This window comes from Pocillopora damicornis, chromosome 14 (assembly GCF_964200805.1).
Source record: "Pocillopora damicornis chromosome 14, jaPocDami1.2, whole genome shotgun sequence".
In the NCBI taxonomy this organism is placed as follows: domain Eukaryota; kingdom Metazoa; phylum Cnidaria; class Anthozoa; order Scleractinia; family Pocilloporidae; genus Pocillopora; species Pocillopora damicornis.
The window spans coordinates 13288183-13358745 of record NC_142683.1 but is presented as its reverse complement, the minus strand read 5'-3'; the positions used below and the strand labels follow the sequence as shown (position 1 = coordinate 13358745).

Here is a 70563-nt window from a genome sequence, read left to right as displayed (position 1 = left end):
CCTTCATACACTATTTCTTTCATTGGAGGATCATTTTTCACAAATGTGTCAACAAACTACTGTATGCTAATCACTCCCAAATCAAGCATATAAAATTTTAGCCACAGAGGAAAGTCAATTGAAAGGGTTTTGAATAAGCCCAAATAGTTAATGTTGTTGTTTGCAGGTGTATTTCCTTGGGGTAGCTCACTCAATGGTATTTGTATATTGCTTCAGAAATGTTGGATTGTAACCCTACTCTCAGTTTTTCAGTTTTCTGTAATTTGGCATAAAATGAAGCAGCCACCACCAAAGACCAAAATGAAATTTAGATGGATGCAGCAATTAATTATAGATAATTTTATTTATCTGTCAACTTTGAATAAGAGGAATGGCTGTTTGGACAAACAGCTGTCACTTATTTTCAATTATTTGCATGATGATAGACTCTAACAAAAGGATCTAGAACTTTCCTTTCATTATCTTTTAATTCTTGGGGAGTGAATTTTTTTAAGACCAGACATTAATTAAGAAACTAATAGGAAAAGTTGTACTTGTCATCAAACACTAAGATGGTTCACCCTCTTAGCTCTGAGCTACTTAGTACAACCTAGCACAGGGTAATGAACAGTTCCTCATGAAAGTGTTGCTCAGTCACCTTCATTTTAATACCTTAAACTGCTGATTATAATCCTTGCCTCCCTCCCCCTCCCAAGCAATAAGCCCAAGCACCTGTGAGTCCCTGTCTAGCTTTTCTCATTTTGAGAGATAGGTTCTCTGCTGTGAATCAGTTGGAGCTTTTTTAACTGAAGGGAAAAGTCAAAACTTTGTTTTGTTCCATTTTTTTGTTGTTGTTGTTGTTTTTGTGTTAATTTTGATTCTGTTCCAAATGTATTGAAATAAATTCAACTTTTCACAACATTGTGAGGCCTACTATAATTGAAAACCAGTGAATGCAAAACATATTTGATTGGCATCCCTATAGTTCATTTGGAAGCCACTTTACTGTTCTCATGATAACCCCCATTGGATATAGGCCCCTCCATTTATAAGCCCTCCTAAAACCCTTTATGGAGTTCTATAGGCCCTGGTTTTATAAGCAGCAATTTACAATTGTCACAAACCTGAGTTTCACTCACAGACTTAAAACTTTGAACCACCTTTTACAACATAATAAACAGTACCATTATGAACCTTCATTTGGTGCTACATGCATTCATTAAATTGAAACTTTTCAGCTGGAATGAGATTACAGTTATCAATGGTTAGGTTTTCAGAATCAAACCGAAGGGGTGAGAGCTAGCAGTTAGTGAGAGAACAGGGATTTTCAGTGTCATTAGAGGAGATCTGTGTTAGTGGAGCATTCTCTAACTTCTACCCTAAATAACTCAGCCAAGTTATTTTTAGTTTTCTTCAGTAACTGAAGATTCTTTTAAGATTACTGTTTTCAAAGCTGGGTTTGTCTATTGGGCAGAGGGTCAAATAATATTATATTTTCATGTTACTTCCTAGTCTTTCAATTTCCTTCTGCCTTTGATAAACAGATCTAACTTTGGTTTTTTCTTTGTGCTCTACAGACACTTAAACACCACAATCTAGTAAACCTGCGGGATGTTTTCAGAAGAAAACACAAGATTCATATGGTGTTTGAATATTGTGATCACACAGTTCTAAATGAGTTAGAAGCTCATCCAAGAGGGTATGGAATTTATTTGTACTAATTGCACCAGCTCAATGTCCATTCATGTATGTTGAAAACAGTGAATACCTAAATGCATGGATGATATTAAAAGTTTCTTGTACATGTCTTTTACACCTTGATGTGTTTTGTTGCAGCAGCAAATGTTTAATTTTAGTTTTCATTGATATTTATGACCCTACAAAAGCCACCAATAGTTATGATATGTTTTTATATTTTTTTTAGTTTCTGAATAGTAGAATTGACGAATGTCTCTAAGAATCAGAAGTTGTGGCCAAGGTTTAACCCTTTAACTCCCAGGATCTAATAATTCATTCTCCCCTCTGGCTGCTTCACATTTCCATGTAAATTTGTGCGAGAATTTGGTTTTAGATCAAGATAACAACTTTTATCTGATAAGTTTGAGTATTCTCATTACTTGTATGCTAGATATTGAGAGGGTATTATAGGAAGAAGTTGCATGTTAATCACTACTTACATGTAGCCATAAACGCAGTTTGATTTTACTCATTTACCCTTTACAGTCGCATTGATGTACTTGGATCTATTGGTGCAAGGGTAAAAGTTACTTTCTATCAAAAATTTTATAATAGCTGCAACAAGTCTGAGTTAAATTGTTTTTAAAGTTGTTTTTCTTTATTTTTTCTTCTCTCTCAGTGTTGATGAAAAGCTTGTCAAAAGGATCACTTATCAGACACTTCAAGCTGTAAGCTTTTGTCATTCACACAATGTAAGTTAATTAATCCTTTAACTCCCAAGATCTGATTGTTAATTCTCCACTCTAGCTGCTACACATTTGCTTGTAAATTATAGTTATGAGAACTTGGTGCTAGATTAAGATAGCAGCTTCTACCTGATAAATTTGAATATTCTTATTACCCGTTTGCTGAATAATGTATAGATATTGCAGGGAGAAGTTTTATTTTGATCACTTCTAGGAGTTAAAGGGTTAACAGTACATGGCAACCAACATCAACCACTTAGTATACAGACAAGAAGAACCAAATCATTATTCTCTTTACATTGTTTTCTTGAAAATGCTGGAAAGGTTTTAACAATAGATTATAATAGAATTATGTTTCTTTGCAGTGTATTCACAGAGATGTTAAACCAGAAAATATTCTCATAACAAAAGATGGGGTTATAAAGCTGTGTGACTTTGGATTTGCCAGAATGTTAAGTAAGTTATGAAAAAGTGTTATGCACTAGCAATATTCAGGTCATAATGACATTATTTTGTTGCCTTGCACATTGCGATGTGCAGTACAATAACTACATGTAGTGCTGTGAGATACATGCATAATTTCAATTCAGTGGTTCAGGATCTTTGCTCGAGACTTCACCCGTCTTATTGATTACCATAACTAGCCGTGCTTTCTTTCTTCTTTTTTGAATAACACTCCTGTTATCTTATGGATTATAAGACTGCCTCTTCCTGCCTTGACCCAAATTCAAGTTATTTAGAGGAATGAAATTTTTTTCCCAATCAGCCTGTATAAGGTCTCTGAAGTGAAAACTTGCCAACTGCTTGAAGTGTGGGAAAACTTGAAAGAACAAGTTGGAATTGGTTTTAATTCTGCATTTGATTGGTTTACAAAGTGTGCAAGATTTTTAGACTTAAAACTAATCTTTTTTGTTTCATTTTTGTTCTTATTTTGTAGCTAAAAATGATGAATATACAGACTATGTTGCTACACGTTGGTACCGTGCTCCAGAGCTTCTGGTTGGTGATGTTTATTACAGCTTTCCAGTGGATGTGTGGGCTATTGGATGTGTGTTTGCAGAGCTCATTACCGGTCAGCCATTATGGCCTGGGAGATCTGATCTAGATCAGTTGTACTTGATCAGAAAGACACTAGGTATGTTTTCTATCAAATAATGTTATTTATTATCAGTTCTTTACCTTTTGTTTGTAAAAATAGACATTCAAAAATTATGCTCTTCTGAATACGTAAGTAACACGAGTGCAAAGTTGTAAAACGAGTACAAATTTCAAATAGCACATGTTGCCAATTTTCATCCGTTGTGACTGTCTGTGATGTGTTGTTGATGAAAATTACTAACAAGTAACAATATGATTTCACATGCAATTTGGTGTGATAAGCAGTTGTAAATTTTTCAAAGACTACAAATAGTTTTAGCCTTGCTTGTGCTTACTTGAGTTTGAAAAATTTACTCATGTTTATTACACCAAATTGCACTTGAACTCATGTTGTTACCTATACAAATAATTCAGTATATTTGGTCTATCAATTTTCCCTTTGGTAGATACTGAAATGTATTATAGGAGGGTACCTTTTTTTTAAATCCCATGTTTCATGTGTATCCCCTTCAGGTGATCTCACCGAGAATCAAAAGAAGATTTTCAAAGCAAATCAGTTTTATCGTGGATTAGCTATTCCAGAACCTCAAGAAACGGTAGGTGGAGTACTCAAACTTGGACGTAGTCACACAAGCCAAGGACTTTACTCTCTCCTTCTACCTCCATGAAAAGAAGAAATGCAGACAATTTTTAGGAAAATTAAGGCTTCTATGTTGTGATCAATTCCTTAATGACTAAGTTTACTGAGATTCAAGGAGGTCAACTCTTCTGTATGTGTTTGAAGAAACTGCTTGCTTCATTTGTTTGCCTTTTTGGAGCTACATGATAATTTAGTTTTACCAACTGAGTTGATAGTGCAAATTGGTCACCGTAAAGAGTTTCTAAACCTGACGTTTCGAGCCGCTGGCAAACACTCGAAACTTCAGCCTTAAGAGATCTTTACTGTGGCCAATTTACATTATCAACTCAGCTGGGAAAACCAAATTATCTAGTTATTTCCCCCTCTTCATCACCAACCGACGCAGCACCACAGTTTCATCAGAAACTTATTCCCTCTTTTTTTCCCAGAGTTATTTTTCGTGTTGTTTTAACTCGTCCCCTTTAGTTTGTTGTTGTCTTTTCCCTCTTCAGGATCCTTTAGAGTCTAAATTCAAACAACCTCAAGCTTTGAGTTTTATGAAGGTAGGGAATGAAAATAATGAAATGTTGTGACTGTGCTCTAGAACGCAATTCTATTGACTCGTCATGCGGCTGCCTTGTACGTGTATTATCAATCAATATCTCTTTTAGTCACAGAAGTCGCATGGAATCGCGTAGCAGTAGTGATCGCAGTACGTCACCCGATCTAACATGGAGGCGCGCACAAAATGCCGATTTTAACACAGCCGATATCTCTGTCGACTTTCTTTTACAATTAAGACTCATTTCTCATTCATTCCAAGATTATATTTTACAATTTAACGACGGTTTGTGTCTATAGTAGAAGTTTTGTACTAGTTTCTTTTTATTGCAGTGTTGTTTTGCAATGGAACCGAGCCTCAGATATTCCTGCGACGGACTCCAGAAGCACGAATATTTCAACGATTACGAACCAATGAAGGCGCCTCCTCCGGTCAAAACGAGAAAAACGCGGGTAAGAAGCAAATCAATGCCTTAAAAAAAAGAGCAAAGCCAAAGTCATCCCAGCGACCAATCAGAACAATGGTTTGCATCATCATTAACCAATGAGAACTCAAAGTAAAAACAAGCAAAATACTTGAAGCGCGGGAAAACGCGAATGACCAAGTCGCGCTTGGTTTTTTTTTCATCTGATTGGTGGATAGGATGACGCGAGTTTAGCTGGACCAGTCACGGAGCAAAGTCGAGTAAAGCCAAACCAACGTCGGATTTCTTTAGACGCTCAGATGAATTTTTTTCAGATGAAAATTGCTCCAAAGCTTGGCGTACTCTGAGAGTAAACGCTAGCAAAGTTCTCCTCCTCATTTGTAGGCGTCAATTTAAGTCTAAGTGGCCATCTTTTGAATGAAGCTCCCTCTTTTAAACAGAAGCTCTCAACTTAAAGTATATCGAATTTGAAATATAGTTGAAATGCTCCGCATCTTGTAACCTCGATTGTGTCTTATTATAGTGCTAGCGTTCACTGGTCACAGGAAGACCAGCTTCAGTTCTAAACAGTTGCAAACTGATTTCGGTATAGCTCATGCGGGTGATACAAATTACTCCAACAGGCATACCACATACACTGTAAGCAATGTTAGTGGGTTTTTTCATGCTCCATACTTAAATCATATTTCAGCCCCGAAATAAACCGCAGCTGGATAATGAGCCGCCATCACATCACTTACCCCAACTCGCTACTGACTCGCCCGCGCCAGACAGAACAGGTGAGTTATCAACATCTTTCTATTTCATACAACACTAATGCTAATGTTGGCGTCCGATGGAACGCTGAGATTGGCCAACCTGTACCAGGTCCCTTAGGGGACAAGCATTTTGCGCGCCTTCGATCTTTGTTGTTGTTGTGAGAGCGAGGTGCAGTGTCACGAAAAAACTTCCAATTTGTTTCTGTAATGATATTTTTGTTTCCTTTCCCGTGAGCAGTTTTGTAAGAACCTGTACCTTAACCAAACCGAACAACCATCCGTCTTGAACAATCTTCGTTACTATTATTTCATCGACTCGTATATTTATACATAAACAATTGAATTACTGTCTATGCGTGATCCTCAAAATGGGCTTAGCCCTCACAAACTTTCACGCAATGGAATTCTCGAACACAATCAAATTCTTAATTAGTTTCCGTAGCACTCCTTTTCCTGCCCTTTTCCTTGACGTGTTTGGCTGTATTGAACCCGACAACTTATTCAAAATTCGGTTTTGCTTCCTCTTTAGACAAAGGCAAAGACAAAACGAAACTGAGCAAGTTGGACCACCTTCCTTCCATCTAGCCATCACATTTTTTAACAGTAATATCAATTATTATTAATGATAATAAATAGTAATGTATTCATAGTGTATGTGTAGCATACAGGGTTTTTCGGGGCGTTTTTTAGCGGGGGAAGAGGGGGAATGTATCGATGCATATGTTCCCCTTTGTTAACAAAATAAAGGGGAGGGGGGAAAATAGGTAATTTACTGTAATAACATAAACTAGGATTTTCTCGTAAACCCTTAAAACGCAATTTCGGTAAAGTTTCCGCCGTTCTTGTTGACGTCACCGAACGCTCTCTAAAGTAGACGCTTCTTTTCAGTGTTGCGCGACATCCTAAGGAACCGCTGTACAGGAGACTAATTGCTTACCTAAAGGCAATTTCTGAACGCAGTATTTGCGCTAATATGTTACATCTAAAATCATCGCTACCTTTACTTGTTTCGCAGATATTAAGCTATGGAAATGACATGCACACTGCAAAATATGTACGCGCGGTCGTTAAGGGCAATTAATAACGAAATATTTGATGCTATCAAGTCTTTTTCTCTGTATTTATAGCTATGTTAAATTATTGGTAAGGGGTCTGTAACTAGGATAATGCCACCAATGTAGTGCAGTTTATCTAAATTTTTGGGTAAGGATCTGTATAATGTAAGGGGTTGAACCTTAGGTCCAATTTTCTGACTATGTATTTTCTTCCGAATTTTTGTGAAAAACAGGCTCAGTTCTGTTTTTTGGTTTTTTTTTTTGGTGGTTTATAGCCTTAATTGAATATTAACTCAATTCTGAATACTTCCTGTTAGCTGAAACATTTCATATGGAGCCGACATGGAGAATTTGTTGATCTGGTTGGCGACCATTTATTTTTAATCTCATGAAATAAATGCTGGATTCAGTAATGATACTGTAAGGAGAAAGTAGACGCCAATCAGTCCTATGGGTTAAAGGTTTTACAAGGATTTTTCAAAGGGGAAGAGGGTCATAGTTATGAATTCTATGAGCTTATCACGTGATGTGACTCATATCGCCACTCAACCTCGTGTATTAACGGGCTCGTATCCACCTAGTCAGAAGGACTGGCCAATAGAATAACTAGCATTAGTATATACCACACAAGTGAAAAGTGCTTTTTGCGCACGCTGATGAGCTAGTTCGGAGGTAAATAGCAAGTAGTATTCTCTTCCGAGCAGCCAATGAGACAAAACCGCGCGTCAAAAGATTAATAAACGACCATTCTACGGGATTTTGGAAGAAATAAACCAATTTATTTTTAATATCTATGTGGTATATATTAAAAACAGTTATCTACCTCTACTTCGGTAAATAAATGTTGACTAAGACACAATTCAACCGTAACGGTTTATCGAATTTGTGCGTTTTTAATGTCAAATTATGAAAGGAACAATGCAACGAGAACGGGGGAGTACGGGGTCAGTCTCGTACTCAGACCGTTCGAGGCCAAACGGTTGTACAATTCAGTTACATTTACACGGTAGGACTGGGTATGAGGTTAGTACCGGAAAAACCCCGGATTGGTAAGCACGGGTGTTACTCAAGAGTTTCAAAAACGTCCTTTATTACACGAGTATTTCTTTATAAATATTCCGAGGGAATAAATATCTAGTTCAACAAAATATTAATTTTGGCATGTTATAACCAGGGCATTCACCATTGTCTGGGATATCACAGTCAGATGGTAAACTCCATTCGAGAATACAGATATCTTTATACTTTTCCAAGGGAAAAAAAAAAGTACTAAACATTTTGTTAATTTGGTCAACATGCAAGTCATAATGAGACATTCCGTAAGCCATTGTGCCCGAAGGAACACGGGCTGCATAACGAATTACATGAGCACCATCATTTTGTCCTCCTCACTGCGCCCCCCACCCCCCACCCTCCCTTCCTCTCTCCCCTCTTTCCCTCCCCTTCCCCACACTTCGTTTCCCACTCCCAACTTTTCTCCTTTCAACTAATTTCATCTGCTACATTGGTGTTCAACATAAAAAAATGAGGATCAGTACCATGTGGTCTCGCCAAAATATGGCGGCAAAATCGCAGGGACTCTACAGTCCGAGAATTGCACCTTGTTCACAGGCCTCTATAAGAGTGCAATTCCGCTGAAAACAGACAGCGACATGTGCAAAAATTGCACAACCTGAAATTTGTATGATAGGTTACAGATTCGGTAAACCAAAACAAGAGATATAAAAATAAGGTTATCCATTAATGGCTCAATATTCAGGCATGCGCCGACTGCAGGACTTTTCACGCCTCTAGCTCGAGGCCTGAGGCGATTCTTCAGCCTGTCCTCTGAAGGGTAGTGTTAGGAGATGATTGGAGTTAGGAGAGGCTTGCTATTTCTTGGACTCTGTCTGTTCTTGTTCTCATCTTCGGTGACGCCAACTGAAGACCGACTTAGTAAGCTCAGATTTGACGGTGAGCGGGCTTCTCCCATTCCCTCTAAAATAGATAAATTTTTAAAAAAATGTGTCAGGTATACGTAAAAAAACAAAACAAAACAAACAAACAACAGCTACCAAAAAAAAAAAAAAAAAGGAAAAACAGTCGGAAACAATAGGCTGCTTAAACACTCGTGCACGCCCTTCTAGCTTACCTCTTGCAGTGGACTGGCACTGTTCCTTCCATCTCCGCCTATTATCAGCAAGAGGTGCCACCCAGGCCCTCTCCTTGCCTCCAAATCCTTCTATGCCAAGATCTGCCGCGGCCTGCGATGTCTTCGTTTCCAATAACAAGTCCAGCATCTCGCTACACACGTCAAATGCTGGCATGACAACAAACTCAATAAAACCTGAAGAAACAGAATGAGGTGGAACTAACTTAATCTTGTTAAGTTTAGAATGCTAAGAGATCTGTCATTTCCAGTTAACCAAGTTTCATCAAGGTCCTTTCTCTAATTTCTAAGGTGTTTTGACTCCTTCGCAACCAAGATCTCATTAGTAGCTCTTCCTACTGTCTGCCATACAATTCTTATGATGCTAGTTCGGAGAATTTGGTATTGGATCAACTAATAAACCCCTAGGTGATATTTTCCTTTATTTCCATCACCTGTGTACTATATATTGTAAGGAGAAATTTGTCTCAATCGCTCATGTGAGTTAGCGGGTTTAGAGCTTCTCGCAAAAGATATATGACCAAATCGTGTTTAACCACAGTCCAAGCCTTACTACTTTTAACACTTATTTTTCGAATCTACTTAAGCTACAGTTTATCTCACAGTGAAGATCAAGTTGTCTCCTCGTGTTTAATGGCAAGGGACAAATGATTGATATTTTGCATGTGTTGCGTACCTAGTTGACTCTCAGGAATACAAGTGACGGAGCGGTCGCACAGAGGAGAAATTGGCAATCCCATCTCAATTTCGCGATCTCCCTATGGTATAGAAAAAGAACCCATTATTAAAAGCGAGAATTACACCGTAGGTGTGCAATGGATGAATAAATGGGAGTTATTCTGCGTGATTTGCTTGAGAAATACAAGCAAAAAATACAACAAGTTAGGATTTATAACAGGTTGGAGTTTAAAAGCATTTCATTCACTTGACAGAAGAATTCTTCCATGATACGAGAAGTCCATTGTCGGTGTAGTTCCCAGTCCTTTGCCGGATTGCTAATGTCAGCCACATGAAGAATAAACTCTAGTGCCTGACTCTTTTCTACTTGACTGGAGAATGAAAAAGGAAATTAAATGTTAAGGTCTAGATTCTGATTTGACACATTTAATGACTCATTTAAGTGGCAAAATATACATTTATGGCAACCATGTTTACGCGTGAAAGTTCCTTGGCGTTTGTTGTATTATTGTGACCCAAATGGGTTGCCACCAGTAAGGAGGGGGGGGGGGTGGGGTGGGAGGAGAGGGGAAGGGGGGCGTTGATAAGGAAATATTGACAATAAATTAGAATCGTTTTCGAAATGTAGTACAGGGTATCATTTTGGTGTGAAAAATGGGCTTACAATTAGCCCTAGTGTACTCTAATTCAATTTTATAATGCTCCTCGTAATCGGAGTCCAATCGTTAAGTCGATGAGAAAGAGACTACAGCCATTTCGAAAAACATTATACAAGAATATACGTTTTGAAGACAAGTTAAATTCCCCGAAAAAGACCCCATTCATAGATGCGGCGCTGATTCGGAAGCGGCGGTGAAGTACAGTTTTCTCCCCATGCAGTGCTTATACGAGGCGTCACTTAGTCGATAACAGAAGGCGTTAGATCAATCCTCACGTGGACCAATTCCTTTCACAGACTGAAGAATTCTAGAATTACCCCCAAAATTTACAAGACGATGAGATGGCTTACCTTCCAAGGACTGTAAGAGTGGCTTTCATGGCTCTGAGTTGTTCGAAATGCGATGACATGTCGGTCGCTAATACCATATCCACGACTAGGGTACGTAAGTCACTGAAAAAGTCATTCATAACGTTAATTTGGAAGTCAGAAGTGGTATTCGTCAAGTTAAGTATGAAGTTTGAGACATATCAACCTTGTATCCTTCCAGCGAAGTATTATCGAGCGCTTTCCGAATGAGTGTCGCAATCAGAAGAAAAGAAAATACAGTCAGCCAATGAGAATCCAAACTAGGAACACGCAAACCACGCAAAGCGCGGGAAAACGAGGCGACCAAGTCGTGATTCCTGTTAGTTTTCCATTTGATTGGTTGAGGGAGTGACACGAGCCGAGTTTCTGCACCAGTCACAGAGCAAAGTAAAGCAAGGTCAATGTAATCCAAAATACTTTCGACACTTCGTAGAAAATTGCTCTAATGTGAGATGGTGGGTTCACGTTTTGGTATTGATTGTGATACCCAAGTGGTTTTGAGCAACGAACAGTTACACTGCGTAATCACCATTGGTCAATAATACAACGGATCGAAAAAGATCAACAAAGCAGTAGTCGAGGTACGAACCTGTACTGTTCTGATGTCAAACCCGCAAGGATGTCTAGTTCTCGCTAAGAAAGGATGAAAACAAACCATTCGTTAACCCTTTCCACCCTAACATCAGTATGTATATTCTCCATACTGTTCTCCATACATTTCTTGAGGTGCTGACAAGGAGAATTTGTTTAACAATCAAGAGCTTCTACAGTTGGTGATCATTTCCTTTATTCTCGTGACCACAGTGTGTGATACAAGGGTAATGTTGTTAGGAGAAATCAGATGCTGGTCAATCTCAGGAGACAAAGGGTTAAACATGTATGCTATGAATAGTTTTTCGTTGAAAGGGTACATCCACAATTGACGAAGGTGTCACTCACCGCGCATTCTTGATGACCGATGCCGTTTGAATACAGGTAAAGCCTAAAGGCAACAATCATTTCTTTTCCTTTTTTTTGAGGGGGGGAGGTTGTTTTTTTGTGTGTGTGTGTGTGTGTGTGTATTTTCAGTCGTATCCAGAAGAGTTGTCGTTCATAGGCACACCGGCCAGAAAAGAGCACGAACAAGACGCAAAAGTAGATAGGCGGCGTATTCAGGGACCGGTCATTATTGTCGACGACGGATTTTTCCCCCGCCACCTCACCCCCTCGTCCCCCCTGAGACACCATGTCCATTGATCATGATAATAAACTCACCGATTTTAAAGATTTCCCACCCCCACCCTCCTCCGGGGCACTAAGCAATGATTGGGTCCTTGATCGAAAGGAATAGAAGTGATTGATAAACTCACCGATTTCAAAAGCGTAAATGCACAGCATAAATGGTGATTTTCCAACACACAGCGATCATTGTACAGCAATGCGAGGTCGGATCTTAAAAGCAATTAAGTGAGGAAGATAAAGATCAGGAAAATCACGTTATTTACCAAATGTAAACCAAAACACAATGGCTTATAGCCTTCAAGCACGTCCCAAATATTAGCGTCGCAAGACTCGCGTTTCTCCACCCGCGGGAAAATTGGACGGAGACGAGTCGGGGAGAGGTATGCTAGGGGTCTAGCACAAAAAATAAGGGCCCGATGAATCCCTTGCAGACCTATCAAACGCGTCCCTCAAGGCCTCGTATTTTCCCGCGGCCAAAGTACTATTAACATCGCCTATTCACAGGCTAAATGCTTAACTGAAAAAGAACCGAGTATGAATGCAATAGCGGATCCACACGAAGATACCTGGCGTTAACGTGAAAGTTGTTCGTAGTTCCGGTATGATCCACGTCGTGTATAATGGCAGAGAGTAATAATCCAAATATTTCTAAGTCACTCATACAGTGCTGCGAAAAATAATCAATGAAATTTTAAAAGTTCTGAATTCCTTTATCAATAAAGTAAGTAAAGTCTGATAAAAGGCCCATCCAGCTAGAGCTTATCCAGATTTCTAACGCATGAAGCGACTAGGAGTATTGCTACTTCCCCCGGATGGGATGCCAGTTTATCACAAGGTTACTCCCCCAACATTTTCTCAGACTTCCCTGACAATTCATCGGTACCAATTTAAACTCCTGGTGGAGAAAGACACTTTGAAAGTAACGTGTTTTGCCCAAAACAACAACAACTTGACCCGCCTAGGTCTAAACCGGGACCGCACTCTCGACCCAGACTGCCAGCGCACCAACCATCAGGCTGCTTCACATCCCACAATTCCTTTATTGGCTCAGTGAAATAAAAGGGAATAAAAGAAAAAGACAGTTCAATCAGCTGCTTTGCACGTCCTTTAACGACGAGGAGCACGGCGTTACTTGACTTATCATCAGTCTATGCGAGACTCGAGATTATTCTTATCGTCTCGGGTCTGAAGCGTGACAAGTAAAGTATACAGAAAGTGTGACGCGACTTACCATGAGTCCAACACGTGACAGGAAATAATGCACCGAATGCGCTACGTCGGCTGCGTGAAACTCGTTGTGATAACGATTCCCAGGTCTCTTATATGCATCTTCAATGGCTACCAGAAAACGATCCAGTGTTGAAGATGTTATCTTTAAGAAAGAAGAGGCTTTGTGAAAAGGGGATAGGTCGAATGCCAGAGGCTGAAAACTGTTTACAATAATCCACTGTTGACTGTTACGAAAGAAATAGCCCGTTACTTCCAAGAACAGCAAGAAGCAGCGAAAAGGGTTGCTACTCCTTCTGAGAGAGATATTGCTTCATCCCAAATAGCTTCCCCCAACCCTTTCCCCACCTGTATTTTGTTAGACGACATCCTTCTGATAAGGATTTCGGTGCGCTAACCAGTAGACAACCGAACTTTCTTCTCTCATAAAAGTAAATTTGTGAACTTTCCTTGAAAATCCTTTACATTTACATCTATTATAGTGATGTTGCAGTACAACAATGTGGGGCTCACTATTCAAAAAAAGCTGGCACCAAACAACTTGCTGGGTTTTTCCGGATACTTAAGTCATTAGTTCGACGTCGCTGTGCATTTTTGCCTATTCAGAACACATAGAAAACTGTAGGATGAGCGGGGTGGGGCTGGGCGGAGTTGCTGCCATTTTGGGAGCTTATTAAGAAAACAAAAAAAAAAAGGCGCGAACAGGGAGATTTTACATTTACATGTATCGGGTCGGTAAAATCGTTAAGATATCACACCAAGTAGAAGAAGAACATGAAAAAGAATAACATGACAGGCTTTAAATTTTAAATTTAAAAAAGTTTACAGGAGAAGTTACCTCACCTTAAATTTTGCTAGGAGATCATAGCGAGTGAATAATTCGTGGCCCAGGTAACGGAGAGGATTTCCAGAGGTAAGGTCGCTAAATGAGAACGGATCAAACGTCCACTTGTCTAAGTTCTGAAAAGGAGAAAGAAAGAGAAAAAATATATAGTGATATAAATGAGAATGGGGCGCGTTTCGATTGAGATATGTGCTAAGTAATCGAACCTTTGATCAGAAAAAAAAGTGATTATGATGAAGGCTTTCAAAAACGTGTAAATCCTGTTTAACTCAGGTCCGCCCGAGAAAAGACCACATCGAAACAGACTGATATCCCACTGAATACTTCTATTACCCTATGGGCCTAACCTGAGGTTGCGAGAAACGGAAGGGGAATAGAAGATGGAAAGGGGAATAGAGTTTATATTGAGGAGAACAACACTAACTTTACATTCGAACCTTAATTTTCATCTTATAATTTTGCATACTAACCTTAAAATATTGTTGAACCTCCTCTGGAACTTGAAATTTCGATTTCACTGCCATATTTTGATAAATTCTACCAGGAATGAGACACGACAAAAGTTTTCCATTAGTTTTAGCCTCAGGTTACCTACTCACTGTGATGTCTCAATTTATCCCGCCAAAAAAAAAAGAAAAAAAAAACTTTGCATTGAATAGAAACGTCGCGGCTGTATTTCGAAACGCTCAGAGAGGTTTAAGAGATTAACTGGAACAGTCACTCAGTTTTCATAAAACTTCGTAGTCAATTTTACCGAGAAAAGAAGAAGAAGAAAAAAACCTTGTGTTTGTATCCTGCGCTCCATATTGTGAATGTGAGGCTTTCTACCAAAAAGATTTCTAGTCAGCTTCTAATTTTTATGGCCAAACCGACTCGTTTCGAGGTAATCTTTGCGAGTGATAGCTCAGTGTTTTCTCGTGATAACTTGATTATCGATGCCATCTTTCATTTTGACAGCAGCGGGAGGTTGAAGAAAGAAGGAAATTTGTAGGGGATGGGCCAACAGAAATTAGTTCCCCTTCCCCCTTCCAGCCACTTTAACACTAGATCAAACATGGCCAGTCAAATAAACGCGCTCATAAGACATCTGCACTGCAAAATAGTTTCGACGCATCAAACCATCAGGCAGTCAGAAGAGTACTGCACACGACTGCAGCAGATCTGTATGATCGTCAAACTGAGAACGAGTCGTACCCGAACAAAAACACGTTTGACCGTCCGCAAAATTTAACTAGTGGCTGTAGAAGCAAAACGTACCTTTTCACGTAAAGACTTGCTTTTACTGCCTGTACTACGCTACGAAACGTATGCCTTCTGGCCAAGCTCTTTCTGCGTAGGCCAGGAGTGCTTCGCGCAAACGTCGTAGCGATCCACTCCCGCACCTCCTCATTGACGTCATCAGAATAGAGGCTACTCTCTAGTTCTTCGTCAAGCTCGCTCAAAGCACTCGTGGACCCCCTGAAAAGTAGTTACACAAGAGTTTATTGAGGAGGAGAGAGCTAAGCGATAGTTCCCCCGTGACTCCGTCATCCCAATAATGATGTGCTTGCCAATGCATAACATTTCTAAACTCTTCTATCGCTCACTCACACCCCTCAGTTCTTAAATAATGGCAATTGACACATATTCTCCATAACAATAGAAAGGACTATTTTTGTGCAAGGTTTTAAGTTGTGTTGTTCAAAACCTACAAAAGCCAGCAAAAACTCCCTTAAGCACAACAAACCCTCTCCCCTCCTGTGCGCTTCTCTTCATCAATTACGTAATGGAGACTGACGATGGTTTCGAAAATACTCCTGGAAGTTTAGGGTCGAGAAGGCGGGAGAGAAAGGCGGCTTATCTCTCTCCTGACCCTCTTAAAAATCTTATTTCGTAAGCAAGCATAAATATTGTCTTGTTCTTGTTGTCACAACGAAGGACAAAACATTTTGATTCATACCTGTAATCTCTTAATGGCGTCGCTGCTACCGATGCTTTGTCCAACATGGCGACAGCGATTCCTAATTCCTGTTTCATATCTGCAGCTGATAAACCCTTTCCGGTATCCAACTGATCCATAATTTCACGCAATCTAAATGATCCACAAAAGAAATAAAGGACATTTTGGTCAGATTTTATACTTTTTTTCTATATCATGACCTGAATTATTCATGTATTTTGATTTGTTCTTTTCTATGAATATCGGAGGACAAACGCACACAATAACATTCTGTTTTTAATCATATAAAACAAATAGATTCCATAGAGAAAGATGTTTTTTCGCCTTGTCGCGAGCGTGGAACAAAAAAAAATTTTGATTCCCCATGAGGAATCGAACTTCAGATCTTCGGGTTCCTCATGGGGACTCAGCATTTTTTCTTTGTCCCAAACTAGTGACAAGACGAAAAAAACATCTTTCTCTATTTCTTTACCGAGCTCAAAACTTACCTCTTACCTCTTATGTCTCTTATTTCTATCTACTAATAGATTCCACGTTGCCGCGACTCTGTTCAGTGATAGATCACAGAGGATGTCAATATGTGACACGAACATCAGAGACACACTTGGCTGTGTCTCGTATGTTTTTCTTTTTTTTTTTTTTTTTTTTTTCCTTACCACATCTTCACTTCGTTTGTGATCTATTACTGAATAGACGCACGACAGAAGCACAAATGTATCTTTTTTTTAACTCAAAGGGCCGGTTATTTAAACAAAGTTTAGCTTTTGTTTACAAAACCGCGTTCTCAGCCATCTTCAATCCAGCCGAACCGATTATCTGAACATTTATTTCTAGGAGCTGTGTCACGGGGGTCGAAGGCTAACAATGCGAAGACATTTATTTAATTAAGTCAACCCTCTTAAAAAGTATCCCTGAGGCCCAATGCATGCGTAAAGTCGCAGTTTGGGCTAGACCTAGTGTAAATAACCGGCCCAGAGTCGTGAAAACCACCATATTTTAGCAAGAAAGGCAGGTGGTTAAGTTGACTATCAACAACGACTCCTCTACAAGTAGTAATAATTTACGGAATAAAAAAAAATTAGTTTCAAAGTTTAAAGCACATACTTAACTGGCCAATGCCATTTTGGATACGTCAAAAGCAAATTCAAGCCTGCAAACTTGGCCCACAGCGAAGAAAGAATATTATGCGCCAAAAAATGTCATTACTTGGTTCAAATGTCATCACACATAAAGAGAAACTAAAGATCTTACGATTCAACTATTTTTAGCAACTTGGGCATTCGACCATTACTCGATCCTCATAGTGATATCGGACACAACGCACATCACTTACACATGAAAATTTACGAAAATTGCTGAAACACAACTATTTTCTGGTCGATAAATCTTGGCTTCTGTTGCTTTGACTTTTTTTTAATCCTCCTTTGAAGGTAAAACTGAGGTTTGCTGTAATTCAGGTTATTTAGTAGTTAAAACGTGTTTGATTGATTGGCTCAATATAAATGTAAATATATTTCAATCAACACAAACTATCTGGTTTGAATATCTATTTTATTTTCATATTCTCGTTTATGTGATTGCGCGTGAAAAATAAACACGTTGCATTCTTCAAATCTATGATGACATGTCGTGGTTAGGAAAAGGCAAATGCGGCGTTTTTGTTATCGAAAAAAACGTTGGGTTTTCTCGAGAAAGTACTGCAGAATTCCGATACATCCTTTTGAAGTTACTTTGACCTAGCTTACTATTAACTGCCTAAAAATGTGACATATCACTGACTAAAGGTGTATTCACTTAATGTAAACGCTTCTTAATAAGAAACAGGACCATAAGGAATTTCGTTAGCGTTTGAAGAGACGAGGTTCTCATGGATTTCAGATGCTACTGCACGAGTCCCGAATCCTGCAAACGAAGCATTTCCAATCTCAACAGAAGAAATTGAGGACTGAACGACATGAAAATGAACGACAGAGAAAACTATACGTGCTAGCAGTTTTTGTGGGTGCCGAACCGTAGGAGCCATTTTTTTTACTCACGATAATTGTTCCCTCGGAATGCAGCAGGTTAAGGATAAGAAAGAACACACACCGTGGATTTTCTTGCGACGGATTTAAATTAGCTCTAAGCTTTTAAGAAATGGATAGTTTTAAGTCATAATATTCATAGCTATTGTTGCCTAGAGGGCCCATTAGAAAGACAGAAGAGGAAATAAGGAATTCAATCTAAAAAGTAGAAATTCCCAGAAGCGCGAATGACATGTATAGAGAGTCACTACTGAGTTTTAACATACACCAGCTTCAAGAAAACAAGATCGAACACCGTGTTCAGCAGAACACGGACAACCTCATTAAATTTCACTTAGCGTATTCGCTTCACAAGATTGAGTATAACACAACCTATGCAGCAAGACAACCACTTACGGAGCACCTTCTTTTGTCAAAACACAACATAAGGGATCTAGTTACAACAATCAGCCTACCAAGGGCCTCTTGAAACAAGTCCGGTACCCCGCTGTCTAACCCCGCTCATAGGACGAGTCTTGTCTTCTGTTCAAAGGATAAATTTCATCTCGCCTCCCCGAGGTATCAGTTAAGCCTGGTTTCTGTACCAGTAAGAAGTGATGCTCGGTTTCCGAGGTAAACAAGCTGTGACCTTTCACGTTTCATCCAATAACAATAGTAAGGTTCTAGCAAGCGAGATTGTCCAGCTTGGTAAACGAAATATCAGTCCCGATAGCAGAACCAACCGAGCGACTCAAATGGACACTTCAAATTTTTTACAAAGGAATGAAAGCGGTTGGCTGCGATCTCGGAAACCTAACCTGTTTAGTTGACAGGCACTTAGAAAAAGACCTGAAAAATTAGCATTCTTAGTCATCCAAATCGACGCGATACTGTCAAGTTTATCTACATTGAACGCTGAAATAAAAGTTACGCTACAAGGCTGACCAAGATGAATTGCCAATTCAAAATATTACCGTACCGAGCTGTAATCGAGACATTGTGTACGACTAGGTCATAAATGATCTTCTGACATTTCATCGTTAAGATTACTGTATATTTCTTTACCTGAAGAGGCTTTTCCTTCGGTTGAAATGTTCGCAATTGAGCGCCTCGAAGACAGTTTCTGAATGTTGTTACGAAGATGTATTTACTTTGAAAGTAAACTTTTTTTCATGACGATTATTCGTTTGACGTAACCTTTGGTGTCTATGTTCATTCTTTCTTTATTTATGCCAGATTGGCTTTCGCTTCTCAAGAAAAGAAGCTGTTGACAAAGGTTTGTTGACACAACAGCGATACATTGAATCAATACGTGACGTGCGTTGTGTGTTTTGGCGCGAAAGAGGGTCTGACCTACGCCACGGTGTAGCTTGCTTTGTTGTGTTCGTTGTTTAAAATCTGTTTCAGTCTTCTCCATCTGTAGCTACCCTTGTTCCCTTTTAGTTTATTATAAGCAGTAATGTGATTTCCTATCTCAAGGAGGCAATATGGTGTGGAGATATTTGAGTTGAAGAGTGGCTCAAATTGCACTCGTCATCTATAGACATCAATTATTTAACAGGTGTAACCTCAACACTATGCGTTTGCCTCCTTAAATATTTTATCGAAAAAAAAAATAGAAAAAAAAAAAGCCAAATCATTTCTGGCCATGTTAAAACTATTATTTTCAACATCTTAAGTGACCATAGCGATAACAATTTCTGAGGACCACACACAAAAAAGTGTTTTAGTATCAATCTATCAAAGATATACAATAGCCATTTTGAGCTACCTTGAATAAAAACAAACACACTTTATCTTCTCTTATACCACTAATGCACGCAGAAAAATACCACTTCTTCAATAAAAAAAATTTTTTTAGCCGTAAAAATGGGAATCCTTAGAGGATTCTACGCTGAATTTGCAAAAATATATATATTAAAACATTTGAGGCAGTTCGTCGCGGCTATTCGAAAATCTAACTTAACAAATATGTTTTTTGTTAAGAGGACAGGGAAAGGCTCATGCTTCCCTAATCAACAGGAAACAAATCAAGTTATCTTTTTAATTTCGTAAAAACCAATACCGAAGAAATACCAAGAGCCAAGCAGCACAACAGTTCATATCGCGAGCAGCCCACGAGAATTTAGAGTAAAAACATCCAACGTCCTTCAAGGCGGGAAAATTTGAACCACCGAGTCACGTCTGATTGGTTGATAGGCCAGTGCGAATTTTTTTAGACCAATCACGGAGTGAGGTGGAGCCAGAGCGGTGCCCTCCCTGATTCTTTTTTTACATTCACGAGATAATTGGCTTGATTGCGAACTTTCCATAAAATATATTTTTTAATATTTTGACCTCGTGTGTTCACACTTTACACTCCAACATCAATAAGCTTATTCTCTATACTATACATTTCCTTAGGTGCTGACGAGGAGAATTTGTTTAACAATCTAGAGCATCTTTAGTTGGTGATCATTTCCTTTATTCTCATGACCTAAATGTGTAATGTATATCGTAAGGAGAAATAAGAAGCTATCTAATTTCAACGAGTTAAACTTTGTGCCTATTACCTTGACACGGCGAGAACTGAAGCTTTTTCTGAAGAATAGCTGGTAGGATCGTGCGTCGAGTAACCATCACAGTTATTACACACTTCGTTGTCATTGCAGTTGGATTCGCATGCGCAGTCCACTGGTACTGACGTCACGTGAATATGCGGCTGTACTGTATCTGCTAAACACGAGAAACCAGGAAAAAAAAAAAAGCTAATCAGTGTTTTAATAAGAAATTAAAACGCACAACGTACTCATAAAACAGAGTAAAAGTGGTCTGCACACCATAAAAAAAATTCAAATGCAATATATTTAAAGCCGAAGAAACAATTATTTACAAAGCATTTCCAGAACCCTCTCAGAATTAGCAGTGGGACTTGATAAGGATTACACGCATCATGTAAAGCTCCGTTTTCTTTTGTGTTATGTTTTATCTTATTTTATCTCATTTTAACTCATTTTTGGCACCCTTTTTTAATGGTCGTAACTTAAAGAGCTCTTAAGATCTGGTTTGCGTATCCTTGGCAAATCTCCATTTTAAGTGCACTTTCCTGGCGCCACAAATTGTAAGCAACATACATTAATGACGAAGAAATACGGGAAACAATCAAGGAAGGTCGCTGAACTTGACCTTAGCTGAAAATATGCGCCTTGGAAAATATATTTCCCATTCTCCTTGAAAGTAGAAACTCCTTAAAATGAGTGGAGTTATAAACTAAGGGATCTAACAGAGAGGAAAAGATGGATACTTAACACACGCACTTTCAAGCGCGCCAGGTTGCCATAGATACATTGAATGCAACTGGCGCTATTGAAGAGCCCTAGCCTGGAGACATATATTTCGCTTGCTTGACCGGTATCTACGCTGTACAAAAAGGCTTCTGCATTAAAATAAGCCTCTAATCGCTTGCAGCCGGTATTTAGTGGTTTGAAACCGGACTACAGGAATTACATAACGCTTCTTTTTTAACACATGTTTGTCATTACAACTTGGTCTGGTCTCGCCTACATTTCCCCACACTAGAGATGCAGAACTCTGTGTTTGATAACGATCAAATGAAGAATATGCATTGAAAAGATAATAGATAAAACCAAACACGTTGAACGTAAATTCTCAAATAGCATGTAGTATATTTCGCAAGAGTGGAAAAAATGGATACGGTATCTCTAAGCTTAGATATTGTTTCATATCGTAAAGATATGTTCTAATATTTTACTTTTCGGCATTTTTTTTTTCTCAACGAGCCAGGTTTCTGTAATTAATAATCATATTCAGATGCAATTAAAAGCTCTTTTGCGAAGACGCCATTTCAGAGTTCTTCATGCATCGAGTGTTGTGATCGATGTTATCTCTCCCCACTAGATCAAAAAGATTTTAACCAGTTATGTGATGAGAATTTGAAGAGCATCAGTCAATCGATGTTTTCTAGTCCCAAACTTATCTATAAAATATATTCCTTCAAAAAGAATTGACCAGTTTAAAATATTCAACTTTAAGACAGATTTTGCGGCTTCACTGGGATGTTGATAATTCTATAAGATTTAAAACGCATTTGTTTGAAATTTCAACGACCGCTAGAAATTTCGTGTACTGGAAAATGAAAAAAACTGTTGTATGAAGTGGATATCAGTCAAGCGAGCCTACAAAAAAAAAAATTTATTAAGTTCACCACATGTTCAGAGTCTAAGATATCATGAGTATAAAGTAATTAAGGCCACTTTATGCAAATTCAGATTAAAACAAATTGACTTATACAGCCGACAAAAAGCAAAACTACTATCGCGTAGTGAAACTTCGATCCGTTATAAAACACGCCTTGAAGATGGAGCGAAGTCTGTGATATCAGATCTTCATGAAATAATGACAACGTGAGGCAAGATTTTCACTTCCATATGATTAAAAAAAAAACCTTTTGAAAGACATTGTTCACCTTGGTTTGAAACGTTTCATATCAAAAAGATGTGGGTTAATTTTAGCCCCTGAGCTGATCAAATGATATCTTAAGGCAGAACCAGGCGGAGTATTGCAATTCGTCAGGAAAGGAATTGTAATATTCCAAAAATGGAAAAAAACGGCTCACGCTTTCTTCATGGTTGCATCGTTCTCTGGTATTTACATTTACCTGCGCAAATACTAAAAGTATATAACGTATGTAACAATTTGCTGAATGCTAATCTAAAAATCCTTATAACACCGAAGAAAGTCGACAATTTCACTACTTTGCTAGGCGGGAGGCCAAAACATTAACTATAAAATCCAAATGAATCTTTGCAAAAACAGAATCGTTTAAAACAACGTCAGTTCGACTTCCCTTTCACCTGTGTGTCATTAAAATCAACAATTTCTATTTAATGTTTTTGGTGAATGTACGTCAGAGAAAATTTTCCAAAATACGAATTATGCGCGGCCTGATTGTAGAAAATTTGTTTCAGGAAATAACAACAAACAGTGGTTAACCGACTCTTCCACTTACTTGCAATATTATTTGTCAGAACTAAACTCGATCTTCTAGCGGGTCATTTATCTGTTTATAAACTTACCGAATTTGACGCGTTTCTTCTGTCCAGCTGGTTTCACCAAGATACGAACTTTGTGGCTTCGAGAAATCGAGGATTTCATTGCGTTTCGACGTACGCCGGATCACTTCTAAACCGTCAAGGTTCAGAAGAAATCCTTGCAACGACAACAAATTGCGCGCGGTGGCCGATTTGTAAAGTCAAAACGCTACATTAATGTGATCGGGATGATTTTCCTAAGATGTGGGTTCAAGATTTTTGGTAATGGCGCCCTTTTGTCTACAAGAGCGCGATTGCGGAACATGCTTGCGGAGAACTTGCCTTCGCGCGTAGCGAATCGCATGCAGCGGCCGAATCGCCGATCACTAAAGTTCTTGTAATTAGCGGATTGTTTGCCCGGCAAAGATCTAATTAGCATGGTCTTCTTTATGCATCAGTTTCCTTCTTCAAAAGATGTAAAATTTGAAAAAGATGTCGCGCACTTTTTTTGTGATAAAAATTCTTAATAAGAAAAAAATGTACAAATGTCCTCACGGAAGCGTAGTTAAGTGGCGAATGCGCGTTTTCTTTTCTTTTTTTCCTAAGCTCTTTCGAAACCTTTTTGTTCAGCGTTTTGTTGGTAGATAATGCAAAAAGCTTAACCGAAGAAATAAGTAGATTGACAAGTGCAGGTGAATAATTGAAGATTGAAGAAATATACATGTGTGTGTCGCCCGTGATCTATGCGTACGGACGCCTCTTATGTTTAAGCTATTTCGATCGCGTCCCGGTTTTGTGAGTGATAAGATGAACATCAAACTTCTTTACCAAGACATGAAAAACACAACACTAATGAATAAAAGAAATTTTCGTTGCATAAAATATTTTGAATGCAAATGTTAAGCGCATCTAAAGAGCGGCTGACTTTTAGGAGCTTGCGACAAATTTCAAATCGCCAGTCCATTGAACGCGAGTTAGAATCGTAAATCTTTTAGTGCTCCTTTCGAGAGAACAACAGCAATCTTTGAAAAAAATAATAACAATAATGATAACCGGGTTTAAAAATTGGGTGGGAAGTTGTAATGCGTGCATTCGTTTGAAAGACAATACATTTTTCATGTATTTATAAATAAACTGGCTTCGGCGCCTGCCAGTGGAGTGACAGCTTTGTAAAATGAACAAGAAATCACATTGAAAACATGGCCTTACCTGAGGAATCATCCGCTCGATTTTGGAGGCTGTACTTGCTGTTTTGGTCAGTTCTCTGAGCTTTGGTACAAGTGGATCCCATTTAGACCAGTGGATCAAAGCTCGGACTTCGTAACCAGCATCATTTTAAATTCACAGTGAGTGCGTGCCAAGATTTCAACTACACCATCTGCCTGCTCTCGCGCGCAGCAAAACACGGGAAAAGATTTGCTCGCTTTTCCCGCTTGCTTAGGGTTCGTGCGGCAATTTTTTTAATTCTAGAGCGATAACCACTTCCAATTAAGGCGTTTTGACGCGCGGTTCTAAGCAACGGTTTACGTTTAAAATAATTATTCGCGTTTTCACTCGCGAGTTGAGTTACCCACATAAGACCTAAACCTCGGCGTGATATTTCAGCTGACCTGGTATGACTCTTCTACAAAAGACCACAATTACGAGATGAATTGTTAATTAAGTTGCTATTACGCCATTTCAAAGAACGATATATTGCACTCCACCACAATAATATTGCAATTTCTTGCACCTCTTCAACTGCGTTTCACATAAAATCCATCGAACTCAGAAGTTGCTTAGAAGTATTACGAAAAAAAGTCAGTTTGCGTTCAGTTGACGAAAATCTGGTCATTCGCTACACCGATGCGATAAAACTCGCAGCTACGCAATTAAATTCGTCAAAATTAACCCACGATGGAACATCGGCAAAACCCGTGGCAAATTGCAAACGCGTTCGTACCAAACAACAAAAAATTTGCAAATTTATGTATACTTTAGGCGGTAGTATGCAAACGGAGACGAAAAAAATCAAAACGAAACGAAAACAAAAAGGGAGTAACCCTTTAAAGCAAATATGTCAGCCGTAAAACCGCATTTGAATTTGAAACTTTATTTGCGGTAACACAACTTACACTTAGTTTAGAAAGCCAGCAAATATATAACATTTTCATTGAATGTAAATGTTAATCACTTCTTAGAAGTTGTTAAATGACAACGTCTGTCATACAATTTTTGTCCATTAGAATGAAATGATTGCGTTAAAGCACTGAAGAAATAACGTTTTGGAGAAAATTAGTCCAGTGGAGCAAATATTCAGCAAACGTAAAATTGGATGAGGAGCATGATTTTATCATGATGACGAATTCCATTTGCGAAAGATTACACTTTTACACTATGATTTAGCCTGGAGATTCTTTTTTAATTTTTCGTTTCATATATAAGCAAATTTGACGAAAGCAAGATTTGCTACAGTCTATTTCTTAAATAATGCAACGGAGTAATTTAAATGATCACCACTTTTGGATTTTTAAAATACAATATGCACTTATCAAGTTTTTCGCAATGCGGTTTTTTTTTATTTCCTACCCTGAATTTTGCTTGTCATCAATATTAATCAGAAAAACCCAAAGCAAATTCATTTTGGAAGCGCGCATAGGAATTTTGAGAAAATACTTGCAGTTAACTCCTCAAAGAATTCTTGGCTGTGCACGTGTTTGCAACGTGCCTTACCAATGTAAAGTTTTCTTCTATTTTTTAATTGAAGAATTATTCCCTCCGGTATCACAAAAGTAATTGCGTACAAATTGTGACGTAAATCCGCCTTTTGTTAAACTGTTTGACACTCGCTATCATTTCAGTAGCCAGTCGTGGGGGTAAAGCCAATCTGCGTGTAACTTACAATCTGACACTAATTCGTGTTTTCACCTAGCGCATCGTTCTGTTGTGAATTTTATTAACATTTCTTTTAACTATCGCCGTTGTTTATGTTTTTTGTATTTTTTGAGTTGAATGTACTCTTTGTTGAGCAGCAAACATACAACTCAAGGCGAATTTCAATATTTCATTAACTGCGTCAAATTCAGCCTTCATTGACAGAAACTACTTAATCTTTTCGATACTTTTTTCCATCATATTACGCAGAGAGACAAACCCACGCTACATGTCGTGCAAAGAAATCTCGTGGCTTTAGTTCTAAAAAATTAAAACGTACAGCTTTTAATCGGGGTGAGCGTAAGCAGTACCTCTTCTTTGTCTGCAATTTCTATGGCTAACCAAAGCAGTTAAACACCGATTAAATCAAGAAGGATTAACGGTACTAATTATCAAAAGAATCCAAAGAGCGAGCCATTTGCAAGGAATTCAAGCCCTGCCGACGGCTCGTCTTTCTTGCATGTATTTAAGTGTGCCTGTTAACCTGAATAAGGCCAAAATGGCCAAAGTGATCTCTGTTAATTGCTCGGTTGATAAAGCATTCGAACACAAAATCGGAAAATTTGAGGTTCGAATTCTCTCGGGAATATCAAAGTTTACAGTGCCCCTTGCTCGTGACAAATGAAAAACAACTTGCTTTCTGTAAATCTGTTATTTGAAATTTTGCGGTAGTTAAAAGGTGATAGTCGACTAGCAAGTCATCGATTTGGCAGATCAATATCATTCTCGGTTTGTAATACTAAGCGTTGATTCCTTCAACAGACAAATGTGTTTCACAACACCTACATTAGTTAAGTATTATTTTGGCTAACAGGTTTACAAACTCAAAAAACAAATTATTCTAACTTTACTAAGCACTTAACATCTACAGCCTTTTTATCGCCTTAATCTGGTATTCTAGCTTTGTATAGGCTAACTTTACCTCAACATCCAGATTTTCCAAATGATATTCCTATAAGAGATAGATGGAAACGCACAGACAGCACTACAGCAGCTTGTTATCACGGTAACAGATAACTACCCAGCTTTCCTTGCGGTTCAATGACTTCGCTGGTAGCTCCCAGATCTACATGATTGTTACAATCCCTGTCAACATTTTGGCGGCTAAATTAGGGAGGGGAGGGTAACTGCTATTCTCTATAAGTGAATAAGGCGCTCCATGTACTTTTACGTCAAAGCTAACCAGGAATCAGTCATTAAAAAATACAATAGTAACGCCAATAAATATAAAAATAATTTTAATAGCAATAATAACAATAATGATAATAATAAGAAGAAAAAGAACAAGAACAAGAACTGATTTGATGACAAAATGACGAACGGACTGACGAGCAGAAGAACAAACGAACTGACGAACCAACCAACAAACTAACTGACAAACCGACGAGCACACGAACTGACGACCCGACGAACGAACTAAATAACCGACAAGTTAACGAACCGTACGAGTTCACGAAGGCACGAATTCACTAAAGAACAGACGGACGGACGCACGCGCGAATACTTTAATATCTCCGAGTTATGTCTATCTAATTAAATTCCAAATACGGCGCCAAATTCGACCCAGTTACTATATGGATAATGATGAATTTATAGAGCGCATTTTTCCACATGAATATGCTCGAATGCGCTTTACAGTAATTTTCGGGGACTTAAGCCACACTGCATTGAGCAGTTAACAACTTTTCGAAAGGGAATTTACAGGTGTCTCCTTACGAAATTTTGGAAACAAAACCAGACAACAACAACGGGAGCTACGTTCCATGCCCTGTGGCAGAAGTGCGTGGGTTCTTTGACGTTCCCTGCTAAGTAGTGGAGAGAAGATGCACGAGATGGGACCTACGGTTTTACGTCCTTATCCGAAAAGACTAAAATATATTACCATTTGCAGATGTCATAGCAAAGGCAACACGTTCTCCTCAGTTATTTTAAAACCTTAAGTGTCGGTCCGCTCTACCTTCCGCGCGGCAGTCCGGCGCTCTACAACACGAGGGACCTTACGATTCGATAACGGCGAAGACAACGGGAGACATTTTTTCTTCCGGTAGTGTATTGCGAATGAGTAGACTTCTGGTCGGTAGTTCGTAGCGACTCTGCCATTACGGGTACTAGATTCTACCGCTTTATCTCAAACGTGTAATTCTTTACATTTTAAAGTGTAATCCTTGTCATTCAAATAAATTATCACGGTTGTACTTTAGTTGCAAGGACTTTATTGGCTCACTTGAATTCCTGACTACGTCCAACATTTTTATATTCACAATTTCTTATAAACAAATTCGAAGGCGCTGACATTCAACAGTTCACTATTTATGATATTTTATGAAATCCAAGATTTATTTTTTGACAATATCGTTGTGAATGTTAAATAATGTTTTAGTAATCCGATGGTTTCAATTCTATTTTTAAGACATTTCATCGACCATCATTGTACGTATGTCTTATTACTTTAAAGGCCTTGGAAGGCAGGTCACCATTCAAGAAAAGTCCGCTCTCTCCTTCACAAAAATCTTAATCACAATTTTGGCGGGACGCCAACGGCATAGCTCACCTTGACCCAGACTTCTCACCTCACCGCTGCCGTTGCCGTTGCTGTCGCCGTTGTTGAACGCAAGGTCTCTTTGGGCCAACCAGGCGCCAGATGGTGAAATCACCGGAATATTTGGCAACCATAGTTCCAAGTGTGACTGATGCAAAAGCCGTATACTCCTCGAGGGATTCTAGGTGTTCCAAAATGTATTCACTACTGGATCTTTATCGATCTCTATCTCCTGACAGAAAAAGGACTATGTCTGTTCGCCATTTTCAGGTTGATTTGAGAAAATGCGTAAAAGTAAACTTTTTTCATGTGCTAAGTACATTTTCCATGTATTATTCAACATCGGAAAAGAAAACAATTGATAATCGTAATTTAAAACTTAACTACCTCATCAGTAGTAAAATAGATGTACCTGACATCCAAAAACACTGGTGTGGCGTAAAGGTTTAGAAATGGAGAATTGTAAATGTTTATTATTATTATTATTATTATTATTATTATTATTATTATTCAGCTCTTCACAATACTCCATTTTTGTAAGTTAGATAATCGTTTTTACATTTTTTGTAGTTTTAGATTAAACTCTTTAGTGTCTCGTTCTGGGAAACAGCTCAAGGAGTCAGTTAGAACTCCGGCAAAGTGATACGATTCGAACTAGAAGACTGAAGGTATTTCTCTAGTACCTTAGTGTAACAGTTAACGACGTTATCTGTGTTTATCAATAAAGGGCAAAATTACTGAGCGCTGATTGGTTGAGAGAGAGGGCATTTTTTCTTAATCGAGGGCATTTTTAGTAATCAAGAGAGGGCATGATTACCTGTTAATGATTGGCCAATCCGTTGCATAGCAACCGTTCGTTACCTTGAAATTTGTTAAAAATAGACTGCGCGCGTGATTTTCCTTCGTATAAATTTTGCCCTTTATTGATAAACAAGTAATCCCATGAGACCTCGTACTATTAAGGATTAATTGCACTTGAGTTTTCAAAATTTTCCAAATTGCCCTCGTCGCTTCGCGACTCGGGCAATTTTGGAAAATTTTGAAAACTCTCGTGCAATTAATCCTTAATAGTACTTGGCCTCATGTGATTACATATACAAATCTAAAGAACGAGTAGATCCGGACTAGTGAGAAAATGGAAGCATACGACTTAAATAATAATTGATAAAGATTCAATTTTCGTTCATTCGTCTACCTTGTACCTTGTCGCAAATTGTCATCGCATCAGTTACTGCTAAAGCTTGGTCACCTTGAAAGTCTCTTCTTCTATTTCTGATTTAGATCTCCATTTGATTCCAAATGTAGCGATGATTTTCCACGCATTTAACTCAATGTTGAATCTTCACCACTCGCGATAACAAGTTCGCTATAGTTTTCCTTTGTAACCGCGCGTGAAAACCGAGCAGCTCCAGTCTTTTCCACTTCCCGCCCTGCAGTGGGCGCGTACTTTGGTTTTGATTTCTGTCACGTCATAAACAGGAAGTTATTCTCACAGTCTCATTCATCGGAAACCAGGAATAGAGCGTTTACCTCATTAGAAGCGATAATTGAAGCTATGTTTCTTTCTGAGCTTTACCATCTCAATGGTGGAAAAGCTTTGTGGTTGCGACGCACGACACAGCACAGCGTTAGGTAGCAGGTAAAGGTGTGAAAGACAACTCATTTCGGAAATTTAGCCCAGCACATTAGACTGAAACAGACGCTCTAGAACAGACGTCAAAGCAGACGAAAACAACTCAGTAACTAAAATTTTTTGTTTATTTACACCATTTTAGTATCCATAAAGTGACACAACTATGTCTATAAACACACTATTCAACATCTTTTCGACACATTACTCTTTTTAGTAAGGAGATGTAACCTCTGATTCTGTTTGTATCAAGTTCGTTGTTTTAACTAACAGTACCCGCAGTCGAAGTCTGAGTGCCAGCAACGGGTGGGAGTGGAAGGGCCGCAGGGAGTGATGGGCCACCCACATCTTGCTGCGTCAGGAATGTACTGTCTCCCATTGCTTTCTGTGTCTGCTCGGAAGGTAGAGCTTTTGAATGGGAATCCGGAGGCGTTGGCTCAAGTGCTGGTGCCTTAGGTCTAGCGAAAAGAAGAAGGAAATACTCAGAGATGAACTAAATTCTTGAACCCTGTTCAAGAATTTGACGCACGAAAAAAACTGCTCTCTAAGAAGACATGCAAAAATATACACTTGATGTAAGATGGTGTAAACAACAAAAGCCGATGTCTGCGAGTACCGCAATATTTTCCGTAAGCGAGGGAAAATAAAAGGAAAGGGCAGAATGTTGACAAACGAAAAAAACCTTTTTCCACTTCAACAGTCGAACCTAAAGGATGAAAAGCGCGGCCATGTCGTTGCTTCGCTTTCCGTCCGTATTTTGCACTGCTTAACAATGTGATACCGTCGCATATCTTGTGTGTTCTGTTGCGCTAATATAGTAAAATGACGTATTAATGGAAAATAAAGTTGGGTATTGTTTGATTACTCTCGTACGTCATGTTACCCTCCCGTTGGGTAGTAGAGATAGTGATAAATAGCGGAAACGTTACATAGATACCAGCGATACCATAGTCTACGTGTAGCCGCACCCTCCCCTACAGCCCGTTTCACCCTGGGGTGGGGAGAGTACGGCTACGCGTAGGCTAATGATACCATCGACTTATGGGAAACACCGTACCTTCTCTTTTCTTTGAAACCATTCATTTTCGCAAACAACATCCTTAAAATCCGCTCGCGTTGTTCCCAGGTTAGCTCAGACATGTCAACTTTTCCTTGGACCCCAGTCCACCGCTCGGCCTCCTTCAGGTCATCAAACACATTGTTTGTACTGCTGTCTAATGGGCGGAAGGTTCTGACGCGCGGGAAATCACTGTGGCCAGCGTGAGCTTCGAGCATGCGTTGTTGGTAGGCATTTTGGGCATCTTTTCGATATTGTATTCTAAAAAGAAAGAATGGCTGAAAATGAGAAAAGGATTTGATACAAGCTACGTTCAGTCTTTTCGAGGTACTATCACAGTATCTTTTAAGCGGATACCCAGTCTCCACCAAAATAAGGCGACGTTTGTGCCCTAAATTTCAGACAACATCCTTCTAAACAACATTGCTTTCTTTCTTTGTCCTTTTTTTTATTTTTCGTTTCTCTTTAACCATCTGTGTTGCAACCTTTTCTACTTTTAAGGATTTAATAAAAAAAATTTTTTGACAGAACTAACTTCGTACTTTTGCCCTGGCGTGTGCAATTACATACTTTGTTTCATGTTTTTTTTTTGTTATTGTTCACTTTAAGGCGCGCGCTCATTAGTTAATTTAAATGATTGAAATTTTAATGATATAATTAACAATTGGTTCATACGTCAGCGTGCGTTCATCGAGATATGAAGCACGCGGGAAGTTTGGCGAGCACGAAAGATGCGTAAGAGTTGCTCGAGGCGTAGCTTCTTGAGTGATCTCCAAACTTCCCAAGGGCTTCATATCTCGATGAACGCACAGATGACGTATGAACCAATTGTTTTAGAACATTTTCAACCCGATGGAAATTTTTTCTCGAGGGATTTGTTTGCTGACGTCATGAGCGTGAACAATAGGAATAGGAAGCACGCTCGCGCAATTAAATTTGATTAGACAAATTTACTAGCTATGTTATAATATGTTTTGTCGCGCGTACGAAAACGAGTAGATTTGAAATGTTTTAAGTCGAACTGGACTTCTAATGGTCCTCCGACATTTAGAGAGATTTTTAATCGATTTTACGGATTTTGAGGGCTGTCGGGAAAACCGTTAGAACAATCTGAGAAAGCTGAAATTAACATAATGAAGACTTTTCTGAAGCGTTTTGTCCCTAAAAAAATTTTTTTGGCTTATCAACATAGATCATGGCCACTCACTGCGATATTATACTGATTGCATTCAACACAGAATCTTCTGCAGATTTTGGCGCGTTTTGAACTTTCCCCCTTTTATGTAAAGCCGATTTTACCCTTAAAACATTTACGCAACGATTCTTGCCTTCCTTATTTTCAAATGTTCAAGAGAGGAAAGCATAAAGAATTGACAGTTCTATTCAAATAATTTTCGAAATGCTGATGCAACTTTCTGAGTAACCACAAGGGTCACAACATTTCCATCAACATGTTGCCTCATCTCAGTACCTGTTTCTGATAATTTCATTTTTGACGTATTCCAGTGAGTCCAAGAAAAACTGTTCGACTTCCGTTCGCTACAAAAGAAAAAAAAAAGATCAAAATTAAGTTTAACGATGCCGCTGAACTCAAACCCCGTTTTAGATATAAAATAATTAATAAGTTGAGCAGTTGAACATGTGCGAACCATCTCACCTGATCTAAAATAGTTTTCGCCAGTCTTTTGACACGATTCATCTCTTTCGTTTTAAGTTCTACTATTCTCTGTAGCCTCGAAATTTCAGCTCTGAAACGAAAGTGGACATGATATCAAAACATGAATATGAATAATTTACTGGTTTAAAGATATGAAAACAAGGCAAAACAAAAACAAGGCAAAACAAAAATAGGGCAAAACAAAAACAGGGCAAAACAAACACAAGGCAAAACAAAAACAAGGCAAAACAAAAACAAAAACCAACGAAACAAAATACAGCTAAAAAAGACCGAATAAAAGAAATACCCTTAGTTTCAATCTTCACGTCTTTAAGGCAGTGCGGAAACTTAAAACAATTTCCCCTTAATCTACAGAACCGTATCAAATCTTACACTGACTTCTTACCTACTACTTCTGGTTTCATCCTCTGACTTCTGCACCAACGACGCTCGTTCTGCCTCGAATTCACGCACCACGTGACTGAGAGATTTTTCCAATGTCTTCACCTTCTCTTGGAGCTAAGTTTGAGGATCGAAAGAGAACGTCATTCTACAGAAAATGGTCGAACGTAAATTAAATAGATTGTGAAAGGGATAGGAGCATTCACACAGACCCATGATTATTTACGACCCATTTAAGGACACACTGTGATAAAATTAACCGTAAATTAAAAGAGCGGGATTGATATGTTTCGGAAGTCTTCTCTTGAAGCTAGAAAATCGAGCGACTACTCGGCACAAATCCCATCATGCTCCGAGCACACAGTTTTTCGAAGCGTTTTTGCCTGTCAAACAATTCCGCACGCTACCGATTTTTCCAACAGTATTTGTAAAGAAAAACAAACTTGGCCCAACGTGAGAACCATCGATATAATCAGTTCATCTTTACAGCACTCTTTCGATAAAATTTTGTACACTTTCCACCCCAAAAAGTTGGCAAGTACAAAGTTAAAAAGAATTCTGAATTTAAGATGTAAATATACACTGTCCGTAGTCAAAGTGGAATAACGACGCAAGAGAACTGGGAAACCTTCATACCTCCTCAATTTGCTTTTTCTGTTGCTTGCTTTCAACAATTTTCTCTTGCACGATCATACCATTAATTTCCTGTGATGAACAAAATGTAATGAAAGGTAAGTATTGCATAACATGTCTTCACATTCTCAGTACTGATTAGGGCCAAACCCATAAAAACTGAGAGGATATTTCGTATATCAAACATACAAAGAAAACATTATGAGGACAAGATTACCACAAACACATACAAAGGACGAAAAAAATTACCGTCAATATATAGAACTGTTTATTTATGGCAATTATCCCCTAAAATATGATTCTACGTAACCTTATTTCTACCATTTTTGATAAGTATGGGGATTCGCTCCGCTATAATTCAACGTTAAAGACACTCAAATTTTCCGTAAAAAAAATTGCTTTTTCCTCCATTCACCCTTATGCTAAATATTACACTACCATCTGTATTTCCGCGCTTGGAAAACACAGTGAGCTTTGCTGCGTAAGTTCAAACCCTCGACTTTCTCCGCGATTTCTTGTCGTGCAAAATATATTCGGCTCAGAATTCCGTCTTCTAATTAAAGAAACGGAAATCTCCCATTTTGCGTAGATAAAGCTGACTCAACATCACTATGCCTAATGGTTTATCAAACATACCTTCTCAGATAAAAGACTGCTAGTCTTTGTACTCAAGGCTTCTTTTTCCTTTAAAAAAATGCAATATAAACAAAATTATCTTGGACGTCAAGAAAAGGAAAAACACAAACATGTGAAACATATGGCATACACGTATACGTTTATTATTAGGATTGTCATAATTTGACACCAAAAAAGGCCTTAATGACAATTTTTTTACACAAATCAATATTATAGACCAACCTTCTTTAGTTCTTGTCCTTCCTTAATGTGGAAATCCAAGGCAGCATTTAAACGCACATTCTCTTTGTATACGGATCGTGTTGTTTCATCAAGATTACTAAGAATTCAAACGTAAGAATGGCTTAAACTTAATTGTAAGTATTATCAATAGCAGTACGCTGGAACTACGACTTCTAGAATAGCTTACAAGATGTAATGTTTCCCGAAATCAACGCAAATTTGGAAAGACTTTCATTAAATTCTTAAGGTCCTTGAGGATCTTGACGGATCCTTGCACAGATCTTGCAAAAATTCCCAAAAAGATCCTTGTAAGATAATGATTAAATTCTAGGCGATCCTTACAAAGATCTTCTTAAGAACCTTGAAAGGATGCTTTTAAGGATCCTTTAAAGATACTTGTTTTTAAAGATTTTTGGCGGGTCTTCGACAATCCTAAAAGATCCCCTACGAACCTGTGAGGTTTTACACCAGGGTTTCCATGGTGTGGATTTTCGTTATCATAAAGTGATATTTTTTTCTCGATTTTTTAAGTAAAGTATGTTTCCTTGTTGAAGACTTTCTATTTCCCCTCATACTGAATTGTTAGTTCCTCTCTCCTGTGTCCCTAATTTCTGTCTCCATCCTCATTAATCTAAGTCACATATACACTATAGGTACATGTAGTGTATATTACTGGGATTGTTATGAACCAAACTCCACAATCTTCAGTCTTATAATTTTTTATTTCAAATAACATCATGGCTCTTATTTAAAATTTTCATCAAGTGAGGACCTTGGACCATGTATTCCTGGACTTTGCAAAAAATTAAATTCCTGTTTATTGTTATTATTATTATTATTATCATTATTATTATTATTATTATTATCATTATTATTATTATTATATTATTATCATTATTATTATTATTATCATTATTATTATTATTATTATTATCATTATTATTATTTTACCTTTTAAAGATCATACAATTACTAACAGTAACTTTATCATGACTTTATCCAACCAAAGGAGGTCAAATACACCTCCTCTACCTACAATTAGTCCATGTGTCCTTGGAAATAAATGTTTTTACCTGATGGCCTCTGAATGAGCTCTCTCTGCAAGTTCTGCAATCTTTTTACTTGCTTCTTGCTGTAATCGAACTTTTTCTTCAAAAAACTTGTGTTCCATTTGTTGCAAAGTGTCCTTGTGGTGTCTCTCAGTAGCAAACATGCTCTCCTTTATCTAATTACGAGAGAAATAAATTTTTTTTTGATTGAGAACTTCTGCTCCAAAAACCTCATTAATTTTTTCACCATAAAGTGAATATTTGGGGTTATCCTTTAACCCCCACGAGTGACCAAGACAGAATTTCTCCTCACAATATCAATACAATATCAATACAATATTAATACAATATCAATACAATATTAATACAATATCAATACAATATTAATACAATATCAATACAATATTAATACAATATCAATCAGACAGGTGATGAGAATAAAGAAAAATATAAGTTTGAGGATTTTCTAGTTGATCCAGTATCAAATTCTCAGAAGTAGCATCTTAAGAATTCTATGGCAGAAGTGAGAAGAATTACTAATGAGATCTTGGACAGTACAGAGGCTTATGACACTTGTCCCATTTCAAGATTCCAAAGAGATATTGTGCAGACAATTCAACTACAGATTGTGCCCAGAATTCAAATTTAACCTCACAAAGAGCCTTTTCACAAAAGCAGACAAAACAAGAATTTTCCTGACAAAATAAAAAACAAATTTTGTCCAGGAAAATTTTTGTTTCAGCTGTTGCATCTGTGTTAGAAAATTTCAAATTTGTCAGATCCTGCCAGCACCTGATCTGTTCATAAGACCAACCAGCATAGTTTGGCAAAGGATTTCACCTCCAATTTCCAGGATTTATCCTGAGTTGTTCTAAAGTTTTAGAATCCCAGAGTTTTGCAGCAAAGACAATTTTTGCCTTAGTTTCTAGTAGCCTGATGTCATTTCAATATGCGCTGGTTATAGCTTTTACAACAAATGATTGACAAGTTTATTATGGTTTTGTTTATTTAGTCCATTTTGTCCAGTTTTAATACCTAGGACAAGTTTTGTCAACGTGGATTTGAAGATTTGTCCACTTTAGCCAAAATTTGTTAAGTAATGACAAAACAAGAATTTTCCTGCACAAGCAGACAAAACAAGACTTTTACTGACTAAATCAAAGACAAATTTTGTCTAGAAAAATTTTTGTTTCAGCTGTTGCTTGTCAAATTCAGCCAGCACTTGAGTGTTCATAAGACTAACCAGCATTGTTTGGCAAAGGATTCCACCTCCAATTTCCAGGATTAATCCTAAGTTGTTTTAAAATTTTAAAATCCCAGAGTTTTGCAACAAAAGACAATTTTTGCCATAGTTTCTAGTACACTAAGGTTTTTTCAATTAAGTGCTTGTTATAGCTTTTACAACAAATGATTGACAAGTTTATTATGGTTTGGTTTATTTACTCCATTTTGTCCAGTTTTAATACCAAGAACAAGTTTTGTCAGCAGTGGATTTGAAGATGTCCACTTCAGCCAAAATTTGTTAGGTCATGACAAACCATCTGCACTTGTAAAATGTTGGTGATGAAAAAAGATTTGTCTAAATTAACAACTTTTTTGCTGGTGCAGAAAGGCCAAGAGTCACACTCATATTTCCACTTCTTGGCAATCAGTTGATCAATTAGGAGCTACAGGGACACACATGCCTTAATCAAGTAATGTTTTTTGCCCAAATTGAGGTGCCAACTGTTTCAAGACAGCATATAGGGGATTTGCATGTGGAGCCTGAGGTAACTGACCTACTTGACATGTAAAATACATAATTGGAAAAGACATTTTAAATTGTTAAGTCTTGTCCAATAATTGAAAATTAGCCAGTGAGAAGCTAAGTACACTGTTGTACAATGTACATCACCCTTTCTAGTGGTTGCAATAAAAACCAAACACAGGATCTTTAAAGGATGAGACCTGTTGATAGATTTCTGTTCCTAAGATACAACAGTACTAACAGTAAATTACATTTTCACATCATTCTTTAATAAAGAAAGAGGAAAAAAGCATGTACCTCATCTAGTTCCCGCTGCATCTGGGCTCTCTTCCGTCTGAATTCCTTCACAAGTTTTAGCTCAGATTGCATCAGTTTCACCTAACAAGATGTTCAAAACTTATTAAAACTCATGTATATACATGTAATTTAAATGTACGTTGTAGTTTTTAATGACTTGAGGCTAAATTGGTTTGGAAGTACTCTGATTTTCCCCTGTTTCAGCACTATGTGAAAAACAAAGGGGAAAACCTTAACTCTGTTTTGGAAAACAATACTTAATACACGCAAACAATTGAAAAAAAATTTTTTTTTAATGAAAAGTAAAAAGTTTAAAAAAAAATTCACCTCATTGGTCTTCTCTGCTAGAGATTCCTGCAGTTGGTGAATCTGCTGTGAATATTCGTCAACCTACAGTGTGAGAGTATCATTATAAACAAAATCAATTTTCTTCTCAGAAGTAATATATTTGTAGCTAATAGCAGCAGTTGGGTGGCAGTCAATGTGTCACTATACAAGTTCTACCAGCAAATCTACAATAATACAAATGAAGTCTTTATACATGTACTGTACACTGTATGTGCCTCATGGAGCAGAAAAGGATATAATGGTAACATTGTACATTGTATACCAATATCGCTGTACTGAAATGAGTAGTTCTTGTAGTCATTATATTGTTTTGGTCCAGAAAGAAAATTAGTTTGAGTGGTTTGAGACTGTTGTGTCTCAGTCAGCTCCATACATAGCACTTTTTGGATCGCACTGACAAGTTTCTAGATGACAGTATTTTTTTTTTCTCTTCAAGCCAAAATACATTGTATATTACTCACAAGAGCTTGCCGTTCTTTTCTTGCCTCCCTCTTTACTTCCTTTAGAGCCTGCTGAAGCTTGGAAACCTGAAATTATAGCATTGAGACTCTGCATGTAAATCATAGCCATTATGTTACTAAATTTAGTGAACAATTAGTGATAAGAAAAATGTGTTTAATTGCACATGAAATAAATTAAAACTACATCAATCTTTAGCCTTTTCTTTAACAGTCAACATCAACTTAAAATTATGGCAGGAATTTTGATTCTGACTGCTGCATTTGATGTCCAATTTGCTGAATGTCAGAGCAAAACATTTTGTACTGGAGGAAAAAAATTAAAGCAATTTGCTAAAGATGGCCTGTTACGAGACTATGTCATCTTTGCCATAAAACTTACTGACTAGTTAATAGAACATGGTCACAGTGTTTTTGTAACAAAATTGTTTTTGTTATTATTGTGTTTTTGTTTTTTGGTTGTTTGTAAATGTTTTTATCACACTGTCTGGACAGAAGCTATCGATTTAATACCTGATCATCTTTCTTGCTGTCTTCTTGTTTTAGATAAGATATGACATCCAGTGTGTCCTTCTCAGTGCTTGCCATTTGCATTTGTAAAATATCATTCTCGTACACCAAGCGCTTGGCATTTTCTCTGTTTTGAAAAATAATTTTCAATTCAAATGGGTACATTTTAAAAATAAAAGGTATCTACCTGAAGAACATGCTAATTGTTAACAGTCAAGGCTGTGCTCTAAGAAAAATTGAAGGGCTGTCAGCCCAGTGTTCTGAAATTGCAAAATGCAGGGTGTCCAGCGTATGCTTTTTATGAAAAAAAAAAAAAAAAAAAAAAAAAACCATGCCTCTCTGATCAGCCAGGAGCAAAAGGAAGGGGAAAGGGGCCACCAGGTGTTACTGAGAGCAAGGCTCTGCCAATGGATTGCATGATGTCAATGCAAAAATCTAATAATAGGGAATGTCACACTTTCACTCCCAGGAATAACCAAAAGGGACTTTCCCCTAACAACAGAAATTTATGTATGTTTTCGAACAGAAAGTAGTGAGAGACAAGAAAAAAAACATTTAATTCTCCACTCAAATATCAGGAAAATTTGTGGACATTATAGTACAGAGACTTGATATTATGATCTTGGGAGTGACAGGGATGGGCAAAGATGCCTTTGAGATGCATATAGTAGCCTGGGGTTGAGGGTTCTCTTCATTGACAATCACTACAGAATCTATCTTTCTGAAGAATCAATTTTATATTTGCTAAAAGCTAAGAAGGGCTTTCTAGTTGACCACTTGATATCAAAGCATGTCAGATGTAGTAACATTCTCCTTCAGCAGCTATCTTAAAATGTCTGTGCTTAAAAAGCTTTCTGTTGTTTCCTGAGAAACTTAACATCAATAGTACTGAATGAAAATGAGAAGTTTCTTCAAAGAAAATAGGTTTTTTTTACTATATAAGTTGTAAAATACATTAGGCTTGAGGAGACAGGGGATTTGAAGATGCAGCAATTACAGCAATCTTATAAATTCACAATATAATTGCCTCTTAATCAGTTATCAGGCACTCAGAGCAGTTATTGCATGGGAGTCGTGCAAATCAATCGCATCTAGGCCCAATAACATTCCAGCAAAATTTTTAAAACTACATCCCAAGCCCTTTGAGCATTGGCCCTACATTCTGGCAAAGGGCTAATGCTCAAAAAGTCAAATCTAGAATTTCTTTACAGACTGGCCAATAAGAATTATCAACTCAGTTGTTAAAACCAAATTATTGTGTAAAATTACCCACATCAATACAGCATATATCCAAAGTACACCACAAACTTTGCAAAAAAACTATTCATATATCATACAAACACTATCAAAAGGTAATGGAAACATCACTGGTAAGTTTTACCTGTATTCTTGTCGAGATTTTTCCACAGCTTCCAATTTAGTTTCCCACAGTTTGGCATTAGCCATTGCATCTTTGAGAACTGATTCCTTCTTGGACTTCTTTCCTTCTTTTTTACCTTTCTTCCTGTCAATTAACCAAACATACCCAAGTTCATATCCATACATGTTCCACCATAATATAGTTTCTCACTTACATGTAATTCTAACTTGATCTCATAGCGAAAATTTAATTTATACCGTGCTTGTATCCATTGGCATACTTTGATATAACTTAAGTAATCAGTTCATGTAGAAGACTCTTTATGGTCCATTCAATCAAAACAAATTTTTATCATGTCCAATAGTGCCAAACAAAGCTGACGTTTCGAGCGTTGGTCCTTCGTCAGATTGGCTAACGAATCGATTTGACGAATCGCTCTGACGAAGGGCTGACGCTCGAAACGTCAGCCTATGAATTCTTTACAGTGGTCAATTTACGTTTTCAACTCAGTTGATAGCACTAAATTACCCTGCTATACTCTCCCCCCATTAAGCATCAACACAGTTCTTTAGAAGTTTACCCCCTTTATCATACTGTAATTCCTCTTTATATGTTTTGATCTGAGATCGATTGAAAGTGTACTAGCGTTAAGTTTCATAAGAAACTCAAAGAAACTTATGTCCCTCTCATGCCGAATTAATGACAGACGCAAGTGTACTAAGTACAAGAAGTAAGGCACTGTTTTCCCAGCTCCAATCGTCCGGGCTAGAGCTGACAATTGAATAAGCAAAAGCGTAAATCTGTCGTGATTTATGGCAACAAAACGTACCCTCCTTTCTTTCCTTTTCCTCCTTTCGCTTTCTTGGCTTTTTTAGGCATTTTTTTCCTCGAATATAGGACGACTTTTCCACACAAACTATCTTCGATCACACTGACTTACTTTCTCAAAATGGCTGACTCTCTTTAGTGTACTCGTTTCTAGGCAACCTTTGTTTACGCTCTGACGCATGACCAAACCTTCTTCCTCAGGGTAGGGTGGGTATACTTTTTACAAACCTCGTCACCTAAACTACCCCTCCCATAGTAATCAAAATTTATTTTTGTCTCGTTGTGAATCTTGGAAAGAGAGAGTCCTGGGAACTAGTGGCGGTCAACTCTAAAAACAGCAACATTACGTATTTTAATATGGCGAATTGAAAGCATTTCAAAATGGGTTAGTATATTTAGCGATGATCCGTGGTCATACTTTAGAGTTTGTACGATTTGGAAACAGCTGAATACTCTACTTTTTTTCCTTTTTCCAATCATGCTTGGTTCAGGGTTTAGCAAGCAGAAACTTAAGGTGAATTTAAAGCTGGCCATTAACCGACTCAAACTTCTGGAAAAGAAAAAGAGTGAGTTTGAATCCTTGACGTTTTCCTTGACATTTCGCAAGTTCATACTCTCTTTGCAATTATTAAGTTTTTTCCAGTGTTTTTGGAGATGCTTTTATCCCATCGCAATCTAATTTAAAATTACTCTATGCAATGGAAGAGAATCTAACTGAACAATATTCTAGACCTCGTACGTACATACATAATAGAACGCATTGAGGTCCAGAGTAATTTTTCTGTGTTCTCTTACAGCGGAATTGGCTCTGAAAGCAAGGAAAGAAATCGCTGATTATATAAACAATGGAAAAGAGGAAAGAGCGAGAATTAGAGTGAGTAAACTTAACACATTGCCACACAAATGAATTCAAGTTTCTTTGAGAATGTTTAATTTATTTTAATTTTCCAATGACATAAGATTTTGGATCAAGCGTTCCATCCACATTCTTGGTTTTGTTAGAGCGTTCATAAGTGAATACTATTATAGTATAATCTTCACTTGGTAAAATTTCCGTATAGCCCCATCCGACATTATGCATTCAGTTCTTGGATAGAGAAAACAATGACAAAAAAATACATTGCCATTGGGAAAACAAATTTGTTCTACAATAGTATGGGGCTGTGCTGAAACCTAACCTCTGTACTTTTGCTAATGTCATCAAATTGGCTAATGACTTGCATTTGATGTATCAAATGTACTGTGCAGTTGAGAAGAATATATATCTTCTTAATTTCACTTAACAGTAACCAGTTAGCTATTGAACAGTAGAAATTTCTTTAGATTTATTGTGCTAGTCTTATTCTTATGGCAAATCAAAATCAATGGGCCTTTCTCTTTGAATACCATCATTGTCAGTTGGGATATACCCTGTCTGGAGATATTCTTTTTGAAATGTTGACAAAATAACCACCATTAGATCCTGATTGATCCTGAAAAACATATTTATTGGCAGACATTCTATACCGCAGTTCAGATTGACCAAAGTAATATCCATTAGGCATTACTAGAATACTTAAACAGAAGTGGACATTATTTAAAGTTTTTAATTTAAAATCTTTTAAATCTGAATTTGCTAATAACATGGTACTGAACCACTGTTACCCATCCTGTAACCCTTTCATACCCAAGTTCTTATTAGTAATTCTCCTTACTGTCTGACATACAATTCCTCCGATGCTAGGTGTAAGAATTTGGTATTGGATCAACTAATAATCCCTCAGTTGATATTTGTCTTTTTTCTTCTCACTTGTCTGCTTAATATTGTATTGATTTTGTTAGGAGAAATTCTGTCTTGGTCATTCATGGGAGTTATAGGGTTAAGATCCTAAAGTAATTCTCTTGACCTTGGATGTAATTATTAAAAATACTGCAAAGATCTCAAGAAACATGTAGGGTAAAATCATAAAAAAATATCCCAAGATCTGCAATGTTTTGTACATTTTTGTTGAACCACTAACTAGACATGCAAATGCATACACAATAAGAGTGCATATAACAATGGCTTCCCTCGTGAGTAAAGGAGCAAACCTCTGACAAACCTCAGACTCAGAAATTATTTGTCAAGACAAACTTCATGTGGACTTCATTTGAACTTCGTAACCTTGAACCTTTCTTTACTGAACTCAAAAATTTACCATCTCTCTTATTTTATTTTACAAACATGATGCTATTGACATTGCTGATCCTAAAAGTGTGCAGGACCAGTGTTATATGAACTTCGTAATAGACCTCACTCACCGTAGAGTCTCTGGCTCGGTGGTAGAGCCTCGGAGTGCGTTATCCAAAGGTCTGAGGTTCATTTCTTCATGGGGACTCAGAATGTTTACTTTGTCCTGCGCTCATGGCAAGACGAAAAACATCTTTTTTATTTCTTTACTGAGCTCAAAAACTTATTATCTCTCTTATTCTATTTTACAAACTGGATGTGTCTGTTAAAAATTCATTTGATGGTATTCATGGCTGTATGTTTCCAAGGTGGAGCATATTATCCGAGAAGACTATTTAGTTGAAGCAATGGAGATGTTAGAATTGTTCTGTGATCTTCTGTTGGCCAGATTTGGTTTAATTGAGACCCAACAGTGAGTACAAAATGCTTCTTATTACACGCACTAAAAGAGCTGTAATGAAGAGTTTAGGTTACAAATTAAAGCTTATTTTGATATGATAACATACTGTGAACAGTTGCAAATTCAAAACCCTGAAAAACTAACAACCCTGAATGTGCATAACACTATTAGATCATTTATAGGGTGTTCATAGTAATAAGTTCACGCGCAGGTGTGTTTATTCACAGCCTCTTTATAACCCAGTAATTTATGCCTGCATTAAGTTCCAAAAGTATTTTGTCACAGATATGATTGAGTATTTGTTACCAAGGATTTCAGTCGAAGCTGGATACCCACACACTATTGTGGCCACTTGTGAGACCTCCTTACTACTCCCTCTGTTTAGGTACACACCAATTAAGGCTGGAATGCTTATGTACCATTTCTTTAGTTATCATTACCCAAAATGAATTATGAAGTTTAATTTAATACTTTTTCTTTGATAATGTTAGATTCTGTGATGAAGGAATGGTCGAGGCAGTCACAACCTTAATCTGGGCAGCACCACGGCTTCAGTCAGATGTTCAGGAGTTACGAGTGGTAAGCCCTGTGATGTCATACAAATGATCTAACATTAGGGATCACAAATTATTTTCTTGTATGGTACTATATAACACTGATGCAAACCTGTAAATCTAAAATCTTAAGATTATTTGAATTTGGATAACATGTCTGCCCTTTCTCTCCTAATTGCCCACTTTTGTCCAGAAATGCATGCAGTCACAAAAATAATAGATTTGAGGAAATTTTGTCAAAGTGAATGAATTTTCATGGATTTGAAGATTTTGGTGAATTTTCACCATTTTTATTACTGCATGCATTTCTGGTCATACCTCGATTCCCAAATTTATTGCAGTGACTGTTTGCCTCAATTTCTCAAAGACTCGCACTAAAATTCAATATCACTGAGATGGATGCACAACATTTAAAAAGAAAATAAAATAAAATTACTGTATTATTAATAATTATTACCAACAATAATGATGATGACTGAAGAAAGAGTTACAGTGGTAGTGAAGGACAACATTTTGTATTCTTGGATAAAATTAATTTATAAATTAATTGTTTGCATCATTTGCCAATTATCATTCAATTGATTTAATTTATTGGTTTTTGTCATTTCATGCAGATCTCTGACCAGCTAGGACTGAAATATGGCAAAAAGTTTGGACATGAAGCTGCGATCAATGCCAATAGTACAGTGAATCAAAGAGTGAGTGTTAACTTGACTGTAATTTGACATTATTCCTGATAGCTTTTACATTCTAAGTTTATTTATACTGGATTTTAACTAATTTCCTTTCGAAATGGTAACTGGACATTTCGCACAAAAGACTTTTCGCACAAGTCTTTTAGCACAAGTTTTGGACTGTTCGCACAATTCTTAGTGGTCATTTCGCACAATAATCATAAGTGAGAAACATCAATATAATAGGTATACTGATTGATACTGATAAGACATCTCACCCTCACAAGATCCAATGGTGAGAATGTAGACATTTACATAATAACTTCAACTAGATCAAAATGCTTGTGAACATGATCACTATTCTTACTTGAAGAAAGGAAAGGTACAAATCTCTCTCTCCATGAAAATGTAAAGAACTCCCTATTCGAATGACTACTTCTATAAATTTTCCTTTGTTGCACGAAAAACCTTTTAGTGTTTACAGTATCATCCACTACAAAGTTAACATGCAAACATGACGACCCATGCTAAGGACACCATGTTGATTTCGAAAGTAATTGTCACCAGTCTTCCCTCCTTGTAAAGGTCGCCTTCAAATAGCATGTTTTATCGATCTGTAAGAGTTTCAAATAAAGCTATTGAAAACTTGCCTCTTATATCTTCGTTATATAATGAAAATTAGGCATACTGGTAATACGTACAGCAAAAACAGTTCAACGTTAATAACTTGATATTCAGAGAGTGATTCACATCGAAGGTCGGCACGTGCAAGTGTCGTGATTTGACAACTTGAATGTGTCAGTGTAGGTAGTAACTAGTGATCTTGCAGAAAGACAAGCTCGATCTGTAATCATTTTAAAGATCGTAAAGTTTAATACATCTACCAAGTAGTAACCTTTCAAATTATTCAAATAACAATTAGCTGAGCAAGGGAGAGTTCAGTATCGATCGATAAGCGTCATATTATATATTTACACAGAAATTTTGTAAATAGGTCTTTTCTCCTTTCAAATACAAAGTCAAACAGTTTGCAGGTTTTTTACTTTGACTTCAGAGGAGGGAGGATTGGTGACAATTACTTTCGAAATCAACGTGGCATCCTTAGCATTGGTTCATCGTGTTCGTATGTTTGTAGTGGATGATGCACTGTCAAAACTAAAAGGTTTTTCATTTAACAAAGGAAAAGTAAAAGAAGTAATCGTTTGAATAGGGAGTTCTTTACATTTTCATAGAGAGAAAGATTTGTTCCTTTCTTCAAGTAAGAATAGTGATCGTGTTCACAAGCGTTTCGATCTAGTTGAAGTTATTATGTAAATAAATGTTTACGTTCTCACCGTTGGACCTTATTGAAAGTGACATGTGAAGGTGAAATGTCTTATCAGTATCAATTAGTATACCTTTTATATTGATGTCTCTCACTTATAATTATTGTGCAAAATGACCACTAAGAATTGTGTGAAAGGTCCAAAACTTGTGCTAAAAGACTTGTGCGAAAAGTCTTTTGTGCAAAATGTCCTGTATTCCTTAAACCATATTAAATAAAAGATAAACATGAAAAATTGCTCACTAAATTATAGCGTGGCTTTAAACTATGACAGATTGTTATCCAGATAAAAAAGAAAGATATTTACTAGACACAGTACACTAGCTGAAAACTACAGATACCTATTGATTCTAGGAACGGTGTGGAGTGGATGTCTGTTCAGTGTGTAATGTCATCATGTGGTTGTGCATACATTGCTGTTTTTGGAATGAGATTAAGTCCAATGTATTATCAGTTCTGGAATTAGTGTACATTGTTCAACCTTATTTATGTGATATCAATCTTTTAACTGCACTGATCATTCAAGTAATGCATGGTATGGGCACAGCATTTGTTTTAATTGGTTATTATCGTGAAGTAACACTTCAACTGATAATATCAGTCATGAAGTTTTTGGAATGGTGTTCCTGCTCTAGTTTGAGATAACTGAAGTCTGAAGTCTGTAGCTGTCTAAAATCTGCAAATAGACAACACGTTTCACTGGACACAGGTGTTCCATATAACTATATAGTTCTACCATCATAAAAGGTTTTAAATCTAAAACATTTTTCTGTGAACTTTCTTTTATCTGTAGCTCATCCTGAAACTTGATCCTAGACCACCACCAAAGACACTAGTGGAAAATTATTTGATAGAGATTGCTCGCAGTCATGGTGTACAGTTTGAACCTGATCCATCAGTGCTAGGAGTAAGTAGATACTTGCAATAGCTCCAATGTGATGAATTCCTGTTAAACAAGGAAAAGGTTAAGTATGGACTGGAGCCAAGTGGCTCATTCAGCAGGAGCTTTGTTCTGTTAATTCAGCATTATGCCATTTGCATTATGCTATGCCCCCTAGGATGGGATACCACACCATGCAAGTAGCCATGCCACTAGCCATGCAATTAGCTTATGCCACTAGCCATGCAATTAGTTACACAACTAGCTAAATTGAATGCCACTAGCTGATTTTTCAGCTATGACCCAATCTATGCTACTAACATCATACCACTCGCCCTGGATGGGAGTCCATACCTGGGCTAGTGAATCATGATTGAGTGATTGTGGCACAAGTTAAACATCACATTAATAATTATTGAAATCTTTTTCAATAGGAAGCTCAGATACCTCCTGATGACGACATCAAGCCAAGGCCACCTAGTGGAGGAGGTTCTAGCGGTGGAGGAGGTCACATTGGATTTGAGGGCTATGGAGCAGGCTTTAATGGGCCTAGTATTCCACCCATGACAGGAGGTAACATGGGATATGCAGCATACCCTCCACCAACACATGTAAGTCGTTGTTACACCATAACTGCGTAATGTAAATTTAGGTAACCCTTTCACCCCCATGATCTCATTTAGTAATTCTCCTTACTGTCATACAACTCTTACGATCATGTTAGTTCAGAGAATTTGGTATTGGATCAACTTATTCCATCTCGTCACTTATCTGCTTGATGTTGTCTTGATATGGTAATGAGAAATTCTGTCTTGGTCATTTACAGGAGTGAAAGGGTTAATATTGCTGGGGCCTCCAGTCTAAATATGGTTGTTATGATTGATATTGATGGTAAGCACTTTTGGAGGTTTTCACCATAAGATGGGGTAACATCTCAAGGCATAGTACTCAGTCATGCAACTGAGGAAAGAAAGGCACTCAAAATATCACAACATTTACAAAATAATTTGATACAATTTGTTAAATTTGAAAATGATAATATTAACATGGCTGCATCTTTTTTACTCCACAGGGAAATGTCCCACCCTACCCCTCTGGTCCACCAGATGTACCACCCAGTTATCCCTCAGAAAAAAAGCTACCTCCCTACCCTGGGGGCCCTTTTAACAACCACAATGCTGCCCCCTCTCCGCCAGGTATGACTATTGACAATGTTGGTTTCTTGTAATGTTTAGTTAAATAGATGACCTTCTAAAACTTGGCATTTCTCTTTAGTTTTGCAATTAGTATAAATCACATTCATTTACACTTTTGTACTTAGTTGCCAAGCCTTTAATTTGGAGTGAGGCACAAGGTGACCTAATGTTGTGACAAAGACCAGTATCTAGTTACCATGATAACAAAGTAATTTACTTTTGAGAAAGAGCAACATTTGTATCTTAACAAAGTCCTATTTGCCTTGCTCCTGTTCAAAGACTCGGCAACTAAGCACACAATTATTAAATGGGCTATTCTGACTTGCTCCTGATTTTGTAGGGATACATTGTATGCCCTTGCCTCTTGAACTCTTGTAATTGTTCAACATGCTGCTTTTTTCATAATATCAGGAGCAATTGCCACAGAAGGGAATGATAACAGAAGGGCAAAATTATTTGCTAGAGGGTGTTTTCTTTGACACAAAATTCTCTTAACCTCTTACATCCAATGTCAGGGTTCATATTCTCCATACTGTTCTCTATACATTTCCTATGGTACTGACAAAAGGAATTTGTTTAACAGTCAAGAGCTCCTTTAGTGAATGATCATTTCTTTTTTTATTCTCATGACCTCAATGTTTGATTCAGCACTCACACATGGCCTCTTTTTTCAGCTCCTCATCAGCCTCCTGCTCCCAGTGCACCACGCCCTTCATCAGGCCCCAGTTTCCCAGACCTTCCTGCAGTACCTACAGATTTACCAAACTTGCCTGATAGTATTCCAGGGGGGAACAGTGCTGGCGGTGAAGATGTAGACTTTGATGATCTTACTAGGAGATTCGAAGATCTTAAGAAGAAGAAGTAGACTTTGCAAAAATTTTTGTTCATGAATGTTGTGAAATGTAATCAAGCTCATGCTGTCTTTAAATACAATTTTGTGGTCACTGGTAAATCTGCCGTTTGTATCAGTAATTTTATGCCACTCTCTCTGGATGGGTGTTGGAGCAATTTTCACTTGGTGTACAAAATTCTTTTCCTACCATTTGATTGGTCTACAAACTTTATATCATCCACTCAACCAATCAGATGTAAAATGACTATATATGTAAAACCAATCAGGGCTTAGTTAATCCTGTAGCCAAGGTTTTTGAGTTGAATTCTAGGTCCAATGTTATTATATTTGCCTTTATCCGATTACCTTTTGTGGTTTTTTTGTTTAGACATCACATTAATGAATCAAAGAGCACTCCTTTCTGGCCCCCATCCATGTTGCTGTACATTTGGCTCTGGTTGTTCAAAGGTCAGGTAATGCTATTTACGGGATAAATTTCCATCCACTGGATAATGCTGTATGTTTTGCTATCTCTTATCTGCTGGATGGCAATTTTTCTGTTGGATAGTGTTATCTGCCATTTTTACAACTGGGCTCTGTTCAGTAATATATCACAGATGAGGTCAAAATGTGGTGAAAACAAAACAAATGGTGCATGAGGCATGGTCAAGTGTGTCACTGAAGTACTTACCACATATTGAAGTCTTCTGTGATCTATTCTTATACAGAATAACAGCAACATGGAATTTATTTGTTTTTTATGATGACAAAGCAAAAGTTTGTTAATGGTGAGGCCATCCATGCATCTGTTCTCCAATAAATCATGAACCATGAGCAAGAACCAATCAAAATACTTGCATAATTCAGCTTATTATATAATTTCAAATAATGCACAAAGTATGTATCTTTTCAGGGAGGTATGTCACACTGAATTTCACAGATTACCAGATGTGATTAAGAATAGAATTTTTTTCTAGTCTGTTTACTTTTGTTGTTGGTGGTGTTTTTCTTTCTTTTTTTTTTTTTTTTATTAATTTTCTGTCATTTGAATTGTTGTTATTACGATTATAATTATTATTATCAATATCATTGTCATTATTGTTTTTATTATGATTTCCATTATCGATTGTTTTGGCATAAGGAGAAAACTCAGTATAGTTGGTTTTTTGTTGTTTTGCAGTTTTTTTTAAGTGCACAAATTGGCAATTCATAATGGTAATTATTGTTAAATGTTGATGTAAAAGAGCAGTTGACTTGTATCAACTGTTTTAAAGCTTTGAGTCCTCTGATATGGCTTATATTCACTGATAAGTTTTGACTACTGTGCATACATATATTGTGGCAATTAATTTTTAAAAATACTCTTATTTTTAATTTGATCTGCCTTTCTACTATAAGTGCAAACAAAAATTGCTGTTGACAGAAGGTACTACTGAATAAAACAGCCAGGTAACTTACAAAATTTACAAACTATAGTCTGTCTTTCATCCAGCTATTTGCACAAGACTAACATACTTGTAAGTTCATTTGAAGCTAATTTAAAAAAGGTTATTGCTCAATGCACAGTGCATAGCTTATTAACCCATTACACCCTAACATCAGTAAGCATATTCTCCATACTGTTCTCTATATATTTCCTAAGGTGCTGACAAGGAGAATTTGCTTAACAATCAAGAGTTTCTTTAGCTGGTGATCATTTCCTTTATTCCTATGACCTTATTATTTGATGTAACAGTGTAAGGAAACATTATAAGCTAGTGACCCTAAGGGGCCTTATGGGTTAAAAGATGTAGCCCCTGTAAATAAATGTTTATGGATAATACATTTAGGCACATTTATTTATTTATTTTTTTGTTTTTTTTTTGTTTTTGCTTTTTTTGTTTTGTTTTGTTATTTTAGTTCCCTTTTAGCTTGCCAAAGCAATTTACCTGCCTATAGAAAAGGCTTCAGAAAGTGACTTAAAGCTTTCACATCTCGAAACATCTAAAGAGATGAAAAAAATGCTACATTCCTGAAAGCCAATTTTTTTAAAAGTATAAATAAACTGGACATAACCTTTTTTTATTTTCCAGTGAAACCAAGGTATTGATGATTTTGAAATTTTTGAAAGGATGTTTCCCAGTGAATTTTTCAAATAACTTTATTGCAAAATGTTATTTATATTTAACACTGAAACTTATTTTCTAATCATTCATTACAACAAACTGAAAATAACTTTTAATTCTTACTTATTCAATGCATTCCCAATTTGTCTCGCCTTGTAGTATGGAATAAAACGCAAGACTATTTTTCAAAACAGTTTAGAACTAAAAAATAAGCTTAATTGGAAAGTCAGTAGCCACCTCTAATTATGACATAATTACCCAGTAGATGCCTATTTTTAAAAACAGTTGTCACCTTCCTTCTTGTGCTTGTTGATTACTTATACATGTGAAGTTATGCAATCATAAATCGTTCTTGAATTGAAGCTTCATTAAAAATATATTTTCTTAGATTGAAATACACGCACTTAATCTATCCTGACCAATCAATTAAGAAACATGGACGGGCAAGAGGCGAGGGATGGAGAAGACTAAAACGGCTTAAGATTGACGAACTAGCAAGACCTGGGCTGATTACTTCAAGTCAAAAGGTTTTTATCTCTAAGAGTAATTGTAAGTCTAGATATTATCGCTAAGAGTTCTTCCTGACAAGTGATAAAACAGCATTAAAAATAAAACAAACCACCGGTAAGGAGCGGCTCAATAAGCAAAGTTCACTTTTGAAAAAGTCTATTTCAAAATATACACCTTTTTCTGATCATGGCTAGTAACAAGAATACGCCCGTCTGGTGCATTTGTTATTGCCATAGGCTTAGGTAAACGAGTGATACATTTGCCGGTGAAGCGACCGTCTAAAGAAAACTGCTGAACTCGTTTATTTTCAGTGTCACATACTAGAAGATTATTGGAGCTGTCTACAAGCAAACCACGCGGCCTTCGAAATTGTCCATGTTGATCCCCTCGTTCGCCAAACTTGTATAAGAATGTTCCTGACAGATCAAAAGCTTTTATGCAGTGGTTGCTTGTATCAGATACGAGAAACATATTTTTGTGAAAAATGCAGCAGGTTGGCCGTGCAAGTTTCTCTGGGCCTTTGTCTCCAAATGTAAAAATAGATCTTCCTTCCTTTGACATCACCTGTATCCTATGATTGCTACTCTCGGTTACAACAATGCGCTCTTCATCATCCACAGTAACGTATACTGGATTAGTTAGCTCTCCTTTTTCTTCACCGATTTTTCCAAAACTTTTCACCACAGTTCCTGTCTGAATATCTAGTTGTAGTATTTTGCAATTCGTGAAGTCTGAAATAAGGACCTCGTTGTCATTTAAAAACGAAATGCCAACAGGGTGCTGAAATAATCCTTTGTTACTACCCTTGCCTTCAATTTTTCTCAAACAGTTGCCATTTTTGTCAAAGACATAAACACAGTGGCCATTGTTATCCGTCACAACTATCTGGCCTTCTGTATTCACAGCAATTCCAAATAACCCTCTAAGCTTGTCCCCCGGAAGGAGCTTTAACGTCAACTCACCGACCACAACAAGTTCACGTTCTTTTACCTGCACAGTCATGGGACAGGGCGGTAGTTTATCGCCATTAATCTTCACTTCAATGTTGTAGGCCCCAGGTACTTTGGGAGTAAAGTTCAGCCTAACATTTCTGTCATATTCCTCATCAACAGTCACGTTTGTCACATCTTTGGTGGGTGTTACGAGGAATTCGACTTGATCTTCAGGGTAGTCACTCATCTCTCCTCCAGATGTCCGTGGGCACAACGTAAAATTTGCCTGTACATTAACCTGAAAAGTTTGATTCAGTCCTTCGAGGGTTGATCTGGCTACGATTGCCGGCTTCTTGGAGACTTGAATAGAACCCAGTTTAAAGTTGTCTTGCGATGCGGCGGTAAATTTGACAAATGTAGCCTGGCGATGTTTTGGAACCTCTACTCCACGAAGCTCTTCAAGTTTTAAGTTGTTTTTGTTCTGTATGATATCCGCAGCTGATCTTCGTTGCACCAAATTCTCCGCAAATTCAGCTTCTTGACTCATCTGTTTTACCTTAGATATTAGTTCTTGTTTAGCCGAGTTGATTCGCTCCATTCTCCTCCTACGCGTCATTTCTAAAGACTCTAGGAGCTGTTTTTCTTGTTGTCGCGTCATTCTGATCACGTATTCAGTTGCATCCGACACTTCCTGTTTAGCCATTGCGATGATCCTTTCCACATCCTCTGATGTTTTCTCTAATTTTCTTAACTCTGCTCGAAATAAGTTTGCCCTTTCCTTGATGGTCTCGACAGTCAACATAATGTTTTTCCTATCCTCTTGCACTGCATTTTCAAGCACGTCAAACGCATGACCTCGGTGGTCTTCAGCGACGCAAATTGGACAAATACACGCCTCACACGAGGAGCAGTAATATCGTACTCTTTCTTCCGTATGTTGCGGGCAAGTCTCTTCCGCGTCAAAGACACCTAACAGACTTTTGTGTAAAAAGCTGTTAGGCAAACCGTCGAAGCGATTGCCTTCCGGTAAATCGATTTCTGCCTGACACTCGGGACATCTGAATTTCCCTTGTCTCTGGCTCACTCTGGCATGTCTCTCTAAACACTCACAGCAAAATGTGTGAAGACATGATATAGTTTTAGGTTGGGTGTAGGTATCGAGACAAATCGAGCAAGTAACTTGCTGCTTGAGATTCTTATAGAGAGGATCCATGACGATCGCCTTAAACTGCAGTAAACTAATTCGTTTTTCAAGCGACAAGGCCTGACAAAACGCGTATATGAAATCGGAGATATTATTTCAGTTTCTGAGAAAACAGCACAAAGTCCATCGCAACTGAGCTCCTCTGGCCAATGAATGAGTTGCCAGGAATCGGCTCCCTCTGCATGCGCAAAGGGTTGTGGGATCGCCGCGGGGCAAACAACGCAAATTGCTACCAAGAAATGTATAACAACAGTCGTTGTAACCCTTTACACCCTAACATCAGTATGCATATTCTCCATAATGGTCTCTATAAATTTCAAAATGTGCTGGCAAGGAGAATTTGTTTAACAATCAATAGTTTTTTCAGTTAATTTTCCTTTCCTTTATTTTTATGACATTGATGATCGGTTCATGTGTGATATTGAAAGGAGAAATTAGATGCTGATCGCTCTCAGGGATTAAAGGGTTAAGGATCACCCGGACGTTTGTATAACTCAATCGTTTCACAATAAGACCGCAAATCTTTTGGTGAGATTGTTCTTCTTAGTTCTTAGACTGTCATCGATGTGCAGTTAGAGGAGTCCGAGGAAGAAATGTTTAATTCCCTGTAGCTTTACAAAAGGATGGGCAGCGCATAAAAAGATTCAAACAAACCGGCTTTGTTTCAGATTCCTAGAAAACAGAATAAAGTCAGCCGTCAACTTATTTATAATTAAGGCTGTCACTTCATGGGTCAGTTGACCTCTGTTGCAACTTCAGACTGTTTATCTATTGCGAAATGACTGAAGTGAATTTACAGTTGTCTTTCTAAGATATTTACTGTTTGAAAATTCGCCGTTGGATAAACGAAGAAAGAATTCACGGATTTTACCTGAAGGGAAATTTTTGGAGCCTCATGAGAGGGAAAGATTTAGATGAAAAATGTAAAGATTCTAAAAAAAGTGCAAAACGCGCGCAAAAGATCAATATTACAAATCTTTTAACTTTCATCACTGCCAATCTGTTTCAGTTACAGTTATAATCGGTAGAATCTGAGTACGAGATTACACCTTCATAGTTCTTTGAAATGTAGTCAACGCGTCCTTCCCTTCCTTCCCTTCCTTCCCTCCCCTCTCTTCCCCTTTTACAAATCTTTTAGCCTTCAATAGTCTCGTACCCAGACCTTTTACGGCCAAGCGGCCAGGGTAAATCGATTTTTGCTTGACACTCGTGGCATCGGAATTTCCTTTGTCTCTGGTTCTCTGTTGCATGTCTCTCTAAACACTCACAGCAAAATGTATAAAGGCATGATAGAGTTTTGGGCTCAGTGTAGGTATCGAGAAAAATCATGTATACTAAGTAACTTGTTTCTTGAGACTCTTCAAGAGATGATTCATGACGATCGCCTTAAACTGTAGTAAACTAATTCGTTTTCCAAGCGAAGAGCCCAAGCAAAATACTCATACGAAATCAAGGATATCACGGCTCTGTTTCCGAGAAAACAGCAAAGTCGCAACTAGATTCTCTTGGCCAATCAAATATGAGGACTTAGCTGACCTTTTCTTGGGACGTAATGATGAATGGACTTTGTTGTCTGAGGTATAAATAACATCCATGCTAGGACATTCGTCAAATGGGTAACTTAACGTTTTCCTGCTATATATTCTCAATCTAAAAAGAAAGTCAAATTTTTAGTTTTGTAGTTTTTCTGATGTACTGGACATTTCTGAGGACTCGCCGTTAAATTTCTTGGTCATCATTATTCAAATCGCTACCGACGACGATGTACAGAAATGCCTCGGCTAATTACTTCTAGTCTAAAGGTTTTTGTCCCTAAGAGTAATTGTAAGTCAAGATATCATCGCTAAGAGTTCTTCCAGACAAGTGATAAAACAGCATTAAAGACAAAACAAAATACAGGTAAGGAGCGGCTCAAGAAGCAAAGTTCACTTTTGAAAAAGTCTATTTCAAAATGTACACTTTTTTGTCACTATCGCTAGTAACAAAAATACGCCCGTCTGGTGCTTTTGTTATCACTTTAGGCTTAGATAAACAAGTGATAATTTTGCCGGTGAAGCGACCGTCTAAAGAAAACTGCTGAACTCGGTTATTCCCGGAATCACATACTAAGAGATTATTGGAGCTGTCTACAAGCAAATCATACGGCGTTGTAAATTGCCCATCTTGATTCCCTTCTTTGCCGAACTTGTATAGGAATGTTCCTGACTTATCAAAAGCTTTGATGCAGTGGTTGCCTCCATCAGATACGAGAAACATGTTTTTGTTAAGAATACAGCAGTTTGGATATTGGAGTTTCTCTCGGCCATTGTCTCCAAATGTAAAAACAGATTCTCCTTCCTTCGACATCACCTGAATCCTATTATTTCCCCACTCACAACAATGCGTTCTTTATCATCCACAGTGACGCCTACTGGATTATTTAGCTCTCCGTTTTCTTTACCGAATTTTCCAAAACTTTTCACTACAGTTCCTTTCCTGTCTGAAAATAAAGTCGTTGTATTCCCTTTCCCCCTTTCTGCTATTTCCGCAATCTGCAATTAGGACTTCGTTGTCATTTAAAAACGAAATGCGTTCAGACGGATGAAATTGTCCTGTATTGCTACCCTCGCCTCTAGTTTTTCTCAAACGGTTGCCATTTTGTCAAAGACATAGACATAGTGGCCAAATGTATCTGTCACAACTATCTGGCCTTCTGTATTTAAAGTTATTTCACTTAACCGTTCAATCGTGTCCCCTTGAAAGAGCTTTAACTTCAACTCGCCGACCACAACAAGTTCACGTTCTTTTACCTGCACAGTCATGGGACTGGTCGGTAGTTTATCGCCATCAATCCTCACTTCAACGCTGTAGGCCCCAGGTACTTTGGGTGTAAACTTCAGCCTAACATTTCCGTCATATTTCTCATCAACAGTCACGTTTGTCACATCTTTGGCGGGTGTTATTAGTAGTTCGACTTGATCTTCGCGATCAGCGAACTCTCCTCCAGATGTCCGTGGGCACAATGTAAACTTTGCTTCAATACCAGCCTGAAAAGTTTCCTCCAGTCCTTCCAGAGTTGATTTAGCTGCGATTGCCGGCCTCTCGGTGACTTGAACAAAACCCAGTTTAAAGTTGTGTTGAGATGTAGCGGCAAATTTGACAAATGTAGCCCGGTGATGTTTTGGAAGTTCAACTCCATGAAGCTCTTCAAGTTTCTGCCTCAATTTGTGTTTGTTCTGTATGATATCCGCAGCTGATCTTCGCTGCACCAGATTCTCTGCAACTTCAGCTGCTTGGTTATTTTTTTTTTTTATTAGAGATTTCAGTTCTTGTTTAGCCGAGTTGATTCGCTCCATTCTCTTCCTACGCGTCATTTCTAAGGACTCTAAAAAGCTGTTTTTCTTGTTGACGCGTCTTTGTGATCACGTGTTCAGTTGCCTCCGACACTTCTTGTTTTGCGATCGCGATAATCATTTCCATATCCTCTGATGTTTCCTCTAATTTTCTTAACTCTGCTCGAAACAAGTTTGCCTTTTCCTTGATAGTCTGGACAGCCAACATGATGTTTTTCTTATCCTCTTGCACTGCTTTTTCAAGCACGTCAAACGCATGGCCTCGGTGGTCTTCGGTGACGCAAATTGGACAAATACACGCCTCACACGAGGAGCAGTAATATCGTACTCTTTCTTTCGTATGCTGCGAGCAAGTGACCTGTTGTTGCCTCGGTATGGCTCGGCGATCTTCCGCTTCAAGGACACCTAACAGACTTTTGTGAAAAAATGCTTTTGGGCAAACGGTCGAAGCGATTTCCTTGCGGTAAATCGATTTCTGCCTGACACTCGGGGCATCTGAATTTCCATTGCCTCTGGCTCACTCTTGCATGTCTCTCTAAACACCCGCAGCAAAATGTATGAAGACATGATATAGGTTTAGGCTCGGTGTAGGTATCGAGACAAATCGAGCAAGTAACTTGTTTCTTGAGACTCTTCAAGAGAGGATTCATGATGATCACCTTAAACTGTAGCAAACTGATTCGTTTTTCAAGTGACGAGCCCTTTCAAAACACTTCTACGAAATATCAGCTACTATTTCAGTTTCCAAGAAAACAGCACAAAGTCCATCACGGCTGACTTCCTCTGACCAATCGCATTTCAGAACTTAGACGCATTCCTTTGGCTGACAAGAACGTCATCAGCTGAAACCGAAATAATAATTCGTGATTTGCATCTCTTTGGCCAGACATTCGACTATATTTCTCATCTCTCTTACTTGAAGTTTATATCCTCGGCTTAGTCATTCCCAGAGATCTTTGAAAACACAGATATCTTAACGCTTATGGTTTTGAAGACACAATTAATTGAAAACAGAAAATCAATAGTTTTCTTTTAGAAAACCATAAAGCTACTTTTTACGACCATACCTAGACTTCTGAGAGAGCAGAACGGAAATCTGTCATGACTTTACTGGTCACTTTAATTGGATAGATTTGTCGACCTCTTCAGTTTGTGACTTATAACTGCATCTGTTTACTTCAATTTACTCGTTTTAGTGGATGATGGAAATCATAGCTAACAACTAATAGTTTTAATAAACAGTTATTGTCGAAACGAAACGCCATCACGTTACGTAAATCGACAATTGCTAATCAAACATCCACGGACCGTTTGAATTATTTGTTATTTGTTGTAAGTGTTGTAGCTTTTGTTATTGAATAGGGTATGTTGTTCAACAACATCGGTAATCGTGAGGGAAGGAGAATTCAAAGTCATGCAGCAAGGCACGCCAGCTAATTCATGCAAATTAGTCATATGTCGCTTGTTTATTTCGCTTCCCGTTTCGCTCGCACTTTGTTCGCGAGAAATCAGGACGGGGGAGGGGAAGGTAGTGTGGAAAAAGGGAAGAGATAAGATTTGTTGATTCATTTATTTATTGCCTTATCTTTACGTCATTTTCTTCGTGGTAAGGGCAAATACATAAGAGATGGAAAAAGCACTACATTTACTCGTTAAAACTTCCCTTTTTTTTCTTTTACTTCTAAAAATCATATCTTACGATGACAGTAGTGCTCGAAAGAACAAAATACAAACTGGTCATGTGATTCCGGAAAAGAGTGATCCATCAAACCATTGTTGCAGAATTAAGAAAAGCTTTTTAGGTCTGCAATACGTGCAAGAGCTGTGATTGCTGTGGCAAATGGGATTCACAACGATTAAAAACCAATCTTGTAAACTTGCTTCTTCCACGAGATGAGTGACAAGTTCGCTGAGCAATCAGGGACAAGTACTGAGAAGTCTTTATTCGAGTTTATATGAGAGTGAAATCGCTGCAGTCTAGCCGATTACGCGTATGGAAACTTTTAAATAGTGCAAAAAAAATGTTCAAATCTGTGAGGGTTAATCTTACAACGCTAATGACTCTTCACTGCCACAGTTTATCCCTGTTTTTGTCACATGAAGAATTATGCAGTTTAGTTGCCTCAGTTGCGGTTTCCTGATGGTCAATTATAGTTAGACTATAAATGAACACGACATAAACTTTTTTTTTTTATTTCTATTTTCCAGGGAAACCAATTGTTAATGTGATGTTTCCCTCTGAATTTTGTAAATAACATTATTCAAAATGTAATTTATATTTGAAACTGGAAGTTATTTTCTAATCATTCATAACAAAAAATTGGAAATAAATCTCATTTATTCAACCTAAGACCATTTTTCAAAACAGATTAGAGCTAACACTTAAGCTTACTTAGAAACCACCTCTAATTACGACCTTACTACTCGGTAGATGCTCATTTTTTAACACAGTTGTCACCTTACATCTTGTGCTTGTTGATTACTTATACATGTGATTATGCAGCCATAAATTGTTCTTGAATTAAAGCTTCATTGAAGATACATTTTCTTACATTGAAAAACCTGCAGTTAATCTATCCTGACTAATCAATGACTGCAAAAAGCAGCACATGGTCTTGACGTTTTCCAGCTATATATTCTCAGGCTATAAAAAAGTCAAATTTGTCGAATGTTTCACTACACCAAGCAGTTTTACTGCTCCCCTTACTCATTTTTGAGGACTCGTTGTTAAATTTCTTGGAGTAGATTATTCAAATTGCAGCGATACCTTGACCTTAGAGAAAATAAACAAAACTTTAGATCGGAGAAAAAACAATTGATAAAGAACTTAAATAAAAGAGATTAAGACGGCTTGAAACTGACGAGCTTGAAAGTCCTGGGCTAATTACTTCAAGTCAAAAGGTTTTTGTCTCCAAGTGGAATTGTAAGTCTTGATATTATCGCCAATACTTTTTCCAGAAAAATGATGAAACAGTATCAAAATGAAACAAATCACAGGCAAGGAGCGGCTCGAGAAGCAAACTTGAGTTCACTTTTGAGAGAGTCTATTTTAAAATGTACACCTTTTTCTCATCATGGCTAGTAACAAGAATACGCCTGTCTGGTGCTGTTAACATCGCCGTAACATTAGATAAACGAATGATGCTTTTGCCGGTGAAGCGACCGTCTAAAGAAAACTGCTGAACTCGGTTGTTGCCAGAGTCACATACTAGAAGATTATCAGAGCTGTCTACAAGCAAACCATACGGCCAGTTAAATTGTCCATCTTGATTCCCTTTTTTGCCAAACTTGTATAAGAATGTTCCTGACTGATCAAAAGCTTTTATGCAGTGGTTGCCTGTATCGGATACGAGAAACCTGTTTTGGTAAAGAATGCAGCAGGTTGGCCATAAAAGTTTCTCTGGGCCTTTGTCTCCAAATGTGAAAATAGATTCCCCCTCCTTTGACATCACCTGTATCCTATTATTGTCCCACTCGGTTACAACAATGCGTTCTTTATCATCCACAGTAACGTCTAATGGCCTGCCAAACTCTCCTTTTTCTCTGCCTCTTTTTCCAAAACTTTTGACCACGGTTCCTGTCTGAATATTAAGTCGTTGTATTCTGCAATTTCCTGAGTCTGCAATCAGGACTTCGTTGTCATTAAAAAACGAAATGCCATTAGGGTACTGAAATTGTCCTGTATTGCTACCCTCGCCTCTACTTTTTCTCAAACAGTTGCCATTGTTGTCAAAGACATAAACACAGTGGCCAAAGTTATCTGTTACAACTATCTGGCCTTCTGTATTCACAGCAACTCCAAATAACCGTTCAAGAGTGTTCCCTTTAAAGAGCTTTAACTTCAACTCACCGACCACAACAAGTTCACGTTCTTTTACCTGCACAGTCATGGGACGGGTCGATAGTTTATCGCCATTAATCTTCACCTGAATGCTATAGGCGCCAGCTACTTTGGGAGTAAACTTCAATGCAAGATTGCCGCCCTCTTTCTCTTCGACAATCACGTCTGTAACATCCTTGAAGGGTTTAACCAGCAATTCAACTCGACTTTTAAGATCAGCCTGGTTACTCATCTCATCTCCAGATTTCTTTGGATATAACGTAAACTCTGCTTCTACACCAGCCTGGAAAGTTTGATCCAGTCCTTCTAAAGTTGATTTAGCTGCCTTTGCTGTGTCTTCAGTGACTTCAATGAAACCCAGTTTCAAGTCCTTGTGAGATGCTGCAGTGAATTTAATGAATGTCGTCTGCTGATGTTTTGGAACTTCAACTCGCAGAAGCTCTTCAAATTTGGCCCTTAAAGTTTCTTTGTTCTGCATAATATCCGAGCTTGAGGTTCCCTGCACTAGATTTTCCGCAAACTGAGCTGCTTGGTTCATTTGTTTCACTAAGGATTCCACTTCCTGTTTAGCCGAGTTAATTTTATGGAGTCTCGACGCGCGTGTTTCCTCGAGGGATTCCAACGCCTCTCGCTCGCGCTCTCGAATATCTGCGATCATTTCCTCAGCTGCTTGCTTGACGCTTCGCTTAGCCGTTTCCATATTGCTTTCCAGCTTCGAAATGGTTTCTTTAAACTGCTTAATGACTTCAAGGAGCAAGTTTTCCAGTTTCTTGATCAATTTAGCGCCCGACATGATGTTATCCTATTCCTCGTGTGCTACTTTGTCGAGCACAACAACTTTGTGGTTTTGATGATCGGTGACTATGCAAATTTGACAAATGCAAACTTGACACTGCGAGCAAAAGAACCGTGTAATTTCTCTCTCGTGGAACTGCCGAGAACAAAACGGTTGTCTCTTTAACAATGCTTCGTAATCTTCTGTTTTGAAGTCTTGAACTGGTGTGACTTTGTGTCCTTGAAAAGACTTCTTGAGCACTTCATGTGTGTTGAAACAATCAGGGCACATGAATCGTTCGCAGTCGAAGCAGTAGTACATCTGGGGGTTGGTTACGCTGCATTGAAAACAGGTAAAGCTACTTGCCGCACCACCCTTTCGAACAGCCAGAAGATTCAATAAACTCTTATGGAAAAAGCTGGTAGGCAAACGGTCGAAGCGATTTCCATCTGCACTGTAAAATGAAAAGAGCCAAATTGACCCCAAAAGCCAAATTGGCCCCAATTTCTCGAGGGCCAGTTTGGCCCATCAAGGTTCGTTTTGGACTATTTGAGCCAAAACGGGCGTGACAAGTACCATTTCGACCCCTCCAAAATCTGAATTGGCCCCTATGAATTTTACTTTGGAACTTTTTCTCAATTTGGCCCTTCCAAGAGCCAAGTAGGATTGACCAATTTGGCCCCAACGAGGTGCAATTTTTGAAAAAAAAAAGAAAATATGAAAATAATTTTCTTTTTTCGACCATATTTCGTTCCCTATACTATTCCTTATAAAGTGTTCAAATTTTCAACGGTTCCTCTCGTAACTGAACACCGAGTCACACAACGAATTAATCGTTGGCTTTTTCTCGAGACGTGAGCGTGAGCTGCCTGTGATGGCATTAGTCGAACCTAGACCACGTGCGTCGGAAACAATAATGAATTATAGCAGCGAATTCGTCACTGAAGAGGCTGTTTCTTGGCTACAGTCGCATGGAATGAGACTTAAGAAAGGAAAGGTAGGCAAAAGAAATTTCTTAACAACGTATTTTACTGCAACTTTACATTCACAAACTTGACCGCTCCATTGGTCTTTGTTCGTATCTTATCTTGCAGAAAAAGACGGTTGCGGTGGCCAAGATCTCCTTGCGATCGCCCAAGATGCAGACGTACCAAGGCACTACATCCCTATTATAAAAGAGCGTCCAAAGCTCAAGAAATTGATTGCAATGAACGCTGAACCTAGAGATGACACGAGTTCTTCGTCGGTACGATAATTAATTTTCCCACCAGAGAATTTGACGCATGAATGGTTCGCCTCTTCTCCCGAGTCTTGTTGAGTCTCAGCGGTTTCGCAACTAAAGTCACGTGATCAAATTTTGGCGCCGAGAGATAGAGACGGTTACAGTTCGAATACTGCATTTGCACAAGATGGATTTAACTTATTTCAAGATTCTCTGATTTTAGGATCTCTCACTCTGAATTCTTAATCTTTTTCTTGAAAAGATGAACTGATATTTTATGTCTATGTCTTTGTTTGCATCCACTTAAGCTGATTTTTTGGCTCTCACTCTTTCAGCGTGCAGAATCAAGTCCTTCGAGTAAGACGGTTCAAACGTCGATTGATGATTCAGAAAACATCAGCGATTATGAAAATTTAGAGGTGACATTGGCACCGAAAGAAATGGGTAAATCAATATTATAAATCGCTCAAGGATCTCTGTTTTACGGACGAGGCGACAGAACTGAGCACTGTCTAAGTAAGTTCTTGTATATTAAACTTAGCAGGATGGTGAAGAGTACATTATCGACTACTTTCTTTCGATTATATCCTAAAGGAAAACACACAAGGTGCCAGTTGGTCAGTTAAAGATGACAAATCTCGGGGATTGCACCTACAAAAATGGCGAGATTTGCTTTATTTTTATTGAAATATATTAGATATGTATTTACTTGCACCATACATAAAACAAAGTAAACCCAATTTTTAAATCTAGTAAATTAAAAAATTAGTGAATTGATAGGATGTTATCAGACAGTTTAATTTTTTTGAAAACAAATATTTACCTACAGGTTCCTCCTGAATGGCTTTCGAAATTCCAACTACCATCGAGGGTAAGAAACTTTTCCTTGTTTTGTTTTTTAAGTCTACAAGCAATCCTTATTTATTCATGAATACTGAACTAAAACTGAAGTGCATAGATGTATGATTTCTTTTCTTGATAAGTACATATACAGTTTGGTGAAAATACATCATTGATGATCACCATTATTGTGTTTTTATTTCTTATGCACAGTTTGCTTACAAATATTTTGCAACTTTGTAGTTGCAAAAATTTACTGTTCTCCGACAACAAATTAATTTGCTCATTTGTTTGTTTTTTTGTACAGTTCTCTGCCTCAGTAGAGTTGGATACCCAGAAGGGATATCTCATCAGCAGCCTAAAGTACTCTGAGCAACAGTGGATTGCAAAAAAAAAAAATTATTGCAGAGTATCCTTGTATGGTTAGCAGGACACTAGACTAAGTTGACTTGGAAACTGAATGGATTGGTATGGTCTAAAAATCTATTGCTTCACCTCTTCTGCTTGCAGTGAAGAGAGACAATTTTGGGGTGCTGAATCTCTTGCCTTATAATAAAAAGTTGCAAAATAATCACTCTCACCTTTTAAGTTCATGACCTTTGTTCTTGTGTGTTTGTCATCACATGCATTTAATGAAGTTGTGACCATTTTGGAGGTACAAGTCCAAAAAACTGCTACTTTGGTACTAAGATGAACAGCTAAAATTTCTGAGCCCATTTGCCAATGAAGTCCAGATACAAAGGTTTAAGTACTTTGGGGTTGTATTAATTTTTCCTTTTTGTTTAGTTTTTTTGATTTTGCAATTTTTTTAAATATTCCTGTTGTCAAACCATTAGATAAATATTGGACATAGAATAGCTGATTTTTTCCAGATATTTTGGGAGTCATAAATTAGTTTTTCAAGTCTTAAATGGGAGACAAATTACACACATCGAGCTAAACTTCCACTTCCATTTCTGGTGTTTTAGCTTATAGTTTTAGAAAAACAATATGTATATATATATATATATATGTAAATGTGGGGGTAGAGTCTACCTTGGCATAAAGTGCTCAATGCTGTGGTAGTAGAGCTAAGTATACATAAGTTAAAGAATTAAAGAGGACACATCAATTCTCTGTGACACTGAATTTTGCACCTAAGCGCTTGTCAGACAGAACTTTTCTGTCTGACAAGCACTTAGGCACAAAACTCAGTCACAGAGAATTGATGCGTCCTCTTTAATTCTTTAACTTAAGTGTGTATATATATATTCTTTTTTTCTGGCTACAGGCACTTTTTGCACTTTGGCTTGATTTTAATGTGGTTGTAAAACTTGTTTTTATTGCATAGAGTGGCTGATGTTGATTCAGCAATCAGAGATTATGTCCAGCACAAATTTTAATTGTTGGAGATCTTCAATACATCAATCACCTGAATATAGTAACAGAGGGAAGTGTAATTTGTCACTTCTCATAAGAAAAGATTCTTGATGCTCTCATTGGGTTACTTGGCTTATTTATATTTTCTTACAATCGGTCAAAGGCAATTTTGACTTTTTTTAGAGCAAGCATTGCTTGAAATTGGGTACAGGCAGACTCTTGTCACTGTTTCCTCTATTTTCAATGACTTGGCAAATGCCTGCGGTAGTACTTGCTGATAGTTTATATTTTGATAATATCTAGAGTAGTAATATGAGTGCATGTATTCTCACATCCACTGGAAGAATACTCTTTGCTGCTCTAAGGCTCTTTGTTTTTCATATGCACAAATCAAACAAGGTCTATATTCTTGTGCAGGAACTGGACCATTTGTTGCCTCTGTCTTATTTTGATAATTTTCTGTACTTTAAATCAGTCTTAATTATAAGCTGCTTTACGTTACCACATTTGCTAAGTCATTGAAAAGGGAAGCTTTACTCACAAGTGTCTCTTGGGTGTAATTTCTTGCAATGCTTGCACTGTTAAGAAGTATACTGATTTAGGGAAGAGATCTATTTTAGAAAATGGTTGAATTAATGTTAAATATGTATGTACGTTATATTCTTTCACATGATGTTTCAAAGTTTGTCTGTTTTATACCACAATTAAGATTCTTAATAACTGTAAAATCAGGTAGCATAAAAGGTTTTTACATAAACAATATCTAGAAGCTAATAAATGAGTGTTTGAAAGATAAAGTATGTGGTGTATTTTCATTATTTGAATGTAAGGGGGAAAATCAGCATGGAGAGGAAAGAGCCCTCTACTTCTGAAGTGGCCCACATTGGAGCTGAATTGGCTCTTTTTAAAGGGGCCATTTGTGAGAGGGCTGAAATTTCGGGGGCTGTTTTGGCCCCTATAAATTTCAAAGTGGCCCCTGTATTTTTCAAATTCACCCTTCACATGGTCCAATTTGGCCCCTACAACGGGGTCAATTCAGCCCCAAAATTGGTGCCAAAAACAGCCCCATTTCAATGGGGCTGAATTGACCCTAAGCGAGTGCCAAACTGGACTCACTCGTTTTGGCCCCATTTTTGGGGCCAAATCAGCTCTTTTAATTTTACAGTGTGGTAAATCGATCACTGCCTGACACTCGGGGCATCGAAATTTTCCCTTTTTCTGGCTCACTCTTACATGTTTCTCCAAACATTCACAGCAAAATGTATGAAGACATGATATAGTTTTGGGCTCGGTGTAGGTATGGAGACAAATCGAGCAAGTAACTTGCTTCTTGAGATTCTTAGGGAGAGAATTCATGACTAACGCCTTAAACCATAGGCGGCCCAAGCTCACGTCTCGAGAAAAAGCCAACGATGAATTCATGAACGCGTCACGCGTTGTGTGACTCGGTGTTAAGTTACGGGAGGAACCGTTGAAAATTTGAACACGTTATAAGGCATAGTATGGGGAACGAAATATGGTCGATTTATAACGATAAATATTTCGAAATCTGAATATTTTACACGTAAAATCAATAAAAACTTACTCATGCCCTGTGTATCCGTCAAAGTTTCTAGCGATTTCTGCCGTTTTAAGCTTGCTTTACCATCACTGTTATCCATGTCAAAAGACGAAGTCAAGGCTGCACACTCCGATTTTGACTTTGGTCCACGCGGAGGTGATTTGCGCCCCGAAAATCCTCCCGATCGGCATTTTTCTCAGCCACACTTTACGATCTAAGATCACTGCACCCTGGGACATGTCTCAATACTAAAACTTCACGCGCATTTCGCTGGAAACGAGCGTTTTCTACCTGAATTTCCAAGTTCGCTTCTTTCTGGTTATGCTTTGAACACGAAGACTGGACACGGCCGCGAAAGAGACTTGGGTACGAGGTCAATTTTCTCTCTACCGTGAGTGGCACGGTCGCTTAATGTACAATACTTACCCCATCCCCACAGAGACACCTCGCCTTAACCACCAAACTACTCTATTGAATATTACAAAGAACGAGTTTTCATATGAAGGAAAATTATGAACACTAACACAATGAACTTCATTTGACAATCTGCGTGCTCACAATAGGCTTAGCTAATCGAAATTTTATTGTCCTTTACAATGGATTTCCGGTGACTAAATAGACATTTACTCCAACGTAAATTTGGGGGGTAGATCATGGGTAATTCGGTCCAATCTTGAGGGTTTTTCCATTTTTCCATACGTTTAGTGACATCAATTGGCAAAACATTGTAGTTTGATAGGCCATGCATGGAAGGGTAGATGCAATCGACGTTAGGACATCTTGTGGACAATGGTATTTACATTGCGGCATGTAAGACTTCACATACAACGTTCGCTTTAATTACAGTCAATTTCAGGTGGCGAAATATTTCACCTCTCCATGAATTTCACAAGAAATCTACGTGTAGGAAAAAATAATATTCGTATCGGATTCCGACGTCAAACTTGCGAAAAGTTATGATACCTAAATATTTATCCTAGGTTCGCACTAGGAAATTTGTTCTCTATTAATATAAGCTTTTCACCCGTGATTTTATCAGTAAAGTTCCCAAAATGAAATATTAGGATTTTCATCTTGAAACTTTGCCACTCTTAACTGTCTGATTCGCTTCGCCGTTAATTTCACCGCATCTCTTCCTCTTCGATAGCATTTTCGCGAAAATAATCGAAGCTTAGATGCTCACAGAAAACCCCACAGAATATTCAAATTTTGTACGTTGTTTATCTGTTTTACTTTCGACTCGCTGTCTGATTGGTTGATTAGGACAATAGGTTAAGGCGAGTTGCCTCTGTGGAGATGGGGTAAGTATTGTACATTAATCGACCGTACCACTCGCGGTAGAGAGAAAATTGACCTCGTACCCAAGTCTCTTTCGCGGCCGTGTCCAGTCTTCGTGTTCAAAGCATAACCAGAAAGAAGCGAACTTGGAAATTCAGGTAGAAAACACTCGTTTCCAGCGAAATGCGCGTGAAGTTTTGGTATTGAGACATGTCCCAGGGTGCAGCGATCTTAGATCGTAAAGTGTGGCTGAGAAAAATGCCGATCGGGAGGATTTTCGGGGCGCAAACCACCTCCGCGTGGACCAAGGTCGAAATCGGAGTGTGCAGCCTTGACTTCGTCTTTTGACATGGATAACAGTGATGGTAAAGCAAGCTTAAAACAGCAGAAATCGCTAGGAACTACGACGGATACACAGGGCATGAGTAAGTTTTTATTGATTTTACGTGTAAAATATTCAGATTTCGAAATATTTATCGTTGTAAATCGACCATATGTCGTTCCCCATACTATGCCTTATAACGTGTTCAAATTTTCAACGGTTCCTCCCGTAACTTAACACCGAGTCACACAACGCGTGACGCGTTCATGAATTCATCGTTGGCTTTTTCTCGAGACGTGAGCTTGGGCCGCCTGTGCTTAAACTGTTGTAAACTGATCCGTTTTTCAGCGACGAGCCCTGTTAAGACACTTGTATATATGATTTAACAGACTAGACACTATAATACAATCAGTTTGCAATAAAAACGGCTCAAATTCATGACAACTGACTTCTTCTGGCCAATCGCATTCCAGAACTTAGACTAAGTTATTCCGTTGTCGGTGGCAACCCCTTCTCCCATGAAACGAAATTTGGCTGGCAACAACGTTACCAGCTGAGACCGAAATAATAATTCGTAATTTGCATTCCTCCGGCGAGACATTCGACTAAAGTTCTCATCTATCTTATTTGAAGTCTCTCCTCGGTTTATTCATTCCCAGAGATCTTTGAAAACACAGATATCTAAACGCTTTTGGTTTTGAAGACATCATTAATTGAAAACAGAAAATAAATAGTTTTCTTTTGAAAAACCATCAAGCTACTTTTTACGACTATATTTAGATTTCCGAGAAAGAAGAACGGACATCTGTCATGACCTCAGAGATCACATTCAATATATTAGTTGACCTCTTCAATTTACTCATTGTAGTTGACGATGGAAATCAAACTTGATAGTTTTAATCGTAATGGACGGAGTTATTATCGAAACGAATCGCGTCACGTTACGAAAATCGACAATTGCCACTTAGGGTGAGATTATCAAACATGCACGGACAGTTTGAATGAATTTTTTATTTATTGTAAACGCTTTCGTTTTTGTTATTGAATAGAGTATGTTACTTAACGACATCGGTAATCGTGAGCGACTGGGAATCCAAATTTTTATATCTTCAGGTCATGCAGCAAGGCACGCTAGCTAATTTATGCAAATCAGCCGCATGTCGCTTGTTTATTATGCTTCCCTTTCGCTCGCACTTTGTTCGTGAGAAATCAGGAGAGAGGGATGGGGGTAAGCCGGGGAGGGGGGGGGAAGGGGGGGGGGTGAAAGAAGGGAAGAGATAAATAAGAACTATTTTTTGTCATTTTTGATTCATTTATTAAATCATTTATATATTGCCTCATCTTCGACTCAGTTTCTCTGTAGTAAAGGCCAATATAGAAGAGATGGGAAAACCACTACATTTACTCCATGAGCACTTCATGTGCGTTGAAACAATCAGGGCCCATGAATCGTTCGCAGTCGAAGCAGTATTACATCTGGGGATTGGTTACGCTGCATTGATAACAAGTAAAGCTATACTCGCTGCACCACCCCGTCGAACAGCGCGATTCAATGAACTCTTATGTGAAAAACTGATAGGCAAACGGTCGAAGCGATTTCCATCTGGTAAATCGATCACTGCCTGACACTCGGGGCATCGAAATTTTCCCTTTTTCTGGCTCACTCTTACATGTTTCTCCAAACACTCACAGCAAAACGTGTGAAGACATGATATAGTTTTGGGCTCGGTGTAGGTATCGAAGCAAATCGAACAAGTAACTTGTTTCTTCAGCGGCTCCATCAGTATCGACAATAAGTACAAATGACATACGTAAGCGACGCGCGAAGTTGAACGAAGAAGATTCCTAGAAAACAGAACAAAGTCCGTTTCAGCTGCTTGTCCGTAGCCAG

The 70563-nt window shown here is 37.9% G+C and overlaps 6 protein-coding genes and 1 long non-coding RNA gene across 12 annotated transcripts in view; 3 read left to right on the top strand and 4 right to left on the bottom strand.

Moving 5' to 3' along the window:
* The window catches only part of LOC113678069 (cyclin-dependent kinase-like 4), a 9961-nt gene extending 1895 nt beyond the window's left edge, over nucleotides 1–8066 (top strand). The window contains exons 3-11 of the mRNA XM_027194939.2: nucleotides 1557–1678; nucleotides 2336–2408; nucleotides 2768–2858; nucleotides 3340–3537; nucleotides 4014–4096; nucleotides 4632–4682; nucleotides 5014–5133; nucleotides 5797–5884; nucleotides 6393–8066. Coding sequence (XP_027050740.2) covers nucleotides 1557–1678; nucleotides 2336–2408; nucleotides 2768–2858; nucleotides 3340–3537; nucleotides 4014–4096; nucleotides 4632–4682; nucleotides 5014–5133; nucleotides 5797–5884; nucleotides 6393–6448 — 882 coding nt within the window. The 3' untranslated portion in view covers nucleotides 6449–8066. The remainder of the gene's footprint in view (nucleotides 1–1556; nucleotides 1679–2335; nucleotides 2409–2767; nucleotides 2859–3339; nucleotides 3538–4013; nucleotides 4097–4631; nucleotides 4683–5013; nucleotides 5134–5796; nucleotides 5885–6392) is intronic.
* LOC113678070 (dual specificity calcium/calmodulin-dependent 3',5'-cyclic nucleotide phosphodiesterase 1C) lies at nucleotides 7992–26982 on the bottom strand. Of its 5 annotated transcripts, none has more exons than XM_027194941.2 (15): nucleotides 24246–25045; nucleotides 20559–20721; nucleotides 16004–16135; nucleotides 15322–15522; nucleotides 14535–14601; nucleotides 14064–14180; nucleotides 13225–13365; nucleotides 12560–12660; nucleotides 12122–12203; nucleotides 11362–11405; nucleotides 10755–10856; nucleotides 9993–10116; nucleotides 9744–9825; nucleotides 9050–9244; nucleotides 7992–8895 (listed from the first exon to the last, which is right to left on the bottom strand). In XM_027194941.2, the coding sequence occupies exons 1-15, from the start codon at nucleotides 24325–24327 to the stop codon at nucleotides 8759–8761; spliced, it is 1770 nt and encodes a 589-aa protein (XP_027050742.2). In that variant the 5' UTR covers nucleotides 24328–25045; the 3' UTR covers nucleotides 7992–8758. The 5 variants fall into 5 exon arrangements, with proteins under 5 accessions (XP_027050742.2, XP_089049710.1, XP_089049711.1 ...); XM_089193584.1 differs by lacking the exon at nucleotides 24246–25045 and adding an exon at nucleotides 23082–23439; XM_089193585.1 differs by lacking the exons at nucleotides 20559–20721; nucleotides 24246–25045 and adding an exon at nucleotides 26872–26982.
* A 3246-nt stretch (nucleotides 26983–30228) lies between these two features.
* LOC113678082 (basal body-orientation factor 1) lies at nucleotides 30229–41474 on the bottom strand. Its single transcript, XM_027194950.2, has 15 exons — nucleotides 41324–41474; nucleotides 40516–40638; nucleotides 39138–39261; nucleotides 38628–38693; nucleotides 38146–38208; nucleotides 37819–37899; nucleotides 35799–35950; nucleotides 34726–34822; nucleotides 34504–34551; nucleotides 33871–33939; nucleotides 33239–33351; nucleotides 32833–32923; nucleotides 32647–32714; nucleotides 31176–31436; nucleotides 30229–30576 (listed from the first exon to the last, which is right to left on the bottom strand). Exons 1-15 carry the CDS (start codon nucleotides 41371–41373, stop codon nucleotides 30381–30383), a joined length of 1602 nt encoding a protein of 533 aa, XP_027050751.2. The 5' UTR covers nucleotides 41374–41474; the 3' UTR covers nucleotides 30229–30380.
* A 187-nt stretch (nucleotides 41475–41661) lies between these two features.
* On the top strand, nucleotides 41662–50861 carry LOC113678084 (IST1 homolog). Of its 2 annotated transcripts, XM_027194953.2 has the most exons (10): nucleotides 41662–41707; nucleotides 41814–41888; nucleotides 42120–42196; nucleotides 43840–43943; nucleotides 44423–44510; nucleotides 45100–45183; nucleotides 47277–47390; nucleotides 47798–47974; nucleotides 48436–48559; nucleotides 49234–50861. In XM_027194953.2, exons 1-10 carry the CDS (start codon nucleotides 41704–41706, stop codon nucleotides 49422–49424), a joined length of 1038 nt encoding a protein of 345 aa, XP_027050754.2. In that variant the 5' UTR covers nucleotides 41662–41703; the 3' UTR covers nucleotides 49425–50861. The 2 variants fall into 2 exon arrangements, with proteins under 2 accessions (XP_027050754.2, XP_027050753.2); XM_027194952.2 differs by lacking the exon at nucleotides 41662–41707 and having other exon boundaries at nucleotides 41801–41888.
* Nucleotides 50862–51516: 655 nt separating this feature from the next.
* LOC113678076 (tripartite motif-containing protein 3-like) lies at nucleotides 51517–57509 on the bottom strand. Its single transcript, XM_089193582.1, has one exon. It carries the CDS (start codon nucleotides 54149–54151, stop codon nucleotides 52163–52165), a length of 1989 nt encoding a protein of 662 aa, XP_089049708.1. The 5' UTR covers nucleotides 54152–57509; the 3' UTR covers nucleotides 51517–52162.
* A 2285-nt stretch (nucleotides 57510–59794) lies between these two features.
* Nucleotides 59795–62539, bottom strand: LOC149034556 (uncharacterized). The gene has a single exon (XM_089193583.1). The coding sequence runs from the start codon at nucleotides 62106–62108 to the stop codon at nucleotides 60519–60521; it is 1590 nt and encodes a 529-aa protein (XP_089049709.1). The 5' UTR covers nucleotides 62109–62539; the 3' UTR covers nucleotides 59795–60518.
* An 803-nt stretch (nucleotides 62540–63342) lies between these two features.
* LOC149034555 (uncharacterized) lies at nucleotides 63343–65947 on the top strand. The gene is made up of 2 exons (XR_016182867.1): nucleotides 63343–64183; nucleotides 64460–65947. It is a non-coding gene; the product is annotated as an uncharacterized LOC149034555 (long non-coding RNA).
* Nucleotides 65948–70563: the final 4616 nt, after the last annotated feature.

Bases quoted from the DNA above. Each gene is read 5' to 3' on its own strand.
- LOC113678070 (XM_027194941.2), bottom strand. From the start codon at position 24,327: ATGGGATCCACTTGTACCAAAGCTCAGAGAACTGACCAAAACAGCAAG. The intron at 20,722-24,245 runs GTAAGGCCATGT...TCTCGTGTTTAG, and splicing joins TCGAGCGGATGATTCCTCAG to CAGATACAGTACAGCCGCAT. The intron at 8,896-9,049 runs GTAAGCTAGAAG...TATCTATTTTAG, and splicing joins GTGCCAGTCCACTGCAAGAG to AGGGAATGGGAGAAGCCCGC.
- LOC113678082 (XM_027194950.2), bottom strand. From the start codon at position 41,373: ATGCCTAAAAAAGCCAAGAAAGCGAAAGGAGGAAAAGGAAAGAAAGGA. The intron at 34,552-34,725 runs GTTGGTCTATAA...ATTTTTTTAAAG, and splicing joins AAGGACAAGAACTAAAGAAG to GAAAAAGAAGCCTTGAGTAC. The intron at 31,437-32,646 runs GTACTGAGATGA...CTTTCTTTTTAG, and splicing joins AATGAAATTATCAGAAACAG to AATACAATATCGAAAAGATG.
- LOC113678084 (XM_027194952.2), top strand. From the start codon at position 41,801: ATGCTTGGTTCAGGGTTTAGCAAGCAGAAACTTAAGGTGAATTTAAAG. The intron at 47,391-47,797 runs GTAAGTAGATAC...CTTTTTCAATAG, and splicing joins CTGATCCATCAGTGCTAGGA to GAAGCTCAGATACCTCCTGA. The intron at 48,560-49,233 runs GTATGACTATTG...CTCTTTTTTCAG, and splicing joins TGCTGCCCCCTCTCCGCCAG to CTCCTCATCAGCCTCCTGCT.
- LOC113678076 (XM_089193582.1), bottom strand. From the start codon at position 54,151: ATGGATCCTCTCTATAAGAATCTCAAGCAGCAAGTTACTTGCTCGATT.
- LOC149034556 (XM_089193583.1), bottom strand. From the start codon at position 62,108: ATGTCGGGCGCTAAATTGATCAAGAAACTGGAAAACTTGCTCCTTGAA.